Source organism: Labeo rohita, chromosome 14, assembly GCF_022985175.1.
Source record: "Labeo rohita strain BAU-BD-2019 chromosome 14, IGBB_LRoh.1.0, whole genome shotgun sequence".
Taxonomy (NCBI): domain Eukaryota; kingdom Metazoa; phylum Chordata; class Actinopteri; order Cypriniformes; family Cyprinidae; genus Labeo; species Labeo rohita.
The window spans coordinates 4,514,153-4,586,241 of NC_066882.1; the positions used below are offsets into that span (position 1 = coordinate 4,514,153).

The 72,089-nt window shown below is 34.0% G+C and overlaps 4 protein-coding genes across 4 annotated transcripts; all 4 read left to right on the top strand.

The window, feature by feature from the left end:
- The first annotated feature begins 2,309 nt into the window (after nt 1-2,309).
- LOC127176679 (uncharacterized) lies at nt 2,310-9,028 on the top strand. The gene is made up of 3 exons (XM_051128467.1): nt 2,310-3,673; nt 7,278-7,405; nt 8,964-9,028. Exons 1-3 carry the CDS (start codon nt 2,484-2,486, stop codon nt 9,026-9,028), a joined length of 1,383 nt encoding a protein of 460 aa, XP_050984424.1. The 5' UTR covers nt 2,310-2,483.
- Nucleotides 9,029-22,249: 13,221 nt separating this feature from the next.
- gm2a (ganglioside GM2 activator) lies at nt 22,250-26,828 on the top strand. The gene is made up of 4 exons (XM_051127007.1): nt 22,250-22,633; nt 22,717-22,869; nt 26,012-26,194; nt 26,275-26,828. Exons 1-4 carry the CDS (start codon nt 22,529-22,531, stop codon nt 26,434-26,436), a joined length of 603 nt encoding a protein of 200 aa, XP_050982964.1. The 5' UTR covers nt 22,250-22,528; the 3' UTR covers nt 26,437-26,828.
- A 4,583-nt stretch (nt 26,829-31,411) lies between these two features.
- LOC127176433 (ganglioside GM2 activator) lies at nt 31,412-33,521 on the top strand. The gene is made up of 4 exons (XM_051128107.1): nt 31,412-31,647; nt 31,730-31,882; nt 32,806-32,991; nt 33,063-33,521. The coding sequence occupies exons 1-4, from the start codon at nt 31,546-31,548 to the stop codon at nt 33,234-33,236; spliced, it is 615 nt and encodes a 204-aa protein (XP_050984064.1). The 5' UTR covers nt 31,412-31,545; the 3' UTR covers nt 33,237-33,521.
- Nucleotides 33,522-40,863: 7,342 nt separating this feature from the next.
- ccdc69 (coiled-coil domain containing 69) lies at nt 40,864-55,397 on the top strand. Its single transcript, XM_051128369.1, has 9 exons — nt 40,864-41,057; nt 45,714-45,777; nt 46,163-46,320; nt 50,008-50,095; nt 50,225-50,298; nt 50,443-50,544; nt 50,630-50,749; nt 51,044-51,141; nt 53,794-55,397. The coding sequence occupies exons 1-9, from the start codon at nt 41,010-41,012 to the stop codon at nt 53,966-53,968; spliced, it is 927 nt and encodes a 308-aa protein (XP_050984326.1). The 5' UTR covers nt 40,864-41,009; the 3' UTR covers nt 53,969-55,397.
- Nucleotides 55,398-72,089: the final 16,692 nt, after the last annotated feature.

A 72,089-nucleotide genomic window follows, 5' to 3' on the forward strand; every position in this document is an offset into this window, starting at 1 on the left:
AAGTATGGAGTGCCACAAGGATCTGTTCTAGGTCCTCTACTATTTTCAATATACATGCTGCCCCTTGGTAATATTATTAGAAAACACGGGATTAGTTTCCATTGTTATGCTGATGATACTCAACTATATATCTCAACAAGACCAGATGAAACTTCTGAATTATCAAAGTTAACAGAGTGTGTTAAAAATGTAAAAGATTGGATGACCAACAATTTTCTGCTATTAAATTCAGATAAGACAGAGATATTACTTATTGGACCTAAAAACAATACACAGAATCTTTTGACTTACAATTTACAACTAGACGGATGTACTGTTACTTCCACTACAGTCAAAAGTCTGGGTGTTATATTAGACAGCAACTTGTCTTTTGAAAATCATATTTCTCATGTTACAAAAACAGCATTCTTTCATCTTAGAAACATTGCCAAGCTGCGAAACATGTTACCTGTTTCTGATGCAGAAAAGCTAGTTCACACATTCATGACCTCTAGACTGGACTATTGTAATGCACTACTAGGTGGTTGTCCTGCATCTTCAATAAACAAGCTACAGATAGTCCAAAATGCAGCTGCTAGAGTCCTTACCAGGTCAAGAAAATATGATCATATTACCCCAATTTTAAAGTCTCTGCACTGGCTGCCTATTAGGTTCCGCATCAGCTACAAAATAGCACTTCTTACCTATAAGGCACTTAACGGTTTAGCTCCTGCGTACCTAACTAGTCTTCTACCACGCTACAATCCATCACGCTCCCTAAGGTCACAAAACTCTGGACTGTTGGTAGTACCTAGGATAGCAAAGTCCACTAAAGGAGGTAGAGCTTTTTCACATTTGGCACCCAAACTCTGGAACAGCCTTCCTGATAACGTTCGGGGTTCAGACACACTCTCTCTGTTTAAATCTAGATTAAAGACACATCTTTTTAGCCAAGCATTCAAATAATGCATCTCATAAACTTTTCCTGCAGCTATATCTGATCAAATGTTCATTATTAATCTTTTAGCTCTGGTTTAACAAACCTTCCTTTTCTTAGTTTGAACAGCAGCTACGCTAATTATGTTCCTATTTGTTCTCTGTTTTTGCCATGGGATTGACATCCCATGGTAACTAGGAATTCACAAGCTCCAGTGTGGATCCAGAACACTTAAGAAGAGATGATGCCAACCCCACAGAGGACTTCAGATGATGCCAACCCTGAAAACATACAGCACTACTGAATTCTGCTACTAATTTATGGTGTTCTTTGTCTGTTTGATTACATCGTTAATTGATCTTTACCACACATCTCTGCCAACATATTCATTTCTTGAAAGTTTATGTTGCCTGAAGCATTGAGTTTTATTATTAAAGTTTGAATGTTTTGTGCTATAGTTGTTTCAGGCAAAATAAATTTCAATTGGCAATGACAAAAAGAGAACATTTTTTGGCTTTGAATTTGATGCAGGTAAGGTGCTGTGAAAATGTAATTGCCCCCATCCGGACTTCTTCCGATTTTATGTATATTTCATACTAAATAGCTTTAGATATTTAAACTAAACACAAAATAAAACAAAGGCAACTTGAGTAACACCAAATAGTTTTAAACTTCAATTTTCTGACTTTTTTCTTGCAATTGATTTGATATCTCAAATTGAATGAGAACACAACTATTTATTTATTTTTATTTATTTATTTATTCATTTTAATTCTGTGTGCAGAAACATACGGCAGCCTGTTTCTGCCAGTGAATAATTGTAAACTACAACTTTTTAATTTCACAATTCTGACTTTTTTTCTTACTATTATGTGAGTTTACATCATCTCACAATCCAGCCTTTTGTTCTCAGATTTGATATAAGCCTAAAATCACAATTGCAAATTGCGGAATATAAACTCAGAATTCTGCAGAGAAATATAATATAGTCATCATTTTTAATCAAAAATATAGTCATCATAGTTGGATGAGCTTTTAGAGCAGTAAACCTGAGACTACATGAAATATACTTTTTTTGCATTGCCATTTGCTCTAACAGCAAAAGAAAAAGTCCACAATAGTGTTTTAAAGACTTTAAAAAAGAGAGAAAAGTAGGCTCAGATTGATTCTCAGCAGTCAGAAGACAGAACATGTCAAATTTACTGAATGTAATTTCAACAGCCCTCTTAGAAACACCCATATAAAACGTTAATCAGGCTTTTCTTTTTGGTAAATGGATGTAAAAGGTAATATAATACAAGGTATAGTGTTAAGGTGTACATTTTTAATGAAAACATAAAAGCAGAATTTATGATGTTTGAAGTGTGTCATCAATTTCTCTGATCTATAAAGACTGTGTCTGTTCCTCGAATAGTGAGGTCAAAACATAAATTTAATGCAGGATCTAGAAAAAATCTGATCGTAATTAAACCAGAAAAAAATCAAAATACACGAACAGAAACCATTTTTAAAGCTTGGGCTCCTAAACATTAGATCACTTGCACCCAAAGCAGTTATTGTGAATGAAATGATCACAGATAATAGTTTTGATGTACTCTGCTTAACTGAAACCTGGCTAAAACCTAATGATTATATTGGTCTAAATGGGTCTACTCCACCAAACTACTATTATAAGCATGAGCCCCGTCAGAGTGGTCGTGGTGGTGGTGTTGCAACAATATATAGTGATATTCTCAATGTTACTCAGAAAACAGGATACAGGTTTAATTCATTTGAAATACTTTTGCTTAATGTTACTCTGCCAGATATGCAAAAGAAATCTCTCCTATCTCTTGTTTTAGCTACTGTGTATAGACCGCCAGGGCCATATACAGATTTCCTAAAAGAATTTGCAGAATTCCTTTCAGAACTATTGGTTAATTTTGATAAAGTGCTAATTGTCGGAGATTTTAACATTCACGTTGATAATACAAATGATGCATTAGGACTTGCGTTTACTGACCTAATAAACTCTTTTGGAGTCAAGCAAAATGTCACCGGGCCCACTCATCGTTTTAATCATACGCTAGATTTAATTATATCGCATGGAATTGATCTTACTGATATAGATATCGTACCTCAAAGTGATGATGTTTCTGACCATTTCCTTGTATCGTGCATGCTGCGTATCACTGATATTAACTATATGGCTCCGCGTTATCGTCTTGGCAGAACTATTGTTCCAGCCACCAAAGATAGATTTACAAATAACCTGCCTGATTTATCTCAACTGCTCTGTGTACCCCTTAATACACAGGATCTAGACAAAATGACTAGCAATATGGGCACCATCTTCTCCGATACGTTAGAAGCTGTTGCCCCCATCAAATTGAAAAAAGTTAGAGAAAAACGTATTGCGCCATGGTACAACAGTAATACCCATTCCCTCAAGAAAGAAACTCGCAATCTTGAGCGCAAATGGAGAAAAACTAACTTGGAAGTTTTTAGAATTGCATGGAAAAACTGTATGTCCAGATACAGACAGGCTTTAAAAGCTGCTAGGGCTGAGCATTTCCGCAAACTCATAGAAAATAACCAAAACAATCCAAGGTTTTTATTTAGCACAGTGGCTAGATTAACAAATAACCAGACACCACCTGATCTAAATATTCCTTTACAGTTTAATAGCAATGACTTTATGAATTTCTTCACTGATAAAATAGATAACATCAGAAATGCAATAACCAATGTAGATTATACTGCATCTAATATGTCAACTTCTTTTCGTCGCACCCAAAGAAAAACTGCAGTACTTTACCGCTATAGGACAGGAAGAGTTAAATAAACTCATCACTGTGTCTAAACCAACAACATGCCTATTAGATCCTGTACCCACTAAATTACTAAAAGAATTGTTACCTGTGGCAGAAGAACCGCTTCTCAATATTATCAACTCATCGTTATCTTTAGGTCACGTCCCTAAACCATTCAAGCTGGCGGTTATTAAGCCTCTTATTAAGAAACCACAACTAGACCCTAGTGAACTGGCAAATTATAGACCCATTTCTAATCTTCCATTTATGTCTAAAATTTTAGAGAAAGTTATATCTGCTCAACTGTGCTCATTCTTGCAAAAAAATGATATCTATGAAGAATTTCAGTCAGGCTTCAGGCCCCATCACAGCACAGAAACTGCACTTGTTAAAATCACTAATGACTTGCTTCTTGCGTCAGACCAAGGCTGCATCTCACTGCTAGTTTTACTTGATCTTAGTGCTGCGTTCGACACTATAGATCATGACATACTAATAGATCGACTACAAAATTATGCAGGTATCCAAGGGCAGGCTTTAAAATGGTTTAGATCCTACCTGTCTGATCGCTACCACTTTGTTTATTTAAATGGGGAGTCATCTCAGTTATCACCAGTAAAGTATGGAGTGCCACAAGGATCTGTTCTAGGTCCTCTACTATTTTCAATATACATGCTGCCCCTTGGTAATATTATTAGAAAACACGGGATTAGTTTCCATTGTTATGCTGATGATACTCAACTATATATCTCAACAAGACCAGATGAAACTTCTGAATTATCAAAGTTAACAGAGTGTGTTAAAAATGTAAAAGATTGGATGACCAACAATTTTCTGCTATTAAATTCAGATAAGACAGAGATATTACTTATTGGACCTAAAAACAATACACAGAATCTTTTGACTTACAATTTACAACTAGACGGATGTACTGTTACTTCCACTACAGTCAAAAGTCTGGGTGTTATATTAGACAGCAACTTGTCTTTTGAAAATCATATTTCTCATGTTACAAAAACAGCATTCTTTCATCTTAGAAACATTGCCAAGCTGCGAAACATGTTACCGGTTTCTGATGCAGAAAAGCTAGTTCACACATTCATGAGCTCTAGACTGGACTATTGTAATGCACTACTAGGTGGTTGTCCTGCATCTTCAATAAACAAGCTACAGATAGTCCAAAATGCAGCTGCTAGAGTCCTTACCAGGTCAAGAAAATATGATCATATTACCCCAATTTTAAAGTCTCTGCACTGGCTGCCTATTAGGTTCCGCATCAGCTACAAAATAGCACTTCTTACCTATAAGGCACTTAACGGTTTAGCTCCTGCGTACCTAACTAGTCTTCTACCACGCTACAATCCATCACGCTCCCTAAGGTCACAAAACTCTGGACTGTTGGTAGTACCTAGGATAGCAAAGTCCACTAAAGGAGGTAGAGCTTTTTCACATTTGGCACCCAAACTCTGGAACAGCCTTCCTGATAACGTTCGGGGTTCAGACGCACTCTCTCTGTTTAAATCTAGATTAAAGACACATCTTTTTAGCCAAGCATTCAAATAATGCATATCATAAACTTTTCCTGCAGCTATATCTGATCAAATGTTCATTATTAATCTTTTAGCTCTGGTTTAACAAACCTTCCTTTTCTTAGTTTGAACAGCAGCTACGCTAATTATGTTCCTATTTGTTCTCTGTTTTTGCCATGGGATTGGCATCCCATGGTAACGAGGAATTCACAAGCTCCAGTGTGGATCCAGAACACTTAAGAAGAGATGATGCCAACCCCACAGAGGACTTCAGATGATGCCAACCCTGAAAACATACAGCACTACCGAATTCTGCTACTAATTTATGGTGTTCTTTGTCTGTTTGATTACATCGTTAATTGATCTTTACCACACATCTCTGCCATATGTACATCAAGCTACTACTACATATATTGTAAAAATGTCAAATTTTAAAGCTGCTTTGCAACGATATGTATCGTGAAAAGCGCTATACAAATAAATTTGAATTGAATTGAATTGAACTAGTTAATAATGCAAATTGGTCTCTAAACTAAAGTGTTACCAATATTGTAATACTTCTAAAACTAATTAAGGTAATTTTTAAGAATGAGATTAAATAGCATCCTAAAATTGCACATATTCATTTCTTGAAAGTTTATGTTGCCTGAAGCATTGAGTTTTATTATTAAAGTTTGAATGTTTTGTGCTATAGTTGTTTCAGGCAAAATAAATTTCAATTGGCAATGACAAAAAGAGAACATTTTTTGGCTTTGAATTTGATGCAGGTAAGGTGCTGTGAAAATGTAATTGCCCCCATCCGGACTTCTTCCGATTTTATGTATATTTCATACTAAATAGCTTTAGATATTTAAACTAAACACAAAATAAAACAAAGGCAACTTGAGTAACACCAAATAGTTTTAAACTTCAATTTTCTGACTTTTTTCTTGCAATTGATTTGATATCTCAAATTGAATGAGAACACAACTATTTATTTATTTTTATTTATTTATTTATTCATTTTAATTCTGTGTGCAGAAACATACGGCAGCCTGTTTCTGCCAGTGAATAAAGGTAAACTACAACTTTTTAATTTCACAATTCTGACTTTTTTTCTTACTATTGCGAGTTTACATCTCACAATCCAGCCTTTTGTTCTCAGATTTGATATAAGCCTAAAATCACAATTGCAAATTGCGGAATATAAACTCAGAATTGCGAGAAATATAATATAGTCATCATTTTTAATCAAAAATATAGTCATCATAGTTGGATGAGCTTTTAGAGCAGTAAACGGGAGACTACATGAAATATACTTTTTTTGCATTGCCATTTGCTCTAACAGCAAAAGAAAAAGTCCACAATAGTGTTTTAAAGACTTTAAAAAAGAGAGAAAAGTAGAGAGAGATTGATAACAGCAGTCAGAAGACAGAACATGTCAAATTTACTGTAATTTCAACAGCCTCTGTATTAGAAACACCCATATAAAACGTTAACCAGGGTTTTCTTTTGGTAATAAGATGTAAAAGGTAATATAATACAAGGTATAGTGTTATAGGTGTACATTTTTAATGAAAACATAAAAGCAGAATTTATGATGTTTGAAGTGTGTCATCACAGTCTGTGAAAAGGGTCCATTCAAGCTGTACTTGTGTGAACATTTATTAGCTTCTATAGTTACTAATTCTATGAAGCTGCATTCACAATGGGGCCTGATTAATGCCAGTTCTGTTCAATTCAACACTAAAATAAAACTTTCAACAGCTTTTTCAATAGTGAAAGAAATTCCAGAAATGATGAGAAAGCAGGTGATGAAATACATCAGCCTTAGAAGGGTTTCAAAGCTATCAGAGGCTCTCAGACTCCAAAGAGCCACAGTGAGAGCCAATATCGCCAAGTGGAAGAAAAAACATTGTGTCCGGCCTTGCAGAATTCTTCCAAGAGTACATCGGCGACTCATCAGGGAAGTCACAAAAGACCCAAGGACCAAATTGGATTACATTTTCAGAGTGGCCTAGTCTAAATCGTGACTTGAACCCAATTGAGATGTTGTGACAGGAAATGGCAGTTTATGCTCAAACCCTCCAATGTGGCTGAACTGAAGCAGTTCTGCAAAGACGAGTGGGTTATCGGAAGCCTTTGGCTGCAGTTTTTGCTGCTCAAGGTGGCACAAGCAGACAAGTTTGGTGATTGTTTACTCAGATTGCCTTTGTTTTACATTTTGTTGGAAGGTGTAGAACTATCTAGCATAAAATAAGAACAGAAGAAATCAAAGTGGGTGCAGATACATTTTCATTTTCAAATACATACAGTAGGCTATATAAAATGTACACTACCAGTCAGTTTTTTTTTATGTTTTTTAAAAATCATTAGTCTCTTCTGCTCACCAAGCCTGCATTTAGTTGATCCAAATTACAGCAAAAACAGTATTCTGAAATATTTTTACTAATTTTCAGCATCATTCCTCCAGTCACATGATCCTTCAGAAATCATTCTAATATACTGATTTGCTGTTTAAGAAACTTTTTTTTTAATTAGAATGATTATTGTCAATATTTAAAACAGCTGAGTGGTAAATAGTAAATAGTAAAAATATTTCAAAATGTTACTTTTTTTGCTGAGATTTGTTTTTTTATTTAGCAAGGACGCTTTAAAATGATCATGTTACAAAAGATTTCAGATAAATGCTGTTCTTCTGAACTTTCTATTGATCAAAAAAAAAACTGAAAAAAATCTACTCAGCTGTTTTCAAAATAATAATAACAATAAATGATTTTTGAGCAGCACATCAGAATATTAGAATGATTTCAGAAGGATCATGTGACTGGAGTAATGATGCTAAAAAATCAGCTTTGAAATCACAGGAATAAATTACATTTTAAAATATATTCAAATAAAAAGCAGTTATTTTAAATAGTAAAAATATTTCAAAATTTTAAAAGTTTTTGCCGTACTTTGGATCAAATAAATGCAGGCCTGGTGAGCAGAAGAGATTTCTTAAAAAAAATAAATAAATAAAACGTGAAGATGTGAGGCAAATGGGACTTTTATCATCCTTAAAGAATTTATTTTACAATAATGACTACTTAATGAGTCTACTTTATCATGCGTATTGGATGGCTCAAATATTTTGTTGAAGTTATTTTAATACTAAGACTGATATAAGAAACACAAAACTAGCACATCCATGTAGGAAACTAGTTGCGAACAAAATGCTGCAAATGACCAATCACAATTAAGCATTTAAAAAATCTGTCTATTAAATGATAGTAAAAACTAATATGTACAAGATAATATATACAATTAAGCATAAAACGCAATTGGATTTGTTGACGAAGTTGAAAACCAGTTTAACCAGCAGACGGATTTGCTTGATTTCACAAATTTGCATTGTAAATCTATGATGACATCCTGTTGTGGAGGTTTATGTGTGTTTTATAATTTATTAGGTCACTTATCTCCTCATAAGCCCCTATATCTCTGACCACTGATTACTGAATGACTAATGATCTCCAAAACTTAATTTTATGACACTTAAAATCCACTCTCACGAATCCTCAATGCATAAAAGCGCTCCTGCTCCTTTTAAGCCTGATGAAAGTGCTGTATTTCCCAGCTAAAGGAATAAATGCAAAGACAAAGGCTTTGCCAAGGTTTTGAGCTCGGCTTGTTGTGACAACACAGTTCAGATAGTTCAGTGTGCAGATAAGATTAAATGCTTGTGTTGTGCTCATTGGAACAAAGATCTTTCTGAAGAAGAAGTTGGTGTTCACACCAACAGAAGCAAAAAGAAAGACTACTTTGTGTAACACGAACAGATAAGGGAGCATGCAGATGTCTTTGGAGGAAAGCCTTGGCCATGAGCTACACTCCTACACACACAACACATACACGCAAGTCAAAGGTCAGCTGGTAAATATTCAGCATTATCTAGGGAGAAACCTGGACCCCGAGCAAGATGCTCATGAAGGTTTGATGGAATTACATTGCTTTTATTAAAGGAGAAGTTCACTTCCAGAACAAAAATGTACAGATAATTTACTCACCCCCATGTCTTTCTTACTTGAGTCGATAAGAAATTGTTTCTTGAGGAAAACATTTCAGGAATGTTCTCCATATAGTGGATTTCAGTGGTGCCCCTAAGTTTAAACTTTCAAGATGCAGTTTAAATGCAGCTTCAAATGGCTCTAAACGATCGCAAGCGGAGGAAGAAGGGTCTTATCTAGCAAAACAACTGGTCATTTTCGAAACAAAGTGACAATTTATATACTTTTTAATCTAAAATGTTCATCTTGTCTAATCTCTACAATGCGCATCAGGGTTGCCAGGTTTTCACAACAAAATCCACCCTGGCAAAAATCATGTTTTGGGGGGTAAAATACATGTTTTTAGCATGGTAAAATTAGCATTGCAGCTGCAAAATATTACGTTATTGGGGTCGTTTCAGCCCGCGGACATTAAAAACAACCCGCGGCAACAGTGTTTACTTCAATCGCGTAAAAACCGTGGACTTGGCAACACTGATGCGCATGCCTAGTCTGTGTAATCTGGGTCAATACAGTTAGGGTATGTCGTAAAACCCCTGTCTTGTTTTCCTCTTGAACGTCAAAATCTCAGTTTTTTACCTTTTTTGTAAAGAGCGTTTGATCTTCTTTGCATGTTCACTTTGTAAACACTGAGTCGGTACTTCTGCAGCGACGTAGGACGATTTTGAAGTTGGGGAAGAAAACGAGATGGGAGTTTTTTGACATACCCTAACTGTATTGACTGTATTAAACTGGAAAAAAAACAGTTCACACAGACTTAGACAAGACGAGCGTTAGAGGTTAAAAAGTATATAAACTGCTAATGTGTTTAGAAAATGACCGATCGTTTTGCTAGATGAGACACTTCTTCCTCGGCTGGGATCGTTTAGAGCCATTTGAAGCTGTATTTAAAGGAGTCCTATTATGCTCTTTTACAAAGTCTTGATTTTGTTTTGGGTGTACTAGAACATGCTTTCATGCTTGGTGGTTCGAAAAATGCATTATTTTTGACATAATTTACACTATTACAATACATTTTTTCCAGCCTGGCCAAATGACTCGATTAGTTCCGGGTTTAACGAAGGCCCGCCTTTTGAAAAACTAAATGTGTTGTGATTGGTTAGCTGTCCCACTGCGTTGCGATTGGCGAACAGCTTAGACGGTGTTTCAGCACTGCCACACCCCTTGTCAAAGAAGCAAGTTTCGTGTACAACTGTTAGCGCAAGCTAGATTAAAGTGATTCTTACGTTTTAAATATGGATATTTTTCTTACAAAAATGCATCGATTCGCTACATGAGTCCTTTATTAACCCACTGGAGCTGTGTGATGCACTTTTTATTATGAATGGATGCACATTATTGGACTTGTTTTGGACTGATGAAGAGAAACACCCATCTATGCCATACTAAAGCTTGGGAGTGCCAGGATAAATTTTAATATACCTCCAATTGCATTCGTCTGAAAGAAGGAAGTCATATACACCTAGGATGCATGGAGGGTGAGTAAATAATACACTACAGTAGTGTTGGGTCCTATCATCAGCCTGCGAGATCGCCAATACATGATATTATCCTGCTAATGTATTTAATTATTTACATACTTAGTTTCATTGCCCGAAACCAGCTCCAGCATAAGGCTAAAAGCAGCCTAACATTATCAAAGAACATCATCATGGATTAGCCTATTCTATTCTAGTGCAAGTTTATGCATTTTAAAAAACACTCGCGTTATAAGTGAAGCTATCTACACTGTATGATGAATAAATCTCTTACCACACACTGCACACGTCTGCGGTGCGTTGCGGCTCCGACGCAGCAACCGGAGTAGATCGTGGCTTCGGCATGTGTACCCCCTGTACTGCACACGTCTGCGGCACGTTACTGCTCTGAAGCGCCCACTCTAGTCAATGCTTGTGTTTATACCCGCCGCACTGCGGCTTGTTGAAGCAGTTCTCCACACTGCAACGCTAAAGTTAGGCTAATCCCCCACCTTGTCCCTATATACCCTCCAACAATTCGAATTTCCGTGGGCGAGATTTAATTTAATGATATTCTAATGGACCGCGTTGTGACATCATTGCAGCCGCCTTGTCACAATTCAGCCGCCTTGTTACAATTCTGTATTGTTAAAGGCGGTATATAAATAAAGGTGACTTGACTTGACTTGACATGCGGAAAACAAATGCTGTAGTCCATTCGTTCATTGTAGTACTTGAAAAAACTAAATATCTACTTTTGGAGTGGACCTTGAGATTTGTAACTTTGTAGATCTTTTTTTATGCCCAAAGATACACACCACTGACTAAAGTTGAAAAGTGAAAAACCATAATAGCACCCCTTTAAACTGATTTTGGAAGATCAAACTATAGGGCACCACTGAAGTCTGGAGATAGTATGGAGATAATTCCGGATTTTTTTCCCTTAAGAAACACATCTTGACATCTTGGATGACAAGGGGTGAATAAATTATCTGTAAATCTGTTTTCTGGAAGTGAACTTCTCCGTTAAAGTCTTGCAATTCTGGAAATTACGTACTGTACTGTGTATTTCTAAAGAGGAGCAAATGAAGGACGAGATAACCAGGCTTTACTATCCCATTGAGTTTCCATACTGAAGAACAGCTGGCATGGATATGCACTGTTAAGCAGCAAGCTGCATTATAAGAACTGACGAATGAGCACCTGTACAAATGTAGCCGAACAGGTTACGTGATAAAACAGACTACTGTGAAGATTTCCTCTTTTTGGACAGACTGTATTTGTACGCAACCTTTCACCCAGTCTATTATTCAACTACATGCGTGTTCCTCTATCACAGTATCAGTTTCTCTCTCAGGCTTTGCCTCAGCTTGTGCAGGCAAATGCATTCAGCGCAGTTGCTCAACAATGCTTCAGGCACGGCTTAGAACTGGCAACGTCTGAGCTTTCACAGGGTTCGGTGTTGTGTCGATCGTGCCACCCTTGGAGCGTTTGAATCGAACCCAAAACATCAACAGAAATAACTGACTCAAATCAACTGCGCCTCTGCAGACAAGGATATGGTTCAACTAAAATAGTAGATTTAATGTAAAGTAAAAACAACTTTTAGAAAGCATGAGGTATGTGTGGCCTGCCTGCAGACATGTTTCTACTACTACTGCTACTGCTACTTAATGTTAATACCATGAATTTAGACATATTTCTGCTGTAGCATTCTAGACAAACACTTTTTTGACACTATAGGGCAGGATATATATATATATATATATATATATATATATATATATATAAAGAAGTTTCTCATGCTCATCAAGGCTGCATTTATTTGATCAAAAATACAGAAAAAAACAGTAACAGTTATAAAAATTTTTACAATTTAAAATAATTGTTTTCCATTTTAATAGATTTTAAAATATAATTTATTCCTGTGATCAAAGGTTTTTTAAGCATCGTTACTCCAGTCTTAAATGATGCTAAATCATTCTAATATGCTGATTATTATTAGAATTATCAATGTTGGAAATAGTTGTGCTGCCAAATATTTTTTTGGAACATGTAATACTTTTTTCAAGATTCTACGACAAAAAGTTTAAAAGAACAGCATTTATTCAAAATAAAAATATTTTCTAACACTATACGTCTTTGCTATCACGTTCTATCAGTTTAATACATCCTTGCTGAATAAAAGTTTTAATTTATATATATATACATATATATATATATTATAAAAAAATGTTACAATATATATATATATATATATATTTAAACTTCACAACTGTTTATAGCATTGATAATAAATCTGAAATATTAGAATGAAGCATCATGTGACACTGAATACTGGAGAAATGTTGCAGATTTTTTTTTGTAATTTTTATTGTCTTTTTTTTGGAATATTTCACAATACAACATTTTTATTCTGTATTTTTGATCAAATAAATGCAGCTTTGTTGAGCATAAGAAACTTTTAAAAAAAGCATTAAAATTTTTTGAACGGCAGTGTAAACATGAAAAGTTTTTTTTTTAATTAATACTTTTATTCATCAAGGATCCATTCACCTGATAAAAAGTGACAGTAAAAATATTTAGAATGTTACAAAATATTTATATTTCAAATAAATTCGGTTCTTTTGAACCTTTCTATTCAAAGAATCCTGAAAAAATGTTTCATGGTTTAAAAATAAGCAGCAACTGTAAAAGTCTATTTTTTTATTTTTTTTTTTTTACATTTTCTTATTATGTTATTTCACTTAAGTTTTGTAATGGTTTTTCTGTAATTCTGTGGTGCTATTTATTATTGTACTATTTTGGTCAATATTTAGGTCAGGTAAATTTTAGAGCTTCTACCATTACTTATGAAACATTGGTTTGGTGCAGATAAGTCTATGTACTAATTTTGCATTTTTTAGGATATTTTGTTTTTGCAAGGATGGGTTTTTATAAGTTTTTATAAGCACTGTATTCAGCATGTAAAACCTCAAAGAAACATTAAAAATAAAAGTGAAACAAGACTTTTGTTTCATGGTGTTATTTGTAACATAATATGATAGAATGACTTCTGAAGGATTGTGTGACACTGAAGACTGCAATATTGATGCTAAAAATTCAGCTTTACAAGAATAAAGTATATATCCATTTAACTATATTACAAAGTTTAAATTATATTTCACAATATAACTGTTTTAATGTATTTTGAATCAAATAAATGCTTTGTTGGTGAGAAAAAGAGAAAGGCTTTTTTCAAAAACATTGACTAAACTTTTGAACAATAGTAGTATATTGTTCATAAATTGTTTAATAATGCAATCTCAAATAATTGCTGGCCAACATATGTGGATATTCAGACAAATAGCTGTTAAACAAAAATCATGTTTTGTGTGTAGTGCCTATAGCAAATCTCCAGATAGTCATAGTGATGTTTGTGTAGTCGACAGGTTTAGCATTCAGGGTCATTTATCTAGTTTGTGCAACAAAATTGAGTTGTCAAAAAGTAATCCAAGACTAGATCAGGCAGACAGGAAAAACACAGGAGAAAATCCTTGAAAATCTAGTGCAGAAATGTAAATCACATGGCCTTTCTTTTACGAGTATGTTGTATTTATGTATGATGATACTGACTATTGGCATTTAGAAATGTCAGCTACATTTCACAAGCCTCCAAAAAGCTGCATCGCAGGATTGTCAACACAGATTTTACTCCTGGAGAGATTCTCGGATTGTGATTTATTGTCATCTGTGGAAATCAGTTCTCAGCTGAAATGGCAAAACCCTTGGTGTATTATTTAAGCAAGTGTCCTTGATGTCCCGTAACACTGAAGGCGTCTACACATCCCTGCAGCCATGATATTTTAAAGAAGCGCTGGCGAGTGAACTTGTCAGGGAACCTGGCGTATTATGTTATTAAAGTATTGTCATGCATGAGTTCACCTGCAGAACGCAAGGCCCGAGTGAAACCTTCATTCATCCCTGTACCTACAGGGTGCATCTGTGCGAGTTACAGGGTAACATTATCACCCTGGGAGACGTGCGAATTGTTTGTCTGACACAGAGAGAGATGCTGGATATTCGTTTCACTCTGTGTTTGAGCGTATTAGACCATCTACAATGAAGGATGGGCTGTGGTTCAAGAGACCTCAGTAAATATATAACAGATTTAATGGAGTATATCTTCAGCTTTACTTGTTTCAAACATATTGAAATAAGTGTGCATACAGTATATAGTGTACAAAAATGTGTTGTTGAGTTCCTGCATGGTCATATTTAATAGCACAGACACAATATATTACGTCTGGTAATATATACAATAGCAGAAAATCGTAAGAAAAAAAAGTATTTCATGCTCATGCAAAATTCATTAAAATAGATAAAATGATGAAATATTATTACAATTCAAAATAAGGGTTTTCTAATGTAAAATAGTTTAAACTGTTATTTATTTCTGTGATGTAAAACTGAATTTTCAGCATCATTACTCTAATCATTAGTGTCACATGATGAGTATTATCATCAATAATATTGGCACTCGATTATTAATAATGGTTCTTATTATTATCAATGGTGAAAACAGATTTGGCAGCTTAATATTTTTGTAGAAACCATTATACGTTTCTACAAAATAAATGTCTTTACTGTCACTTTTGATTGATTTAATGCATGCTTGCTGAATAAAAGTATAATTTTCTTAAAATAATAATAATAATAATAATAATAAAAAATACCCCAAACATTTGAATGGTAGTGTATCATAGTTTCCAAAAAATGGTTTCTGAAGGATCATGTGACACTGAAGATGGGAGTAATGATGCTGAAAAATCAGCTTTGCATCACAGGAATAAATTACATTTCAATATGCACTACTCAAACTTTTTGAACAGTAAGATTTTTAATGTTTTTCGCTCACCGAGCCTACATGTATTTGATCTAAAGTACAGGAAAAACTATAAAAAAAATTGCAAATATTTTTACTATTTAAAATATCTGTTTTCTATTTTAATATATTTTAAAATACAATTTATTCCTGTGATTTCGAAGCTGAATTTTAGCATCATTACTCCAGTCACATGATCCTTCAGAAATCATTCTATGCTGATTTGCTGCTCAAAAAACATTTATTATTATTATTATTATTATTATTATGTTGAAAACAGCTGAGTAGAATTTGTTAGGTTTAGAAGAACAGCATTTATCTGAAATAGAAGTCTTTTGTAACATATAAATGTTTTTATCATCAAGTTAAGTAAATAATAAAAGTATTCATTTCTATAATTTCTCTATAATTTCTATATACAGACTCCACACTTTTGAATGGTATACACTATACCATTATAATATATAATATATAATATCACAAAGCTTTTTATTTCAGCTAAATGCTGATCTTTTGGATCTTTCTACAGTACTCAACTGTTTTAAATATTGCTGATGATAATAATAATAATAATAATAATAATTATAATTCTTGAACAGCAAATTAGCATATTAGAATGATTTTTTATGTGAAGACTGAAGTAATGGTGTGAAAAATTTAATCACAGGAATAAATTACATTTCAATATGCACTACTCAAACGTTTTTGAACAGTAAGATTTTTAATGTTTTAATGTTTTTCGATCAACGAAGTCTGCATTTATTTGATCCAAACTACAGGAAAAACTTTTATATTTTTACTATTTAAAATATTTGTTTTCTATTTTAATATATTTAAAAAATTTAATTTCTTACTGTTATTTCAAAGCTGAATTTTTAGTATCATTACTCCAGTCACATGATCCTTCAGATATCATTCTATGCTGATTTGCTGCTAAAAAAAAAGTTATTATATTATAATTTGTTAATATAATTATAATTCTTGAACAGCAAATCAGCATATTAATGATTTCTGAAGGATCGTGTGACACTGAAGACTGGAGTAATGATGCTGAAAATGTAGCTTTGAAATCACAGGAATAAATTACATTTTACAATATATTAAAACGGAAAACAGTTATTTAAAAAGTAAAAATATTTCAAAATTGTACTATTTTTGCTGTACTATCAAATAAAGGCAGGCTGGTGCCTTTTTTAACAAAAAAAAACAAAACAAAAAAACATTACAAATCTTACTGTTCAAACAGTAAAAAAATCTTACTGTTGACTAGTGTATTATGATAGAAAACAGTTCTTTTAAATTGTAATAATATTTTACAGTATTACTGTTTTACTGTGTTTTTGATCAAATATATGCAGCCTTGGTGAGCATAAGAGTCTTCTTTCAAAAACATTAAAACTCTTTATTATTTACAACTTTTGGCTGGCAGTGTTTGGGGACAAAAACTGTTTTTTTTTTAAAAAAAAACAAAAATTTTAAAATTTAAAAATCTCAGTTCCTCTCTTGATTTTCAGTAAGCTACTGTACATAACGTTTAATCATATGAAAGGCTAATTTATACACATTTACAGACAAATTACAAATTCTCCACAAAGGATAATCATCAGCATACAGCACAACACTACAGAGAGCCAAAGTAATGCTTTCCAAACGGCTAAGCTGATGCACATAAGTCTCTCGATATGAGATGAGAAAAATCAATACAGGAAAAAGAATGTGCGTGCTTCCTCACAATACAGCATGTACTTATATGCCAGTCATTCAGCTTGTTTGTAAAAGACATTCAGATCTATATTACCACATCCCATGCATCCTCATCTCAAAATCTAAAAGCAGCAATCTCCGGCAAAATATTTTAACAACCAACAAAACTTTCAATCATTATAGCGACAGAGGCTTATCTCTTGTTAGATATACACACCATATCTCACAGCTTTCATCTCTATATCTACATATGAAAATCAAAGAGCGTTTGTTTGGTTAAGTGCTCCACTTGTACGTGTTTAAGTGAACCTGTTTGCTTTGGAGTAACTTTTAGAGAATCTGTTTAAAAAAGGGAACGTTGTTGAAAGAACAAGGCGTGTTGGTAATTATGAGAATAAAGATATATAAAATATACGAATAGTCACAATACTGACGGTTTCCACAAAAATATAAACAGCTGTTTTCAACATTGTTATTAATAAGAAATGTCTTTTGAGCAGTAAATCAGCATATTAAAATGATTTCTGAAGGATCATGTGACACTGAAGACAAATTATGATGCTGAAAATTCAGCTTTGCATTACATAAATAAACATCATTTTACAATATATTCAAACAGAGAACGGTTATTTAAAATTATAGCAATATTCCACAATATAACTGTTTAATCAAATGAGCAGCCTTTGTAGCACAACATTAAAAAATACTCATTATTCCAAACTTTTGACAGCCAAAGTATAATTATTTTGCTGCTTATCAAACACTCATCCAAGATCACTGTGTTCTGCAATAACATGCTTGAACGTGTTTATTTAAACTCACACCTTAAGTTAATTGACATATTTTGTTATATACAATGCATATAGTTTAAGTACAGTACATGACCTCTACACAAACTAACAAATCCCTGGGCAAGTATGTACAGTAATTTGATAAGCGGTGATTTTCTTTAGCACTCTTTAGAAGCTCAACTTAATGGACAAAGCTGTGTTTGAATAGCGCACCGTACCTTTAGATCAAAACATTAGGTGATTTTTTTGGCGCATATGGGCTGGCATTTACCTGCAGGCACATGCAGGGAGATTAAAGGTGACTCATGCACACTTACAGTATCATCATATGGCCTGTGAATACAAGCGCTCTATCAAATAAAACCTGAAACCCTGATTGATGCAAGCTTTTGTGATTCAGAAGTAAACAGGGAAACTGACATAGAAAATTGCACGGCTTCGTATTTCTCACGAAATTACTGTAGGATGCAACTCTGAGCATGAATTTCTAACATAAAACTATTCAGCTTTAAAATGTGTTGCATCACTAGCTTTATATCAGATTGAATTTATGTGCATTGAATTTATGTCCCTATGTATTTTATACTTTATACTATGTTTCTGACACACCAAGAGCAAATCTGCATAGAGCACAGCATGACTCTAAACACAAATACAAGATCTCCATCTTGTGGCCACAGGGATGACAACAACAATAGAATGCAACTAGTCAACTTGATTTCATTTATTACTTCAAAAAGAAACAATTGTTATTTAAATGGAAATCAATATACAAGACAAAGGACAATCAGGTAATGTGTGACAAAGGAGAAAGACAACAGATAAAATCAATCACTGTCAAAATCAATCACCAAACTCTTTGAACATGTGTACTTTTTAAATTAAATTAAATTAAATTAAATTAAACTAAATTTATAAAAAGGCTTTTGCTGTTTCCTGTCAATTTTTTGACAACAAAGTCATTGGTTTGCACTTCCACTCTAAGAAAAGTCTGTAAAAATAGATCAATGTAACATGAGGAAATTTTACGTATTTATTTATTTTTTTCATAAGGTTTCTTTTTTGTAATTTGAATTACACATTGTTGTGTTGCAGTTTTAACGGAAATGTCTACAAACATATAAAATCCTGGCTGAAAATTACCAGTACCTTTATTTTGTTGTTGTTTTTTTAAGGATTCTACAGTGTCTGTGTTTTTTTTGTTTGTTTGCTTGTTTAATCTTAAAATTCAGAGTAAAAATACACTACCAGTCAAAAGTTTTTGAAGAGTAAGATTTTTAATGTTTTTAAAGAAGTCTGTTCTGCTCACCAAGCCTGCATTTATTTGATCCAACATACAGCAAAACAGTAATATTGTGAAACATTTTTACTATTTAAAATAACTGTTTTCTATTTGAATATATTTTAAAACGTAATTTATTCCTGTGATTTCAAAGCTGTATTTTCAGAATCATTACTCCAATCTTCAGTTCAAGAAACATTTATTATAATTATTATTATTATTATTATTATTATTATCAATATTTAAAACAGTTGACTACATTTTTCAGGATTCCCTGATGAATAGAAAGATCCAAAGATCAGCATTTATCTGAAATAAAAAGCTTTTGTATACCAATCAAAAGCCTGGGGCCAGGTTTTTTTTTTCTGAACTTTCTATTCATCAAAGAAACCTGAAAAAAATTCTATTCAGCTGTTTTCAACAATGTTTTTGAGCAGCAAATCAGAATGTTAGAATGATTTACGAAGGATCATGTGACTGGAGTAATGATGCTAAAAATTCAGCTTTGAAATCACAGGAATAAATTATATTTTAAAATATATTCAAATAGAAAACACTTCATTTAAATAGTAAAAATATTTCAAAATATTACTGCTACTGCTGTACTTTGGATCAAATAAATGCAGGCTTGATGAGCAGAACAGACTCAGTTAAAAAACATTAAAAATCTTACTGTTCAAAAACTTTTGACTGGTAGTGTGTATTTCAGTAGTCAATGCATTCATAAGATAAAAGCTAAACACATGGGTAGAGACTAACACTTCAACAAGAAGCAAAGAGTGTGTGGTAGACCATATTTAGAACAAGACCATCTACAAAGGCCGTCTGAGCTGATGGTAACTTTGACACTATAACCACAACCACATGAGATCATGTTGTTTCCACTAACACTTTTAAAGCTCTGTGCAAAGAGATCTGTACAAAGAAGCAGATACAGAGAGAGAGAAAAGTTTTTCAGTTTGTCTATAAAGATCTTTTTATCTATTCAAAGAACACCATTCCATGCCAACCATACGATGCATGTTTTTGTGTGATAAGATGGTAGGGAAATATCTCATTCAAAACTGCAACTCAAGGATACGTCACATGCAGTAAGCAAATAAAACTTATATAAAACCTCCCAAACAGTACTGGGTAGATTACTTACAAATTTTAGTTCGTTACTGATTACAGATTACATGGTGAAAACTACAGCCTAGTTAGTAATGTAATCTAGGTTATGTATTCTGACTACTTTTTTGATTATTTTATTTGTGACCCTGGAACACAAAACCAGTCATAAAGGTCTATTTTTTGAAACTGAGACGTATACATACTCTGAGAGCTAAATGAATACATTTTTCATTGATGTATATATGTTAGGATAGGACAGTATTTGGCCGAGATACAACTATGTAAAAAGGCAAAAAAATATATATATATTTTGTCTAAATAAAGTTCTTGGCAATGCATATTACTAATAAAAATTAGGTTGTATTTTGGCAAAATTAAGTTGTATATTAATTAAGTTAATATATTTACATTAGGAAATTTACAAAATATCTTCAAGGAACATGAATTTTACTTAACAACCTAATGATTTTTGGCATAAAAGAAAAATCGATAATTTTGACCCATGCAATGTATTTTTGACTTTTGCTACAAATATACCCGTGCTACTTACGACTGGTTTTGTGGTCCATGGTCACATTTGTTTTAAACTATCCATTAAAAGTACCATACTGATATTAAAACGCAAAGAAAAAGAAAAAAATATTTAATTTTATATAGTGCCATGAAGCGATTAATCGCAATTAATCGCATCCCAAACAAAAGTTTTTATTTACATAATATATGTGTGTGTATTGCGTATATTTATTATGTATATATAAATACACACACATACAGTATATATTTTGAAAATATTTACATAGACATATTTATATATAATATATATTTTATATTATATATAAATATATTTATTATATAAACAAAACATTTTTTTTTAATATATATATGCATGTGTGTGTATTTATATATACATAATAAATATACACAGCACACACATATATGTAAATCTTTTATTTTGAATGCGATTAATCGTTTGACAGCACTTTTTTATATAAAAAGCTAATAATTAAATCTTAAAACTGTCAAATAAAAATAATTCAAACATGTAATTTATGTAATCCATAAAAAAGTAACTGTAATCTGATTATGAGCATTTTAAAATGTAATATACTTTAATTACGAGGTGATTTTCGTAATCTGAGTATGTAATCCAGATTACATATAATCGATTACTACCCAGCATTACTTCTAAATTCAATATGGGTCAATGCCATCAGACACGCACACATATATTTAACTTAAAAGACATTTTGCTTTTCTAATGCTGCGATACATAGAGGAAAAGTGAGGAAAACTATCAATTTCTTTACGATTAATATTAAGGAGCTGACATATGTGACAGAAAATATAAAAACTACTTGTGATGTGTATAACAACATCAAATAAAACTCACCAGATCCAGTCTTGTTGAACTCATTGCAGGTGGAAGAAGTCTTTCAGCAAGAAGATTTGCTTTTAAGTTAGCATACCTGATTTAATAACCTACTTCTTAATGTCTAACAGTGTTTACAAACCTTTTTCCGCATGGCAATTTTTAGAGTTAAATATTAAATGCTGTAAAGATCTCAGGAAGATGGTATGCTTTGATGTTACCTGATTTAATAAATGATTTCTTAAATATCTGACAGTGTTCACAAACAAATTATGCATGCACTTGTGTAAAAATCTCCTTTTCTTCAAAAGTTACAATATAGATGTTATCATTTTGTTTGAACAACATCTTTGCTAACCATGGGCTTGATGTTATTCCTCCTGGCTTTAGAGGTCGCTGTAAAACTGTATATCGCAGAAATGGCTAAGTAACATGCGGAAAGATTCTGGCAAAGTATTTGAATACCATAACACACTCACATGACGAGCGCTAATAGTTCTTGTTGGGAAGCAGTTAACAGTCAACGCCCTTTATTGTCCTGTTGGTTTGTCAGGTGCTGTTGAGACGCATCGTGTTGAGCAGGGCTTGTGTTTGGATATGTTCGCTTGCGCTTTTGTAAAGCTGTCTACTTAAAATCCAAAGTTAACACTGCACGTCGTGTTTTTAAATATACATCGTGCAAAATGAAAAGCTGCGTTTCCGTGTTTATTGCTCTTTTCGCTGCGAGCTGTGTTTGGCTGGAAGGCTCGAGTCTGTTGCACGGCAGGAGAACCTCTAAATTCACTATGGTGAGGGTGTGAAATTTTATGCTTGGACTGTTTATGCATGTCATTTGTTTAAACTGTCATTTGTGCATTATTATATCGAACAGGTGTGGGGGTTTTCTTGGAAAAACTGCGGTAAACAAGATGATCCTGCACAGTTGAAGTCTCTTAGTATATCTCCAGATCCCATTGCCATCCCTGGACAGCTGACAGCAGCTGCATCAGGATCCACATCAGTAGAGCTGGCATCTCCTCTCTCTGTAAGTTAAAGAAATATATCATCATTCTAGAAAGCCTGAACTCAATTTGATTTTTCTTTGAGAGACAACTTTGAGTTTTGTAGATGACTATCTGTGAAATGTTTGACCATAACAACTTCCTCTTCTTGCTTTTTAAATAATCTCAATTCTGTATTTTTGTGGAAAGAGGAACTTTATGTGAAGAGACTTCCCGATGAAGTTTTTACACTGCCAATTATTACATTGTTTCTATAACAAGTTGAACCAAATATGTGCTTAAATAAAATGTGACCCTGGACCACAAAACAAGGCATGAGGTTAGAATTTTGTGAAATTGAAATTAAATATGCTTTCCATTGATGTATGGTTTGTTGACACTATTTAGCCGAGTGTGCAAAAAGAAAACCGCCTTTAAAGTTGTCCAAATGAAGTTCTTAGCAATGCATATTACTAATCAAAAATTAAGTTTTGATATATTTACCGTGGAAAATATACAAAATAACTTAATGGAACATGATCTTTAGTTAATATCCTAATGATTTTTGGCATAAAAGAAAAATTGATCATTTTGACCCATGCAATGGCTGCGTCCGAAAGCCTAGTCAGCTGACTTGCTGCCTCGCTGCCTTGTCAGGCAGTGACTTCGAAGGCTGCGAAGGCAACTCTAGAAACAGTTTCGGACAGACTTCAGAGGCAGCAGAACGTGACACCATTGCTAGGTTACCTAACGGTTAAGTTGTAGATTTTGTAGAAAAACAATCTTATACAGCTATATATAAATGCTTTAATAATACATGAAGACCTCAATGTCATTACCAACCGAAGGTCTGTGCGTCGGAGAAGACGACTGAGAATGGCAGCTACTTTTTGCTTAAATAAATAAAAGCACTGATGCAAGTAATATTGCAGAACAGGTCATTGTTATTAGTGGCTGTTTTGTTATTATTGGTAGTATATTGTAAATATTATTCTTATTCACTACTCATTTGAACCCTTTTAACATTTTATTAAATACTGTTATTACAAACAATATTATTTATTATGCTTTTTACACTATTACGATTCATAAAGTATATCATGGTCAAGATCTATTATATAAAGTAACAAGTCTAATTTCACCAGAATATCTTTATTTATATAGCCTATATGACGCACACGCACAGGATTGTGGGAAATTGAAGGCAGCAAAGGATACATCTATGCTGCCTTCAAAATTCCATCATAAGAAGGTACCTCCGGAGACAGAAAGTGAAGCAGAATTAGAATTCGGACGTGCCTTGTTGCCTTCCTACCTTGGAATGCTGCCTCCGAAGGCAGCATTTTAGAGCTTTCGGACGCAGCCAATGTATTGTTGGATTTTGCTACAAATATACCCATCCTACTTATGACTGGTTTTGTGGTCCAGGGTCACAAATTAGGCTCTGTTTAAGCTTTTATGCAAATATGGCAACAAAAAAAGGAAGTAAATTAATCTATTTTTAAAACATAATTTGTAATATTATCCATAATGGAGTGTTTTCACATGTCGACGATCTGCCATATTGGTGGCACTGAATGTAAACAACGCCACTGAACTGAACAAAACTCACATATTTTGCTGATTATTGCTGCTGAAAATGTTTTGGCCTGTACTAATTGGTCGGACCAGGAAGAACATTTGGAGTACTATAGGCTGCCGAAAGTAATAACAAACCAGGAAGAAGAATGCAAAAAACTGTTGGAGGAACAAAAGGCGTGTGTGGTTGGCCAAACTGAGCCATTCGAGTATTACCAATATGACTATGTATCCGAGTAACTGACCAAATCATGATGTAAGTGCAAACCCTCTATATAGTCAAAAGGCAATGAGACACTTGGCTATTAAAAGCAAGCACTTCAAAGTCACATGTGTGCTGGTATGCTTAGGAAATCTATTCAGCATCTATTTATAATTTTCATTTTTATAATAACAGGTTAAAAGTTAAAGGAGAACTTCCAGAACAACAATTTACAAATAATTTACTTACCACCTTGTCATTGAAGATGTTCATGTGTTTATTTCTTCAGTCGTAAATTATGTTTTTTGAGGAAGACATTTCAGGATTTTTCTCCATATAATGGACTGATATGGTGCCCCGATTTTGAACTTCCAAAATGCAGCTTAAATGCGGCTTTAAATGATCCCAGCCGAGGAAGAAGGGTCTTATCTAGTGGAACGATTGTCTATTTTCATTTTTAAAAAATTATTTTTAATGCTAAACTCCCATCTCATGTTCTCCCTCAACTTCAAAATCGTCTTATATCACTGTTTTACCTTTGTTAAGGGTGTTTGATCTTCTTTGCATGTTCACTTTGCAAAGACTGAGTCAGTACTTCTGCAGTGATGTAGGATGATTTTGAAATGATTTTTGAAGTTGAGGGAGAAAATACGATTGGAGTTTTTCGACATACCCTAACTGTCTTGAGTCAGAATACAGAGTTCATGGAGAGAAAGGCAAGACGAGCGTTTGAGATTAAAAAGTATTTAGATTGTATATTTTTAATGAAAATAACCGATCGTTTCGCTAAATAAGACCCTTCTTCCTCAGCTGGGATCGTTTACAACCACGTTTGGGATCGTTTGAAGCTGCATTTAAACTGCATTTTGGAAGTACAAAATCGGGGCACCATATCAGTCCATTATATGGACAATAATGCTGAAATGTTTTCCTCAAAAAACATAATTTCTTTATGACTAAAGAAAGAAAGAAAGACATGAACATCTTGGATGACAAGGGGGTGAGTACATTATATGTGAATCTTTGTTTTAAAAGTGGACTTGTCCTTTTATTATTATTATTTTAATTAAAAAATAAATGATAATAGCATCTTGGCTTCATTTTCATTATAATTTCTGATTTCCTGAAAGTTGTTTTCGAAATTGTCATGTTGTAATGCTGCAAATATTACAATGGCATTTTAAAAATACAAAACTGAGGCTTAGGAATTGAGTTCAAAGGTTCCCGGCCGTTCTTGTGACCTAGTTTCACTGTGTTAGTGAAATGTTTTTTTTATGCCTGAATCTTGTCTTGTGACTGTCATAAGAGACTGTAAACCTCCATGATTGTCACTTTTTATCATTTGTGCCTTCATAAGACATTGTTTTAAAAATGTAACTATGTTTGCACCGTGTTATTGGTTTCAGGTGAACGTGACATTAGAAAGAGAAGTAGTTGGTGTGTGGGTGAAAATACCATGTTTGGATGAAATAGGAAGTTGTCATTATCCTAATGTCTGTGACCTGCTCGATCAACTCATTCCGCCAGGACAGGACTGTCCTGAGCCTCTGCATACATACGGCCTACCCTGCCACTGCCCGTTCAAAGCTGTGAGTGTGTCCCGATTTTACTCAACATGCAAGTGTTTATGGCACAGGGTTAATAATGTCTAATCATATCATTTTTCCAGGGTGATTATGCTTTGCCATCATCAGACATCGTCATACCAGATGTTGAACTGCCTGGCTGGCTGACCAATGGCAACTACAGAGTACAGGGCATTTTAGGAAACTCTGGTAAAGAACTGGGATGCCTCAAAATCAGCTTCTCATTGCATTCCTCCAAGAAGTAAACGAAAGGTAGCATTTGATTCATCTACAGGACTTTTACTTAAGGTTGTCTAACTTTTTTAAATGATTAAATTTTAGTCATAATGAGCACATTTCTTTTTAACTAACAAGGAATCTCATTGAATTGTTTTTAAATGATTGGTGGAAGTTGTAAATATTGTTTACATCAGTTTACTTCATAAAGTTTGACTGCACAGTTTGGTTTTCCTTTTCATTTTATTTCTTAATTTAATTAACATGTTAACAATGCTTTGTCTAGTTTTAACTGCTGGTTTTGTGATTTGATTTCTGGCATTAATAAAGTTCAGTGTCTAGGTGAAACTAAATCAGTTCTCTTTAAAAGAAACAATTCTGTTTTTTTGTTTTTAATAAACATTCAAGTGTTTAGTAGTTATGTTTTTTGTCTTTCTTTGTCTTTATTTGTGTGTATATGTGTGTGTGTGTGTGTGTGTGTGTGTGTGTGTGTATATATATATATGTATATGTGTGTGTGTGTGTATGTATGTGTATATGTGTGTGTATATATATACAGGTCCTTTTCAAAAAATTAGCATATTGTGATAAAGTTCATTATTTTCTGTAATGTACTGATAAACATTAGACTTTCATATATTTTAGATTCATTACACACAACTGAAGTAGTTTCAAGCCTTTTATTGTTTTAATATTGATGATTTTGGCATACAGCTCATGAAAACCCAAAATTCCTATCTCAAAAAATTAGCATATTTCATCCGACCAATAAAAGAAAAGTGTTTTTAATACAAAAAAAGTCAACCTTCAAATAATTATGTTCAGTTATGCACTCAATACTCGGTCGGGAATCCTTTTGCAGAAATGACTGCTTCAGTGCGGCGTGGCATGGAGGCAATCAGCCTGTGGCACTGCTGAGGTGTTATGGAGGCCCAGGATGCTTCGATAGCGGCCTTATGCTCATCCAGAGTGTTGGGTCTTGCGTCTCTCAACTTTCTCTTCACAATATCCCACAGATTCTCTATGGGGTTCAGGTCAGGAGAGTTGGCAGGCCAATTGAGCACAGTAATACCATGGTCAGTAAACCATTTACCAGTGGTTTTGGCACTGTGAGCAGGTGCCAGGTCGTGCTGAAAAATGAAATCTTCATCTCCATAAAGCTTTTCAGCAGATGGAAGCATGAAGTGCTCCAAAATCTCCTGATAGCTAGCTGCATTGACCGCAGCTGACATGGCACCCCAGACCATCACTGACTGTGGGTACTTGACACTGGACTTCAGGCATTTTGGCATTTCCCTCTCCCCAGTCTTCCTCCAGACTCTGGCACCTTGATTTCCGAATGACATGCAAAATTTGCTTTCATCCGAAAAAAAGTACTTTGGACCACTGAGCAACAGTCCAGTGCTGCTTCTCTGTAGCCCAGGTCAGGCGCTTCTGCCGCTGTTTCTGGTTCAAAAGTGGCTTGACCTGGGGAATGCGGCACCTGTAGCCCATTTCCTGCACACGCCTGTACACGGTGGCTCTGGATGTTTCTACTCCAGACTCAGTCCACTGCTTCCGCAGGTCCCCCAAGGTCTGGAATCGGTCCTTCTCACAATCTTCCTCAGGGTCCGGTCACCTCTTCTCGTTGTGCAGCGTTTTCTGCCACACTTTTTCCTTCCCACAGACTTCCCACTGAGGTGCCTTGATACAGCACTCTGGGAACAGCCTATTCGTTCAGAAATTTCTTTCTGTGTCTTACCCTCTTGCTTGAGGGTGTCAATGATGGCCTTCTGGACAGCAGTCAGGTCGGCAGTCTTACCCATGATTGCGGTTTTGAGTAATGAACCAGGCTGGGAGTTTTTAAAAGCCTCAGGAATCTTTTGCAGGTGTTTAGAGTTAATTAGTTGATTCAGATGATTAGGTTAATAGCTCGTTTAGAGAACCTTGTCATGATATGCTAATTTTTTGAGATAGGAATTTTGGGTTTTCATGAGCTGTATGCCAAAATCATCAATATTAAAACAATAAAAGGCTTGAAACTACTTCAGTTGTGTGTAATGAATCTAAAATATATGAAAGTCTAATGTTTATCAGTACATTACAGAAAATAATGAACTTTATCACAATATGCTAATTTTTTGAAAAGGACCTGTGTATATATATATATATACCAAATATTACCGCTGAATCATTGATTCACCTGAGTCGTTCAGAACACAGATTCATTCAGAAACAAATCACCCATGAATGTTGCTTGGAGATGCATAACAGTTTTGTTGTAATAATTTCTTAATCAAACTTGACAAACAGACAATATGTCTCTGAAATATAACAATATTAACATTTATTTAACTGTTGTCTAAAATATCACATTTGCATTTGTGCTATTTAGGTCTAAAACAGCACAGTCTAAAATATTGATCTTGGGATTTAGGAATCAATATCGATTTAGTAAAATAATGAAACTAGAAGTTTCAAATAATGTTCTGCACATGCAGTGTTTAAAACATTTGTTCAGTACCAAACCAAAAGACCTGTACTGAAAATTTTTGGCATGCATGTACCCTTCTAGAAACATATCAGGGGAAAAAAATATAGAAAAAAAAAAATAATAAAATGCTAAAACAGCACTTACCTCTAGTTAAGTGTGTCTGTTGTTGTAAAAAAAGAGAGCAGTGCGGGGAAAAAACAGACATAACCTGTATTTAAATAGCTGCCACTCACATTTTCACCAATAGGAATTCAAGGGAAGATGGAAAGCAATCAGTGACATTGTGGACAGTCGTTAACCTGCAGGTTGTATGCGTTTTTTCCAAGTAAAAAACAAATGTTAACATATTCCACTGTGTGCATAGCAAAGCCATATATGGTTCTCAGTTGTGTGCTCTCACCTGGGCAATATGCATACCTCAATACAAATAGTCATCCAAAAGAAAATTCTCACCAATTTTAAATGCACCACAAAACACCAGTGGTGAAAGTTTGGCCCCTATGTGTTTAGCCATGCCCTATCTAGGCCAGTGTGACAGCTGTATTTGCCACACTTGGCCCAAAACTCATTGCTTTCTGGCAACTGATGTAATATTGTTTAACTATATCAAATGATACATGGGACGAAAAACGAGAGGGGGTTCAATCTTCAACTGGCTGGCGGGTCACGTGACCTGCCAGTGGCTGGTGACAGCTGCCAGTCTGATTTTGGGCGGGCTGACTGGCAGCTGCCAGCTGGCAGTATGCCTCAACAAGTTTCAGCGACAACAGATTTTCGGCAGATTTTGTGTTTTGTGCTTAATTTCTTTTTGTGAACCTGTTCAGTTCTTTATTTTTAGCGCGATTAAAGTGTTTAAATGGCGGTGATTCCGACTGGTAGGTTAATGCCGCTTCCACTGGCAGTTCAGTCAGTCAGCCGCGAGAGCGCTCCGAGGTTAACGCGTTCTCTGCCACTCTTGCTACAAGGAAGTATATTATTTTATGATCGTTAATATATTCTTATAGGTCTAGTCTTTTAATTTATCCACGTTTTATGGAGTTTTATTACGAATAAAGTGTTTAAATGGCCGTGATTTCAACTGGCAGCTTATTGTCGCTTCCATTGGCAGCTCAGTCAGACAGCCGCGAGAGCGCTCCGATGTAACGCGTTTTCTACCACTCTTGCTACAAGGAAGTATATTATTTTATGATCATTAATATATTCTTATGGGTCTAGTCTTTTAATTTGTCGACCTTTTATGGAGTTTTATTATGAATAAAGTGTTTAAATGGCCGTGATGTCAACTGGCAGCTTATTGTCGCTTCCAATGGCAGTTCAGTCATTCAGCCGCGAGAGCGCTCCGCGGTTAACGCGTTTTCTACCACTTGTGCTACAAGGAAATATATTATTTCATGATCATAAATATTTTCTTATGGGTCTAGTCTTTTAATTTTAATCAGTCTTTTAATCAGGTCACATGACCTGTCAGTGGCGGCTCCTGCCAGCCAGTTGAAGATCGAACCCCTACTGCGAAAAACTCATACAGAGGCATTTTTGCCCCAATATTTTGAATTTTAGGGGCATACGACTGCATTCTATATGTTCATCTGCTTCTCCCAATTTCTCTTTTTACAATGATCACTCTAGACTAATATTCAGATAATTTCTCAAATATTTATTACAGTACAAAACATCAAACCAGTAAGGCAGTTAAAAAAAGAAAGAAAAAAAGAGTAAGTATATATACACAGATTAAATTAACCATGGTGTTTATTATAGTAAAAGTGTACAGCTAATCATGCTTTTTATTATTTTGGCACATTTGTATAACCACAGTTTTACTACATATACCATGGTTGAACTATGGTTAGTGTAGCCAAACCATGGTTAATTTGTGATTGCCTTTATATTTATTTATTAATTTATTTATTAGTAAGATCATGATTAATTTTCGTAAGGGATGTGTAGCCAAATTAATAGAAAAATACCATATACCTGAGTAGATCCTCTTTGAATAGCGAAAAAAAAAAAAGATTCAGAGCCAGATTTTTGAGTAGCCCAAACAATTAAAAGAAAAGATTTTTAAAAATGCAGCAGCAATGTTTTACATAATTAAAATTTTGTAATTATTATCTGATGAATATGCTAACATAAAAAAAGCTCTCTTTATGAATTATGAGTATGTTAGCTACCATAGCTATTAATAAAGATTTAAGATGACATGACACATGGTCAAAATACGCCCAAGCTGCATCATATTCACCACCAATAAAGTGTATGAAATTAAAGATGACCTATGTAGGTCAGGTGCGTGACGGGCCGTTCAATGTGTTAATGATTTTAATACATTACATATTTTTTCCATAACTATTTTTTATTATTATTGTTTAAGTTATCGTTACCATCATACTTTATTGCTTTCTCATGGTGCCGCGTGAATCATCCTGTAGAGGTCGCTGTATAACACTGTATAGCTAATTGTTTTCATAAATAGCAAAAAGAATCAAGGGTAAGAAAAATTTCATTACAATAAGGAACTCACAGGACAAACAGTTCCTGAAGTGTCTTTGATATGGAATAGATCACACTGGTGTTTCAGAGTATTCATATGTTTAACTTTAAGCAAGTACATATTAGATAATTAACCAAAAAGTAAAAGTGACACTAGGTAAATCAACCTTGCGAAATGAAAAGCTGCATTTCCGTGTTTATCGTGTTGGCTGCCAACAGTTTTTTAGTGGAAGTCTCGAGCAAATGGCATAGCAGGAGAAGCCTTGCATTTACAAAGGTAAGAACGTGAGATACTGAAATGAGATTGTTTTAATACAGCATTGCCACATGTTACAGTATTTTCTAATACTGTTGATTAGTTCAGGGGCTTTTCCTGGGAAAACTGTGGAAAGCCAGATGACCCTACATACGTGAAGAATCTACACGTGTATCCCAACCCAGTTCCTTCACCTGGATATGTAATGGCAGCTGCATCTGCCAACACATCAGTGGATCTACGCTCTCCTTTCCCTGTAAGTACAACTGATGACATCTGATCTACTCACATGTGATCTTGTACCCTCCAGTGTTATAGGAAATGTATTTATTTTACTGGCAAAATATTATATTCATAAATGTAAATTTTCTTCAAATTACATAATTTTCTTTTTGACCTCAACTACCTAATTTTAACACTTAAAAACACTAACAACAAAAAAAGTGTCAAATTTGTGAAAATGTGTACTGATCTGATGATTATGTAATCTGAGCTGCTACCTCTGTTACTCTTTTTTTTCTGTTGTTGTTTTTTTTTCCTTTATTCTCTTCCTGTTTTATTTTATTATATTGTCATCCATTATTGTGTTGATCTGTATCTGGTTTATGCATGCAAGGATAAATAAATAATATCCTGTGAATATAAAAATAAATAAATAAATAAAAAATACCCTTCAGTGTTGTTGTAGTATAATTGAGATGCTATTATAGTGTTTAATAATATATATTTATATATATGTATTTTATTAGCGATTTTTTTTAGTTTTTAGCGTTTTAATATATCTATATTGTTTTTATAATTTTTTGTTTCAGTGTTAATTTTAGTCAAGTAAAACTACATTAAAATGAAAAATGTAGTTCTGAATTTAAAAAAAAAATGCTAATATTTATTTACCTTTTATATTAGGTAAGTAAAAGTAAAAAACTTGTTTATAGGTCTAGTATTAGTTAACTATAATAACTCTGGTACACCGAACTTGAATTGAGTTGTACCTCATCCTGTTACCTGGCTTTAACAAACTGCCGGACTCATAAAGTGTAAAATGTACAGTGTTTATGCCTGAGACTTGCTGTCAATGTGTAGACGGTAAACCTGTATGACCACATTTCAACAGCTCAACACTGTGCTCTGTACTTTCATAAGATTTTAAGGAAGTTATGTTCATTTTATTGGTTTCAGGTGAACGTGACACTGGAAAAAGACGTTGCTGGTGTGTGGGTGAAAGTACCTTGTGTTGATGACGTAGGAAGTTGCTATTATCCTGATGCCTGTGAGCGGCTGGCCCAGCTCTTTATGACATTCCCAGAACTCTGTCCTCAACCTAAACGTTCATCTAGCGTCCCCTGTGGCTGCCCGTTCAGAGCTGTGAGTGTGTCCTGATTTTATGTACTTTTATATCAGTGTTTTTAAGGTTAACATTTATCTGTTTTTTACAGGGTGACTACGATTGGCCATCATCTGGTATTTACATACCAAATTTTTCACTGCCTACCAAGCTGACCAATTTTAAATTACAGATCATTTTAGGAAACTCTGAAAGAGAGCTGGGATGCCTTAAAGTCAACTTCTCTATAGCATCAGTACTGCGCAACCAACACAATGAAATGTAGTTGTTGCTGTCGTATAGCAGTCTGGTCTTTTCTTGGCTTTTGGGAAAGTGTCAAAAAAAGCCAAATGTGCAGAACTAATCTTTTTACAGTCAATTAAAATGAACACTTCAACAAGCAATTTACATCACATGACCCCATTTTCAATTAATTAAAGGAGAAGTCCACTTCCAAAACAAAGATTCACATGTAATGTACTCACCCCCTTGTCATCCAAGATGTTCATGTCTTTCTTTCTTCAGTTGTAAAGAAATTATGTTTATTGAGGGAAACATTTCAGGATTTTTCTCTCCGATTTTCAAACGATCCCAAATGCAGTTGTAAATGATCCCAGCCGAGGAAGAAGGGTCTTATCTAGCGAAACGATCGGTTATTTTAATTGTAAAAAAATACAATTTAAATACTTTTTAATCTCAAACGCTCATCTTGTCTTGCTCTCCCTGAACTGTGTATTCTGACTCAAGACAGTTAGGGTATGGCGAAAAACTCTGATCGTATTTTCTCCCTCAACTTCAAAAATAATTTCAAAATCATCCTACATTGCTGCAGAAGTACCGACCCAGTCTTTGCAAAGTGAACATGCAAAGAAGATCAAACACCCTTAACAAAAAAGGTAAAACAGCGATATAGGGTGATTTTGAAGTTGAGGGAGAACATGAGTTTTTCGACATACCCTAACTGTCATGAACCGGAACAAAAACAGTCCAGGCAGAGTAAGACAAGATGAGCGTTTGGCATTAAAAAGTATATAAATTGTATTATGTTTATGAAAATAAACAATCGTTACGCTAGATAAGACCCTTCCTCCTCGGCTGGGATTGTTTACAACCACATTTGGGATTGTTTTAAGCCGCATTTAAACTGCATTTTGGAAGTTCAAAATCTGGGCACCATATATCAGTCCATTATATGAAGAAAAATCCTAAAATGTTTCCCACAAAAAACATAATTTCTTTACGACTGGCCACCTGTAACCACTACCGTTTCCATCATGATTTATGCACTAATGTGATTAATGATGAGTGACACTAATGTGATGCAGCAGCTAAATGAAACTGATTTAGTTACTGTTAAAAAGAAAAGTTTTTATAATTGTTGATCTTCATAAGCATTCAAATCAACGACAGTATTCATTAGTCATGTATTACATTTTTCCTTTAATGCTAGTTGTCTTTAATGCTACTCTATTATTTTTTGAACATTATTTTATTTCATGCCATAGCTCTTAAATCTCATTCTCAGAGTTGCGTCAGTGATGGCAGCGATGCAAAATGCCCAAATAACCAGAAGTTTAAAAATAAGCAAATACTAATGAGATCTGAGAGTAGCTCTGACTGGTTTTATGGTACTTTTTTATCCTTTTTTGGCTTGATTTTCGCAGCTCCCTGTATTTTTTTTAAATGCACACAATGTTTTGCTTTCTACAGAACAAAGTCAGTAAAGGCTGGAACACTCTACATAACTTTTAAAATCTGGACAGGTGTTAAAACCTATAGGCAAAATCGAGCTCTGACTTGGCTCTGAAAATAAGTGCACGATTTATCAAATTAATTTGAAATTATTTCACAACAGTGTCTTGAACATTTTAAGATTTTGAAATGAAGATGTTTTTGCATTGTTAGGCTGATGTACACTACCAGTCAAAAGGTTTTTAATGTTTTTATAGTAAAATTTGTAAATATTTTTACTATTTAAAATAACAGTTTTCGATTTGAATATATTTAAAAATGTAATTAATTCCTGTAATTTTAAAGCTGCATTTTTAGCATCATTACTACAGTCACATGATCCTTCAGAAATCATTCTAATATTCTGATTTGATTTAGGATTCTGAAAGAATTCTAAAAAAAACTCAAATGTTTTAAATATTGATAATAATAATAAAAACATTTCTTTAACAGCAAATCAGCATATTAGAAGTTTTCTGAAGGATCATGTGACACTGAAGACTGGAGGAATGATGCTGAAAATTTTGCTTTGATCACAGGAATAAATTACATTTTAAAATATATTCAAATAGAAAGAAGTTATTTTAAATAGTAAAAATATTTCACAATATTACTGCTTTTGCTGTATTTTGCTGTATCAAATAAATGCGGGCTTGGTGAGCAAAAGAGACTTCTTTAAAAAAAATCTTACTGTTCAAAAACTTTTGACTGGTAGTGTATTATCAAATTAATTTGAAATTATTTTGCAACAGTTTCTTAAACATTTTAAAATTTTAAAATGAAGATGTGCATTGATTAATATACATTATTTCTAGAATATGTTCATATGGTCAACTGTAAAACATCAACCAGGTTTGTTCTCCTGTACACATTGTTTGCATTCCTGATTTATCAGGCTGTCTTTCAACAGTTGTACAGCCCTCAATCCAGATGTCCAGGTGAAATACCAACCAGAGCCACCGAGAGCAAGACTAGCCATGTTCTTCATTTTTAATGATCGCTGAACCCAGATGTACCATCACTTGTAAAACTTTCCTGACACATGAAATGTGCTGTTTACCAACATGCACATATACACACTTAGCTATGAAGTTTAGAACACTCAGCAGTATGGTATATAATTATGCATAACAATTTTATTTTTACAGTTTTAATTAAATCTCAGATGCTTAACTCTCAGTAGGACTTCTATGCTTTATTTTGCCCTTTGAAAACACTGAGGTTTTGTGAGGCCTTGAGGCTTACACCATGCCTGGGGTCGGAGGGGGAGCAATGGAAAGAATGTTATCTCCTGGCTGACTGAGAGCTTGCGTCTGGTTTTTTTAAGAGCTTTGTGGCACAAAGCACATTCGTAAAGCTTTGTGGCACATGCTGCTCCTGGCTGGCACACTACACGCATTTACCATGCTAAAAACATACACCCAACAACATTAGAAATATACTATATGAACTCAAACAATGAACCTAAAAAGCAACTACATGTATGTTTTGCAATTTTAAAAATGAATTTAAAATGATACAAAATAACTTCTAATGAGGTGAAAGGCCACGTTTCTCCAAGTGTCTGTGCAAGTTTGATGATCACATATACAGGTAGGCCTATGTTATTCCTCCCATCAGCGTTGCCAGGTTTTCACAACAAAATCTGCCCAATTATTACTACCCAATGGCGTTTTGAGGAGGACCACCGTTAAAAATCGCGTTCCACAGGGTAAAATACATGCTTTTTGCCTTGGTTCCCCACGATAAAATTTGCATTCCAGGGGATAAATATCACATTATTGGGGGTAAAACAACTAGTAAATTCGCATTTCAGGGTCTAAATATGACATTACTGGAGTCGCTTCAGCCCGTGGACATCAAAAACAACTCGCTAACTTGCTCGAGTGCCAGTCACAACAGACTCGGCCAGCTGACCAATCAGAGCAGAGTAGGCTTACGGAAGGGAGGGGTTTGCAGACCTTACGCTCAGAACTGATCGAACAAATAGTTTTGAAATCATTGAGAAATGACTCTATGTATAAATGTATATTCTGAGAAAATTACAATGTTTTCTGACCTTAATTGCATCTAAACCAGTTGTAGGGGACTCCAACACAATATTAGGACACTTTAAAACCATATGACCTGCTCTTTAAAGTAGCCCAATTCTGTGGGAAAACCACGAACTTGGCAACACTGCCTCCCATAGACACTACAATAGAAGCACCCTCGCATTAGTTTAATTTTCTTTATTATTTTTTTAAATTCGTGTTTATTTTTTGTAATTTGTTCTATAAACTATGAGATAAAAACTTGTGAGAAATAAACTATGAGAGATAAACTGTGAGATAAGCAAATTCAGATTGTGAGATAGAAAAGTTGCAATGGCCTTTTTTATTCTGTAAATTCCAGTCACTTAAATATACAGGGCTCCAAAGTCACAAAAATACGTAGAAACTACATACACTTGCTTTAAAGGGATAGTTCACCTAACACTACAGTCCTGTCATCATTTACTCACCCTCGTGTGTTTCCAAACCTGCATGAGTATCCTTCTTCTGTTGAATACAATAAAAATATATTTTGAAGAATGTTGGTAACCCAAATAGTTAATGGCCAAGTCATCAGGGTGAGTAAATTATGATATTTTTTTAATCCCCTTAGTCACAGAACACAAACCACAAATCATTATTTTCCTAAGAACAGTTTCAAAACTATTCAGAATTCACACAGGGAAATCTGTCCTGACAAGTGTTAAGGAAAACAGGTTCGATTTATTGTTCTCCCATCAATCCCTGACCTCACATGTGGGATAAGCCTGTTAACTTTGGCAAATCCTATGTTAAATCCAAACATACTGTTTTATGCGATTGCTGTGTTTTTGTTCCTGTGGATAACCGGAGACCTGATCTAGCAGACGTCTCACTTTATTATTGTCACCACTAAGCTTCCGAGACCCTGCAGCTGCCTGTCAATGGAAAGTTTGTCATGACGCACACTTCTCAGCAACAACTGCTCTATCGTTTTTTATGACAGATTAGAGACCCTACTATAAATAGACAGAGTTTCGTCAAAAAGGAGAGTCTCAAATTACGAAGTCGATGTATCATATTAACGCTTAATATACACCAAACAAGAGAGCCAAGAAGCCAAAGATAGATGTATCTCTGACACACTACTGTATGCACCATATAGAGCAGCGAATGTGATGAGCTCAAATGTGCCCGTTTATATTTTGTTCACTGAACCTTTGACAGTATTTTATGTTACAATAGACAGTGACAGAATGCTAGAAAGGTTTAAACATCAATGACTCTCGCTTTCTAAATTTACACTTAGTGTTTATCTCATTTGTCTTTAAAATGACATCAGTGATGAAATCATAACTGGCAGCCAGTATAAACCTTGTTATGTTTACATTTAGCATGTGCATCCACATACCTCACCACCGACTATAGATCACTGCTGTTTTGACAGATTTTCTAAACAGAATTCCTCAACAGCAGCGGGATGACAATATGGTCGCTTAAAAAACACAGTACAACGTACACTTCACTCTGTGAGCCTCACATTTGTACTCCTCTTTTAGTCATGCCGGATAATATGGAGATTTTACTCCCAGAGTTCATTTTAATTTTAAAAAAGAGATTGCTGATATTGTGCTTATGGAAAGAAATGCCTGATAAATTTGCTCATTGAAATATTTTCCTAGCTGACCAGACAGTCTGTATATCTGTCTGTAAGGCCTACAGTCTATAATTAACCCATAAATATCAAAGTTTTTAAAACTTTCCTTCTGAACTTTTATACAAGGTTAAAATGAGACCAGATTGCAATATGAACTTTATAATACACGTTGTCCATTACTACAATGTGTTTGAATTACCATAATGGCCTCCTTATGGCATAAACTTAAACATTGTCCATAAAAGTAAAAATACCCAGAAGATCCAGCCTCATAATAAAATAAAATAAAATATGTAAATAAAATATTAAAAAGTATTTAAAAATTTTGAAGCACTTCAATTAACATTTTTTAATTCACATATTTATATATTTATACTTTTCATAACTGTACATAATGTAACTATTTATGTCTTTTTAAAATAGGATGCATTTTGATTAACCATATTTAATATTACTGTTCAATAAAACAATGTTTTTGCTAACATTTATTTAATAAACAATATTAAATTAATTTACATTTAGCAAATGCTGTTATCCAAAGCGACTTACAAATAAGGGAAATAGACGCAATCAAAACAACATCAACAAAAAAACAATATTGTGCCAAGTCCCAGTTAGTACACATAACAAGTTTTTTTTAAATAATAATAAATAAAAAAATAAAAAGAAGATGGAAAAGAGATAGAACAGAAAGAGCTAGTGTTAGAGAGTCAAATTGTTATTATTTTTCATATTAATTAAAACAAGTATATAGAGTATAAAAAGAACAGAGAACGCTATTAGTTTTTTCATGAATAAAAAGAAAACAAGTAGACAGAAATAGGATACTATAGTATAGTATAGTAAAGTATAGTATAGTATAGTAATAAAATACAAGTATATAAATCAAATTTAAAAAGTTTTTAAAAAAATTTAAACACTTTAATCAATGTTATTTAATTCACATATTTATATATTTATACTTTCCATAACTGTAAATAATGTAACTATTTATATGTCTATTTTTAAAAACATAAGATGCATTTTGATTAATCATATTTAATATTACTGTTCAATAAAACAATATTTTTGTTCAAATTTATTTAATAAACAATATTTAATGAATTTACATTTATTCATTTAGCAAATGCTTTTATCCAAATCAACTTACAAATAAAGGAAATAAAAGCAATCAAAACAACAACAAAAACAATATTGTGCCAAGTCCCAGTTAGTACACATAAGTTTTTTTTTTTAATAATAATGAAAAAGAATAAAAAGAAGATGTAAAAGAGATATTATTTTTCATAATAATTAAAACAAGCATATAGAATAAAAAAGAACAGAGGATTAGAGGATCAAGTTTTTTATTGAATAAAAAGAAAACAAGTAGATAGAAATAGGACAGTATGGCATAGCACATATAAAGTATATAAATAAAATTTTAAAAAGTTTAAAATGTTATTGTAACACTTCAATCAACGTTATTTAATTCACATATTTCTATATTTATAATTTCCATAACTGAAAATAATGTAACTATATATTTAAAATAAATATAGGATGATTAACAATATTTAATATTCATATTAAACTAACTATTTTTGTTAACATTTATTTAATAAACAATAATAAATTAATTTACACTTACATTTAATCATTTAGCAGATGTTTTTATCAAAAACGACTTAAAAATGAGGGAAATAGAAGCAATCAAAACAACAAAAGAGCAACACTATATAAGTATTGTGACAAGTCCTGGTTAGTCTAACCCAGTACACATAGGTTTTTTATTATTATTAATAAATAAAAAGAATAAGAAGTAGATAGAATATAAAGAGCTGGTGTTATAGGGTTATTATTTTTTATAATAATTAAAACAAGTAGATAGAATAGGGAAAAGAACAGAGTTCTAGTGTTAGAGGGTCAAGTGTAGATGGAAAAAATGTCTTTAGCCGTTTCTTTAAGATGGCTAAAGACTCACCTGCTGGGATGAACTTATTGGCAACGATTAATCATGATTAATTGCGTCCAAAATAAAAGCTGTGTGTTCGTAATGTATGTGTGTGCTGTGCATATTTGTAATGTATAAATACACACATGAATGTATATATAAGAAAATATGTTATATGCATATATTAAATATATTTATATATAATATAAATTATACGAATAGAAATATATACATGTAAATATTTTCAAAATATAAACTGTATGTGTGTGTCTTTACAGTGTATATACATAATAAATATACACAGTACAAACACACACATATATAAGCAAAAACTTTTATTTTGGATGCTATTAATCGCTACCCAGCACTATTTAATATACAATAAATTTAATTATTTGTTACAGACTTAATTGACCTTTGCAATATTTAGGGACATACTATTGTCCAGAACAAAAACAAACCATTTTGCATTCGAGGAAGCTGCGGTGTGCATCATTTTACGCAGCTGTGCACAGATTCACCAATTTCCCGCTTGTCTCAGCTTAAATTGTTGATGTAAATGTAGCCTGCGTTTTTGGAACGCCGCCCTGACTCTGTAGTTCCCGCCCCTCTGCCCCGGTCTCAGCCTATTCGAGCGGATCAATGAGAGCTCATATTTGAACTGCTGCAGACACACGAAAACTTACTATCGAGGACGGGTAGACTATAGAGGCAGCGCAGAGGAGCATGGGTTGTCACAACAGCAAAGTTTGTGGCCAGGTCTCCCGGAAAAAGGTAGGTCGCTCGCTTTAAAAAGCTCCTCAGGATGTTCACAAATAATACAAAGTTGCAGTGAGACCCGCAGCGGCAACGTCAGATGCGAGAAATGTTGCAAATACAGCACGTGCAAATGCATCTGTATTATGGGAACCACTCTTGTTTTGCTCTCAAATCACTTGTTACTTCCTCCTTAATGCGTTAGTCGATGCGAGAGCTCTTCTGTTAGTTTGTCGACTTGTGAAAGTTTTAATTAGAAACAGATGCCGGGTTCAGCAGATGAGATCTACTGTTGTTTAAAATGTGCTGCTGACATCCGTTATGACAAATTAAAGGCGTGTTATCCTGCATTCAAGTGTGAGCACTTTTGTGCTCGCTTTTAAATTGTTCCGCATTTCGGGCAATGACAAATCAGGATGTACGAGGTGATAAAAAGGTGAAATGTAGTTTAAATGTAGTTTTTGTTCATTTTTAGACACGAACCCTGTGTTTTCCGGTTGGATTTCTACATTTTTGGAAAACATTTGTAGCGTTATCCAGTAGAACTGCTGGTTACTGAAATACTTTAATTTTTTTTTGTAGAATTTTTTTTTTCCAAATATACTTAAAACTAATATAATTAACTTATTTCAGGTAATAAATAAGATGTTTTCCATAGGGTTGCTCCATTTGACATGAATATAATTCATATTTTAATAAATGACGTGATATTTTAAAAATAAATAATGAAAATGAAAAATTAATGACCTGGTCATGTTTGTTTTGTTGATTGCCAAACTATTAATGAAAACATTTTTCAAGAATTTTTGCATTTTAATTTGACCTTTTTTTTTCCTGAGCAAAAACTTTTTCATAATCTGTTTATATACAAGATATTTTTAACCGAATTTTACAAACATGCATGAGTGTCTAGTGGTCTTGTCTGTTGTTTTATGCATGCATTAAAAGAAAAAAGTTTAATGCATAATGGAAAAGCACTAGAATTTCACTGCCTTTTTTTTTTTTTATGTAAATGCATGCAAAATATCAATGCATTCTTGGGGCCTTTACACATGCAGGGAAATCTGGCTTTGATAGCAACAGGGTCAAGCTTTCATTAGCCCAGATTGCTGAAGGATTTAGATTCACTGGGCTTGGATGTGACAGACACGGGGTCCCAAGTTTCTCACTGCAAGTTTTAATGTGACCTATAAACAGCCAGAGTTCATTTGGTCCTGTTAATCACATAGCCATGTGTCAGTATACTTGACGTGGACAACTGGAGAAGTGTGAAAAGTCTCTGAAGACCAAACAGAGAAAGCCTTACACTCACTATTACAGCCTCTATTGGAGTTGCATCAAAAGCACACAACCACATGACGGCAAAGTGCAATAAAGCCAAGGGTTCATTAAAGTTCCAGAACATTTGGTTCCCTGCCACAGAGAGCCGGCAAATGCGTAATAGCGTTGTTGTGGATTAAACCGAATTAGGAGATAGACACAGTTCCTGTTCTGGCATTTTATTGCTGATTAATTTTTTTTAAATTAGGCTTAGCTTACTGAATTATTTCAGTATTAGAAAGTTGTAGACCTTTAAAATGCTGTTCATAGTTTTTAGTCACATGACTGGCATGGAGACCTGGAGGGCAAAACATCCATCGAACTGCAGCACAACCCTGTCAATTTTCCATCTGTTTCAAGCCACAAACATTTAGATCACCTCTCAAAAGAAGAAAAACAAACATGTGAACAAACTGTACGTTTTGGGAACTTGCGATCCATATAAAAGCACATGCCACAGCATTTTAATGACTAAAAATAGTGGATCATTTTGCTAAGTGATATTGAAAATGTTAAATTCAACATATGCCTCACTGATGATGCAAACTATATATAGGCAAGCGGCTGAGCCCAGAATATTAATGCATTAAGCCATATCAAGCATAATGGTTTTCAATGGAAAAATGCTTTATGTGCAAATTCAGCAAGCTGAATTCACATTCTGGCCACATCTGTTTGTCTATACATAGTTTTCATGATTCATTTGGTGTACAGTGAGTTTGCTCTTAATATTGCTGTCTTAGGACATTAGTTCCTAATAAAAACCTAAGTGGCGTTCAGCAGAGAAAAGCCTTGTTTTGTCCTCCAGGTGGGCGTTTCTATAGAAATGTCACATGAAAACTATGAATACATGGGCAGGATGACATCATTTGCTTTTGGTTCCTTTCAAACTGTAGATTGCAAGAAGCATAAGTCTTTTGTTTTGGTTGGCTTGTGTCCCACGCTGACATTTAACCGCATGTGTCTTATCATTTCTCATTTAAACAGCCTCAAGTGACAGTGAGAATCTCGGTAGTTTTTAACCAGGATGATTTAATGTAGTTTGACTCTTTTTGTTTGTGAATTTGGGTGTTGGCTTCAACGAACAGTTGACGCAAAAGGAGACCAAGAGCTGTCAAGACCCCAAAATCCTGATAAATTTTGGCCAGTTCAAAATCATACTAAAGTGTTAAAAAGGTGAAATTTAACTCTCTGTTAGTCTTCGTGCAGCTCTCAAATCTTAATTGTGAGGCGTGAAAATGTTTTGTTGAGAAACGCTTCTCTAATCTGAAGTAAACGAGATTTTGCTCTCAAAGGAGAGACATTTTGCACTTGTGAGTGTTTTAAGGCTGTGTGCAGGCTATATCTCATAGATGTTTGGCACGTAAGCTTTAAAATGTTAAATCACTTGTGAACGTTGCCGGCCTTGAGCGCTATCTTCAAACGTTCACACTTGAATGGCACATTCTTTATCTCCCTATGGATGTAGGAAAGCATTCTTTCTGAATTTCAGGGCTTGTTAAAAGTGTGGAGAGCATGCTAATAAACTGAACAGTAAATGTATTAACGTTTTAAAAAGGAAGAAAGCCATACGTTGGAAAAGTTAGAATGTTTGTCTTCCACTGTGTGTTTATATAATAAGAAATGTTTCTTCATATTAGAATGATTTCTGAAGGATCGTGTGAGATTGAAGATACATTGCCGTTCAAAAGTTTGGGATCAGTATGATTTTTAATGTTTTTATTAATGGAGTCTCTTAAATACAAGGCTGTATTTATTTACAGTAATATTGTTTTGTATAAGTATTATTGCAATTTCTAATACTGGTTTTTAGTATTTTAATATACTTTAAAATACAATTTATTTATGTGACACAGCGTTGAATTTTCAGCATCATTACTCGAGTCTTCAGTGTCACAGGATCCTTCAGAAATCATTTGAATATGCTGATTTATTATCAATTTTGAAAACAGTGGGGACCTGTGAATTTTTTTTTTTTTTAAAGAAATTGTTAGTTTTTTTCAGCAAGCATGTGTTAAATGGATAAATAGTGATAGTAAAGATATACATTGTTTGAAAAGATTTCTATTTTGAATAAATGCTATTCTTTTTAATTTTATATTCGTCAAAGGATTGAAGAAAAAAACTATCACAGGTTCCAAAAAAAAAATATTAAGCAGCACAACAGTTTTAACACTGACAATAAATCAGAATATTAGAAATGACACTGGAGACAGGAGTAATGGCTGATGATAATTCAGCACTTCTTCACAGAAATAAATTATATTTTAAAGTATATTAAAATAGGAAACCAATAATAGAAATTGCGATTATATTTTAGAATGTTACTGTTTTTTTCTGTACTTTTGATTAAATAAATACAGCCTTGATAAGCATAAGAGACTCCATTTAAAAACAAAAAACATTAAAACTCTTACTGATCCCAAACTTTTAAAAGGCAGTGTGTATATTAAAATAATTCAAAACCGTTATTTAAAATTGTAATAATACTTCACAATGTTAGTTTTATTGTAATTTTTGATCGAATAGCTGTCTTGGCCAGATTTGTACTACTTTATTTATTTATATGTCTCTCTGTCTTAGTTTTTATTTATATGATCAGTGTATAATAGGCAGTGATTGTTTGCAACGAAAAAAACGTCATAGTTTAGCAATTAAAGGTTTTGACTGTACTAAAGCATAAAGATACTTTAATAAAATTCATGGATAGGAAATATATTAAGTTCACATAAGAAAAGCAACGTTACAATCAGCTATTCTACTTTGAAATGTGTGTTCCATAGCAGAATGTCTGTTTTTGTTTTGGTCTGTGTGACTCCGCCCACTGCCAGTTTTACCCAATAGTATTTCAACACCCCAGGTTGCCAGTTGGTGGAAAACACCGCATATTGCAGCCATTGAAGCCAGCAACCGAACCGGGTCAGAGATCACAGATTCTAATTCATCTAAATCATCCGTCTGAAAAGCTCAATGACCAAAGGAACATTAAAATGCATACAAATCAACTCAGCGTACAGTGTGCCCATTTCAGCTGCTGGCAGTCAATATCACAGACTGCACCTTTAAAGTACATCTTATCAAGTACATCTTTTCTATTGAGAAATACAAGTCAAGTTTTTAAAATGTGCTGCACTACTGCAAGTGGTTTGTCAATGATGTAATGCTTGTGCAATCCTAAAGGCATATCTCACCAGTACTGTCAGACTGCTGTGGAATGCAACAAATGTCAATTTATATGACACTTCTGTGAAATGTTAAAGTTGCACATGTAGATTGAGTCTGTCAGCTAGTTTTTGAATGATTAATTCTGTATCTGCAATGCAACAAATAAAGCATTAATTTCTTTTCTTTCAGAAAAAAAATAAAGCACAAGAATCTGAGAAGCACACAAAGGACATCAAACTTCAAGATGGAAGTGGTAAGTGGTTTCTCTCGATCCTGTCATGTGAACGTCTGCAGATGTTCTTTAGATAAACGAAAACAGAAAATGCATTGTGGCACAGATATTCTGGGTCATGGACTATTTTAGAATGTCCCAAAAGCTTGTTTTGCACTTCTAGATCCTGATGCATGTGCTACGGTTATTATTTATTAATGTTTGCTTTGCATGCATGTCTTTTCAGTGTTCATTGTAGTGTTGTTGTTGGCAGAGCGCAGGGTTTGGTAGCACTGATGTTGGGTTGCAGGGACCTGTTTATTCTCTTGTGTTGCTGGCCGTGGGCGATCCTGGCTGATGCTCATGGAGATACTGTTGCAGATGTACCACAGAGCAAACAATGTCATGTTCAACCGCTCTCCCGCAGGTACGTGCTCATCTGAAGAGAATCAGTTGGAGACCTACGAGTGTCAGCTAAAGATACTACATGCAGTTTTGACGGCTTCAGGAGACCAGGAGAGAGACCAGCTCCTCAAGGACCATCCTGGAGACATCTGCACTTTAGTTCACAGCATTATAGAGAAGGTTTGAAAGCATTTCATATTCAAAGCCCTTGTGAATAGAAGACATAGTAAGTACATGTAGCTTCATGTAGGGATTCAATAACGACTAAGATTCTGATCCCAGATTATGTCAGCGGGTTGCACGTTATGAAGCCGTCAGCGGCAGTAAACAAGACGTGCTTTTCCATTACAGCATAATTGGGAACGAGGCCGGTTCAGTGCGCTGTTGTTCTGCTGTCTGTATAGGTTTTGGAACATCTGTCCTTGTGCTAACATCTGACCAACAAAGCCAAACCTGTTTGCAGGGAAAGATGTTATTCATTGCCCTGTAAAGAGGGCTGGTTTGTGTGTTTAAACACGGGAGAGCACTGCTTGTTTTAACAAGAGAGAACAAAGATGGCTTTTTTTTTTTTTAACCTGTCACCAAGTGTTTTTGTAGACTAATTTATTATGTAAAATGATTAAAAGTTAAACGCATTTATTTAGCAATATAAGTGGGAACATTGCATAGAGAATTCTATTGTTCTCATACATATATATATATATATATATATATATATATATATATATATATATATATATATATATATATATATATATATATATATATATATAGTGGGTACGGAAAGTATTCAGACCCCCTTAAATGTTTCACTCTTTGTTATATTGCAGCCATTTGCTAAACTCATTTAAGTTCATTTTTTTTTTTCCTCATTAATGTACACACAGCACCCCATATTGACAGAAAAACACAGAATTGTTGACATTTTTGCAGATTTATTAAAAAGAAAAACTGAAATATCACATGGTCCTAAGTATTCAGACCCTTTGCTCAATATTTAGTAGAGGCACCCTTTTGATCTAATACAGCCATGAGTCTTTTTGGGAAAGATGCAACAAGTTTTTCACACCTATTTGGGGATCCTCTGCCATTCCTCCTTGCAGATCCTCTCCAGTTCTGTCAGGTTGGATGGTAAACGTTGGTGGACAGCCATTTTTAGGTCTCTCCAGAGATGCTTTGGGTTTAAGTCAGGGCTCTGGCTGGGCCATTCAAGAACAGTCACAGAGTTGTTGTGAAGCCACTCCTTCGTTATTTTAGCTGTGTGCTTAGGTTCATTGTCTTGTTGGAAGGTAAACCGTCGGCCCAGTCTGAGGTCCTGAGCACTCTGGAGAAGGTTTTAGTCCAGGATATCCCTGTACTTGGCCGCATTCATCTTTGCCTCGATTGCAACCAGTTGTTCTGTCCCTGCAGCTGAAAAACACCCCCACAGCATGATGCTGCCACCACCATGCTTCACTGTTGGGACTGTATTGGACAGGTGATGAGCAGTGCCTGGTTTTCTCCACACATACTGCTTAGAATTAAGGCCAAAAAGCTCTATCTTGGTCTCATCAAACCAGAGAATCTTATTTCTCACCATCTTGGAGTCCTTCGGGTGCTTTTTAGCAAACTCCAGGCTTCCGTCGGGCCACTCTGCCATAAAGCCCCGACTGATGGAGGGCTGCAGTGATGGTTGACTTTCTACAACTTTCTCCCATCTCCCGACTGCATCTCTGGAGCTCAGCCACAGTGATCTTTGGGTTCTTCTTTACCTCTCTCACCAAGGCTCTTCTCCCCGATAGCTCAGTTTGGCCGGATGGCCAGCTCTAGGAAGGGTTCTGGTCGTCCCGAACGTCTTCCATTTAAGGATTTTGGAGGCCACTGTGCTCTTAGGAACCTTAAGTGCAGCAGAAATTTTTTGTAACCTTGGCCAGATCTGTGCCTTGCCACAATTCTGTCTCTGAGCTCTTCAGGCAGTTCCTTTGACCTCATGATTCTCATTTGCTCTGACATGCACTGTGAGCTGTAAGGTCTTATATAGACAGGTGTGTGGCTTTCCTAATCAAGTCCAGTCAGTATAATCAAACACAGTTGGACTCAAATGAAGGTGTAGAACCATCTCAAGAATGATCAGAAGAAATGGACAGCACCTGAGTTAAATATATGAGTGTCACAGCAAAGGGTCTGAATACTTAGGACCATGCGATGTTTCAGTTTTTCTTTTTTAATAAATCTGCAAAAATGTCAACAATTCTGTGTTTTTCTGTCAATATGGGGTGCTGTGTGTACATTCATGAGGAAAAAAAATGAACTTAAATGATTTTAGCAAATGGCTGCAATATAACAAAGAGTGAAAAATTTAAGGGGGTCTGAATACTTTCCGTACCCACTGTATATATATATATATATATATATATAAGCTTTTTTGTAAATAACATCACTTATACCTAAAAGGAAAATATTTTTTCAATTAAATATGAAAAAAATCGTATTTATTTTTATAATTACTATTTACTTTTATAGCATTTTTATAAATGAAGACATCCCCAAAACATGGTCAGTTTCTTTTTTTTCTTCTTTTTTTTTCACAATATGTGAAATAATTATAAAAATGTAAGATCCAGCTTTATCATTTATTTATTTGACAATTTGTTCATAGGTTTCATTGGTAGTTTGACTGGTATTCAGATTTATTTTCAATTTTAGAATTTACACTACAGTCAAAAGTTTTTGAACAGTAAGATTTTTAATGTTTTTATTTATTTATTTATTTATTATTATTTTTATTTTTTTTAAAGAAGTCTCTTCTGCTTACCAAGCCTGTATTTGTTTGATCCAAAGTACAGCAAAAACAGTACAATTTCTAAATATTTTTACTATTTAAAATAACTCTGTTCTATTTAAATATATATTAAAATGTAATTTTTATGGGATTTCAAAGCTGAATATTTAGCATCATTACTCCACTCACAGCATCCTTCAGAAATCATTTTAATATTCTTATTTGATCAATTTAAAGCATCCTTGCTAAATAAAAGTATTAACTTCTATAACTACTTTCCAAAAGAGAAGAAAAAAATGGTATAGTGTATAATGTTACAAAAGCTTTATATTTCAGATAAATGCTGATCTTTGGATCTTTTTATTCATCAAAGAATCCTGAAAAAAATGTTCTCAACTGTTTAAATATTGATAATAATAACAATAATAATAATAATGTTTCTAGAGCAGCAAATCAGTATATTAGCGTGATTTCTGAAGGATCATGTGACACTGAAGACTGGAGTAATGATGCTGAAAATTCATCTTTGAAATCACAGTAATAAATTGCATTTTATGCAAATGTATTCAAATAGAAAACTTATTTCAATTTAGTTATTTCAAATAGTAAGAATTTCAAAATGTTACTGTTTTTGCTTTACTGTGGATCAAACAAATGCAGGATTGGTGCGCAGAAGAGACGACTTTAAAAAAACATTAAAAATCCTTTTTTTTTTTTTCTTTTTTAACTTTGACCAGGAGTGTATTTTTATTATTAATTATACTTTGTAATTGTAATTTTATTTTATATATTTTTATTTATTATATAATTATAAAATAATTAATGTTGACTTTAATTAATATTCATTTATTGCTTATTTGTTTATTTATTTATCTATCATGTCTTGAATGGATTTAATCAGAAATTTCATTAATGGACACTTTTAAAAAGACTTGTCCTTAGAAGATCTTATGTAAACTTTTTTTTTTTTATGTTGTAAGTATTGTATATCATTCTTGATTTATTGAAGTTTCTTATGATTATTTTTATTTTCACTATTTTGCCATGGAAATAGCTTTCACTGCTGATATGATAATAAATAAATGCATCATGTCTTGTGTTTACAGGTAAAGACTGAAATAAGCGCCGATTTAAATGATCTTCATGAAAAACAGATGAGGAGCACTTTAGAGCGGCATCAGAGCGCAACAGAAGGTCAGAGTTCATCTTTTAATTTATAATCTAAATATAACATATATACATTTGAGATGAACATTTAATATAATCAACTTATACATAATCTTTTAATAAATGGCAATATTCAATAAATTGTTTACTTTACAGAGCTACAGCGATTACACAATGAAGAGAAGAACGTTTTAAACGAGTCTCATGCAGAAGCTGAGAATGCTTTGAAGGTAAAGCACGTCTATTCGTAACATCACTTCTCTGATTTGCCTTAATACATTTGATTGGGAGCTGATCTAATATACTTCCCACATCAAGCTAGACATACCAGACTTGACTTTGAAGTGATTGGTTTGAACTTTCCATGAACTCAGGAGCAGATCGAAGGGCTGACGTCAGAGCTGAAACTGTTCAACGAGTTAAAGCGCAGAGTGGAGGAGTCCACGCTCAAGAGGGACCTTCAGAGAAATATTGAGGTTTGTTATGAGAGTGGAGATCTGTTGGCAAAGCGTGCTTGAGATAACTGGGGTATTCAGCTGTGTATTTGTCTTTTCGTCCCAGACGCATGGCAGCCCGGGTGCATTCTGGGAGCAGGAGCAGGAGAGTCTGTTATTTGTCATCGAAATGAAGCGTGAGCGTTTACAGGACCAGGGGAACAAGCTGCTGCAGATGGAAACACTGGTATAAACTTGGGCCAGTGACTCACAATGTTCAGATTAGCAGTCAATCAATATGTTCTCTTCAGTAGCAGATTGTTAAATTTGTTAACCATGTCGTTTGCTTTGCACTCTGTCACTCAGAAATGAGAAATGAGAGCAGGTGCATTATTTGTGTATTCATGTTGTTTATTTGAATGTGGCAAATTGACCTATTAGTTTGCATAAGAAAAGTCACCAACTCAGCCCAAAACCATTTTAGCCCAATTTGTCAGCTATTTTAATAACTTCCTGTTTCTTGTTCTGTTGTGATTGTCAGGTTGAGAGGAATCTGTCACTGGAGGATCAGCTCCTGCAGGCTCTCCAGCAAAGCGAGGACTACAGGGTACGGATAGACAACTACCAAAGCCTCATACAGTAAGTGTTTACTTCAATCTGCACACTATTTTAAAATACTGAGATGAATTGTGAACTTCTTTGTGCAGAGTTTTACAGGAAAAAACGAAAGATCTAGATTTACTGTAAACATGTCATCTTCCTGCTCTCTTGGATTAATATGCATTTTTAGGCGATCCTTTCCAAAAGTGTAAACACTGTGACTAGTGACACTGTATTGCTATCAAAACATTACTCTGGTTGTTTGTGCAGCCCAGTAATTTATTTGTTTACAAATACAAAAGTTAACAAGGATTTAAAGGCTCCATATAACAATGTAATATTTATTTTACTTTTATAACCTTAGTTTAACCCTACAAACCTTATTTCTCATTTTTTTTAAGTCTTTTCTGCTCACCAAAATTGCACTTATTTGATCCAAAGTACAATGAAAACAGTAACATTTATAAATATTTTTTTATTTAAATTTACTGTTTTCTAATTGAATATATTTTAAAATGCAATTTACTTCTGTGAAAGCTAAGATTTTAACATCATTACTCATTATTATTATTATTATTATTATTATTATTATTATTATCAATATTTAAAACAGTTGAGTATCTTTTTTCAGGATTCTTTGAATAGAAAGATCCAAAGATCAGCATTTATCTGAAATAAAAAGCTTTTTTTAATATTATACACTATACCATTCAAAAGCTTGTAGTCAGTATAATTTATTTATTTATTTATTTTTTTAATTATAGAAATGAATACTTTTATTTAGCAAGGATGCTTTAAATTGATCAATATATTGATGTTACAAAATATATCAAAAATAAAATATATTATAAATTAGAATGTTACAAAAGATTTCTATTTCAGATAAATTCTTCCGAAGTTTCTATTCATCAAAGAAACCTGAAAAAATTATACTCTGCTGTTTTCAACAACAACAATAATAATAATAAATGTTTTTTGAGCGGAAAATGAGAATATTAGGATGATTTCTGAAGGATCATGTGACTGGAGTAATGATGCTAAAAATTCAGCTTTGAAATCACAGGAATAAATTACATTTTAAAATATATTCAAATAGAAAACAGTTATTAAATTATTAAATAGTAAAAATATTTAAACATTGTACTGTTTTTGCTGTACTTCGGATCAAATAAATGCAGGCTTAACACTTTTTGTTATATTTATTTATTTTTAATGGAACAGTTCATTAACCCTTTAGACAAAATATTTGTATTTTTTTTTTTTTTTTTTTTTTTTTTTTTTTCCCATGGAGGTCATACTCAGAGGAAAAACACCCTAATTTTAACACCTCAAAATGTCTGCAACTGCACAAAAAAAATATGTCATTTGGTGCAGGTGTTATTATATTGCCAAAAAAGCTAGATAAAATTGTAATTGCTTATAATGTAAATCCCTCAGATGTTTATAAAAGTATAGCAGACTACTTGCATGAAATGCACATGCAGATTTACAAAACCTACAATGATTGAGAGATAAACAAACAGACATTCTTTAAAAGCCTGATTGCATCATACTTGATTCATATTTTTTTTTTTAAAAATGTTTTGATGATCAATGATACGTTGCTACAGTAAGTATTCGTCTTGAAAAGTTATATAATAATATTTACATTATATTATAATATATATATATATATATATTTATATTTATATTTATATATTTATATTTATAATATAATAATTTTTAAATTATACTAAAAGGGCTTCTACCTGCTAAAAAAGTTTAAATGATCAATCATTAGGCAGAAAGCATGTACTAGATTGTGTAAAACAGTTGTTTTTTTGTTTGTTTTAAGTTTTGATTATGTTGATAATTTAAAGACATTTGAAATTTCTCAAATACGATACAGTAAGCTTTTTAAATGTAATTTTAAAAACAGGCTTTCCTGGTGTAGTTTTATACTTGCACTAATAGTGTCAGACTGAACGTTTTCTAGCTCTAATGTTTGTATGTGGCGCCACCTGGTGTTATAGATGTCATTATGAACACTTTTTTTTTTTTTCCTTGCTGTTTACAGGATTTACCAGTTATGAGTTTCAAATTTAATTTAATTTGTGATTTCTTTTTTTCAGGATTCTTTGGTTTTAAAAAAAGAACAGCATTTATGAATCTTTTCTAACAATGTAAATCTATGTTATCACTTTTTATTAATTAGTAATAATTAACTAATAATTTCCTTCAAAAAAAGAAAGAATAAAAATGTACTGACCCCAAACTTTTGAACAATAGTGTATATTGTTAGAAAAAAAAATCTATTTTAAATAAATGCTGTTTATTTTAACTTTTTATTCAAAGAATCTTGAAAAAAGTTCACAGGTTGCAAAAAAATATTAAGCAACACAACTGTTTCCAGCACTGATCATAAAACAGTATATTAGAATGATTTCTGAAGGATCATGTGACACTGAATACTAGGATAATGATGATGAAAATTTCAGCTTTGATCACAGAAATAAATTCGATTTTAATGTATATTAAAATAGAACACTGTTGTACATCGTTATTATATTTAACAATATAATTTTTTTTTTCTGTATTTTTGATCAAATAAATGCAGCCTTACTGATCCCAAACTTTTGAGCAGTAGTGTATGTGTGTACATAAAATATAGTATTTTCAGCTTGTCCATAAACTCTTATCGTCCTCTTTCAGACAACTGTCCAAGGAGCAGAACGAGCTGCAGGAGGCGCTAGAGAAGCAGACTCTACAGAACCAGAAGCTCAGTCAGGAGAAAGAAGAGCTGCTTTTTAAACTGATACACCGCAGAGACTCATGTTCCTCCTTCCACCTCCCTTCCGTCATACCCACACAAGTGTCTCCCAGCTGACTGCAACATTCACCCTCATCACTGTATCCTCACCCCGCCTGGCCTCGGTGCCTCGTTGCCTCTTTTTTTTTTTAAATGCCAGTTTATTATGGAGTGCTGTGAACATGCAGTGCCGATATGGACTATTCACTGCATTTGTCATTTTAAATGGCCAAAAAAAAAAATTTTTTTTGTACATTTTATTTGATATCAGGAATTTTTGGTTGCATTTTTTTAAATAGCCGTGGATCTATGCAGTCTTTTTGTTGTTGTACATGGTGTAGTAGCAGTTTCTGCCAATTTTTTTTATAGCAGTTTTATTATTTTTATATCTTTCCAGGAAACTAAGCAGGTATTGTTGGCAAAAAATGGTTATATTTTTGCCTTAAGACATTAATGGAGCCGGAGCACTTGTAGCATTAATATTTGGGATCTTTTCAGATGCACTTGCACTTTTAACAGTGTTTTAATTTTTGGAGAGATAATGGGCTGATTGCCAATATGCTTTCTTCCTACACTTTGCACATAGTATTTCTGTTTTTAATTCTGCTTTTCAGTGGTAGGTAAAATACTGGGGTCCTATTGGATAAAATGGAGTCATTTTAGCATGCATTTCAAGAAGAGACTTCAAAGCCGCCTTCTGCTTTGTTAGTCTGGCAAACCCAACTTTAAAAAAAAGTCTGAAAGTTCTAAACAATTACACTGAGCTTCTAAAAGTTATTGAATTCTTTAAAGGAACGGTTCATTCTAAAATTAAAGTTGCTGAAATGTACTCGCCCTCAGGCCATCCAAGGTGTAGCTGAGTTTATTTCTTTATCAGAACAGATTTGGAGGAATTTCACTTGCTCACCAACGGATCCTCAGCAGTGAATGGGTGCCGTCAGAATGAGTCCAAACAGCTGATAAAAACATCACAATAATCCACATGTAATCCACACCACTCCAGTCCACCAGTTAACATCTTGTGAAACAAAAAACTGCATGTTTGTAAGAAACAAATCCATCATTTAGACATTTTTAACTTCAAACCGCAGCTGAATGTCTTGTCTGAATCAGGAGAAAAATATGCACCATTTACAAGTCCAAAACAGTTCTAAACAAATACATCAGTTATGTTTTTATCAGCTGTTTGGACTCTCATTCTGACGGCACCCATTCACTGCGGATGGTCCAATTTGTTGTGATGAAGAAACTAACTCTTGGATGACCTGGTTTCATTTTTTTTAAATATTCTTTCCTCAGTATTTCAGATGGTCTTCTAGATGCAGATTGATTTGCCATTTTTAAAACGTTAGTGGTAAAGTTGACTTTGTGCATATATCTTTTTTTTTCCTTTGTGAATTATTGTATAAATGTTCTGCCTTATGTATGTTCACTTCTGAATCAGTGCCTTTGGTTTAAGATGTTTCCTGGATAAATCAAGCAATAAACCTGCATCAGAAGGACTGTATATGAAGTTCTGTACAGTTATTCCAGAACAGAATATTTAAACCAAAGAGCTGCTTTGGGACACACAGAAACGACTATAAAAATGACTATATAATTATTCAGGAGGATGATTGGTAAGAGTGATGCTCATGGGAGATGATCTTGTTTTTCCTGAGTGAATATGAGGTTTGGTCAAATTAGGCCCTCAAGACTAATGAAATGAATGGAATTCAAACATCCTAATGCTTGTCAATGCTTAGATGTTAATACACAGATTTTGTCCATAGGGGGCGCAAGAAATCAAGATTAAAACAGGAGCTGTTGCACAGACAAGTTTTAAAGTTGTCTGGGTGTTTCATCTTGGCCTGTCAATGTGTTTTGAATTACAGCTACATGCAAGTCATTCTTCAGTCAGCAATTTGAAAATATTAGTTTACTGTTATGTCAGTGTGGTCAGTGTTTACAACAGTCTGGTCCAAAATAAAGCCTTTTAATCTTGGCAGCTAAATTGTGACCCTAGACCACAAAACCAGTCATAAGTTGTTCTATGAAAATATTTTGTAAATTTCCTACCATAAATATACAAAAGCTTAATTTTTGATTAGTAATATGCATTGCTAAGAACTTTGTATGGACAACTTTAAAGGCAATTTTCTCAATTTTTTTTTTTTTTTTTTTTTTTTTGCACGCTTAGTTTCCAGATTTTTAAATAATTGTTACTCGGCCAAACATTGTCCTGTCCTAACAAACCACACATCGATGGAAAGCTTATTTACTCATCTTCAGATGTATAAATCTCAATTTCACAAAACCAACCCTTTTGGCTGGTTTTGTGGTCCAAGGTCATAATTAATATTAAAGTATTGTTTATTAATCTTGCCCTTTGCTGTTTGGCCCACAATTGACTTTGCCCCTCGGGTATAAGGTCACTCACCCCACAACTTTCACTGTTGCGTGTAATGAGACACTGATTGGTGGGTGTTGCTGGTGACAAATACGAGCATGAATCCCGGCTGATTGACAGATTGAGACGTTTGCCCCGTGGTGTCCCCCATTAGACTACACCAGCACTTAACGTGAAGAGCAGCCCGGCTCTTTTTGCTGGTTGAGCGGATGTGAGGTTCACCGGTTCCCTGACTGTTTGACATGCTCGGACAATACCTGCCTAGCCCCTGAGATAAGCACAGGTCAGCCCCCTGTAGTGATGTCAGGAGGTTCCCAGAGCATTTAACAGCCACCTGGGACAATCTCAAGTGTTTTCATTCCAGCCCAAGTGAACACTAGCAGATCTCAAATCAACATGGTCTCAATAAAACAACTTTTTCATTTAATCATTGTAAAGCAACACCAGCATGTATTTGCAGCGAAATTACTTGTGTGTTTATTTTAATAAAGCTAAATTGGTTAATGTGCGATTGCTCTTCAGAACATAAAGGTAAGCTATAGAGACTATAAATAGCCTGCAAAACAAATATTTGCATATTTATCACCAATAACGCATGTTTTAATGCAAACGAGGTTGCGAGGAATTAATGTATGGTCGACTGACGTCTTTTTGTTTTTGTTTTTTTCAGCGGAAGTGTGCGCCTGTATGTTTCTGCGCGAAAAATCAAACATGGCGTCCTGACGCTGACGAAAAGAAAAACGCTTTTATTAAATTTATTACTCATGCTAAGTCAGTTTGTTATTGTACAAGGTGTAGTAGCAGTTTGCCCATTTTTGATATTGGTTTTATTATTATGATTATGCCTAGTGTTTACTTATTTTAAGAAAACAGCAAGTTTAGCAGGTTTGTTAGCAAAGAAAAACGATTATATTTTTGCCAACCGACATTAATGGAGTTGGAGCACTTGTACGGGTATCATGCATATTTTGCCATTTTTTCAGAAGCACATGCACTTTTGTCAGCGTTTTTAATGAACTTTTGGTCATTATATTACATATTGTAATATTACCATATTATAAATACGCGGCATAATGACCTATGTTGTCTAATTTTATCAGCTGTTTGTCTAATAATAACAGTAATAATAATCCGAAACTCGGTGCTCGGTACACTTTGTATTTTAGAAAGAAATGCTTACCTACTTCAACAAATCAAGGTTACCTGTGTGTTTGTTATCCTGGACCACAAAACCAGTTGTATGTAGCACGGGTATATTTGTAGTAATAGCCAAACATGCATTATATAAGTCAAAAATATCGATTTTTTTCTTTTATACCAAAAATCATATCAAATCAAGATATTACGTAAAGATATTTTGTAAAATTTCTAACATAAATATATCAAATTTCATTTTTGATTAGTAATATGCTTGGCTAAGGACGTAATTTGGACAACTTTACAGGCGATTTTCTCAATATTTATTTTTTTGCACCCTCAGATTCCAGATTTTCAATTAGTTGTATCTCGGACAAATATTGTCCTATCCTAACAAACCATACAGCAATGGAAACCTTATTTATTCTCAACCTCACCTTTACGACTGGTTTTGTTGTCCAGGGTCACATAACACTTCTATATATATTCTATATTTGTACCCATTTTATAAATCTATTAATAATTACAAATATATTTTAGGATTAAAAAATATATATAAATAAATGTTTAAATAATATAGATTATTTTTATAATAACCTATTTTAAAAATCTGGTCCGCTTAATACACAACTGAAACCTGTATAGGAGAGCCGTTGTTTTTTTGAAAGAGAAAACATTTAAATATGAGTTGGCGGGAAGGCGCGCGAGTTTTGCCCTGTAGCCGTTCACCTGAGTTCCCGCGCTGTCCCTCGATGACATCATCACCAGCCACATGAATGTAATACAATACCTGTCTTTCATTCCATTATCTGTTAATTGCCCAGCAGAAGCGTCCCCATATGCATTAACAGTCCTGAAAATTATGTGTTGCTATTACCTTACATCTGCTCCCGTGCCCCCGCGAAATGCGCGCACATTCGAACGGTTTATTTATTACAATTTCAGTTTATTACAGCAAAGATAACCTCTAAATTGTCAGGGGTTGGAGGCAGACACGAATCTTCTCAAATAAGATGATTGCTATTTGGGGCTGCTGAGTTGTTCCTTATCACTTTGACTTAGAACAAAAAAGGTGAAAATTGCACCCCGGGGAAAACAGCTTTGATTAAAAGGTGTGGGGCTGGTTATCACCCCACTTTTTTACACACCATAATCAGCTTTATTTCCTAAACTCCCGTTTTAGTGCAGGAGTATAATATTTTAAACATTACGTGAGTAGAAAGAGTGGATTTTACAAACACTATTTAACGCTATTTGAAGCATCCAATTATTAGCCAAGGCTTCATCCACCAGTGCATAGATTCGCTTTTATGTTTAGCTAAAATGTGACCCCCGACCACAAAACCGGTCTGTAAGTAGCACGGGTATGTTTGCAGCAATAGCTAAAAATACACGGTATGGGTCAAAATGATCGACTTTTCTTTTATGCCAAAAATAATTAGGATATTAAGTACACATCATGTTCAATGAAGATATTATTTCCTACCGTGAATATATCAAAACTTAATTTTTGTAATATGCATTGCTTATTAGTCATATGCATTGCTAAGAACTTCATTTGGACAACTTTAAAGGCGATTTTCTCAGAATTTTTCTTTTTTTTATTTATTTATTTTTTGCACCCTCAGATTCCAGATTTTCAAATTGTATCTCGGCCAAATAGTGTCCAATCGTAACAAACCATACATCAATGGAAAGCCTGTTAATTCATCTTATGACTGGTTTTGTGGTCCAGGGTCACAAATGTGTTTTGACCAATGTCAAACCACTTTACACGACTCTTTCTTGTATTTTACGGTGATTACGTGATTATCATTTATGTTTGTTAACAAATGCACAATTCATACAAAATACCTTTTCTATGATTAACATGCTTTAGGTTTTGAATTAAAATTCACTTTGATATTTTGTAAATACCGAAGTCAAAATATTCGTGGTTTAACTGTCTAGAAGTAAAACAAAAACAAATCTGATTAAAAGTCAAACTGCTGAGGGGAAACAGAAATGTTTATATAATTAGTTATCATTCTTTCAAAAACTTTTTTTTAATTTTCTACTTGAGACATCGTATTTAACAAAAGAAAAAAAACTCTTTCACTATATGGTTACACCACTTGCTATATTTCGAGTAATTTAATGATGGTTACATTTTGTATGGAACCCAAACATGAATCCAAAGATTGTATTTCCATAGTACGTGGAAAAAAGAAGATGATTAGAATATTAGTTATAGAATATATCGTTTATCCATGTTTCAAAGGACATAAAATAATAATCTTACTTCACGTTTCTGAAGGACTTAAAAGTCGCACATAGCCTCCCCGAAAATATCGACAAAATAAGATTTGTTCTCATACATAACAACCGGAATACTGGTATACATGATACTGCTTACCCTCACAGATTTGTGAAGAGTTGAGCGTCTCTTTCTCAGGTAATTTATAGGCTAATGTTGGAGTGTAATGCCATTACTCACCACTAGAGAGCTGCAGTCATGCGCGTTATTGCCAACGTTGGCTCAGTTCCTATAATTCAAATCAGATAAGATACAACATGTTTGCAGTGACTACTCGTCGTAATTTGTCGGGATGATAGCGCCATGTGTCTGGTTGGTTAATAAATCAAGAGATTTGATGGGTAGAGCTGATTATTGAAAAGATACCACCTTTTATTGTCAGGTAAAAAACGGTAAATTAATCCCCAGAGACTTTAGCTTATCATCTTTAAATTTTTATTCAAATGCGAATTAGTTAAATGTGGAGGATTCATTATGAGGTAATGGAGTCGTTAAATTTGTGTGTGGTAGAAAATTTGGTTTTTATTTGTACCCTGTACTTCATACAAATTCATTATGGTTACCACTGTTTAGATTTCCAAATGTCCTGCATTTAGACACAGATAGTCTGACAGCTTAGATGAGGTAGTGAATGAGTTGTTTCTGTCTCTTTGAAATATGTGCTCAAGGTCTTCAGAAACTCCTTCATATGTCTTCAGTTGCCCAGAGATATGGTGAGTTATGGCATTTTTTGCATAGCTCTCATACAGGTGAAAACATGCAGAAGAGATTCAGTTTAGTTAATGGTACACCACCCCGAAGCAAAGTGTCCCCAGGAACAAAACATAAATTATGGTCTAAAAGCTGACTATTACTACTAGACAACGTTGGACATGAAAATGACACCAAATTGCTTAGATTAAACAGTTTGCTTTTGCACACTATTGCATAATTGTGGTAAATGTTCACAGTAGACTATAGTATTTCCCTTATGGGTTCAAGAACACTGGTGTGCACTTAAAAGGTGACTCCCTTATTTTATTTTATATTTTTTTTATTTTATTGACAAAAGAAGATTTTTTGAAAAATGTTAGTTCCCAAATCCTATTTTTTTTTTTTTTTTTTTTTTTTTTTTTTTTTTTTATGGATGAGAAAAGAAGATATTTTGAAAAATGTTAATTCCCCATTTCCTATTTTATTTTATTTTATGGATGACAAAGATATTTTGAAAAATGTTAATTCCCAAATCCCCATTTTTTTATTTTATTTTATTTTATTTTATTTTATTTTATGGATGAGAAAAAAAGATATTTTGAAAAATGTTAATTTCCAAATCCCCATTTCCTATTTTATTTTATTTTATTTTGTTTTACTTTATGGATGACAAAAGAAGATATTTTGAAAAATGTTAATTCCCAAATCCCCATTTTTAATTTAATTTTATTTTATTTTACGTATGACAAAAGAAGATATTTTGAAAAATGTTAATTCCACATTTCCTATTTTATTTTATTTTATGGATGACAAAGATATTTTGAAAAATGTTAATTCCCAAATCCCCATTTTTTATTTATTTTATTTTATTTTATGGATGAGAAAAAGAGATATTTTGAAAAATGTTAATTTCTAAATCCCCATTTCTTATTTAATTTAATTTAATTTTGTTTTATTTTACGCATGAGAAAAGAAAATATTTTGAAAAATATTAATTCCCCATTTCCTATTTTATTTTATTTTATTTTATGGATGACAAACAAAGATATTTTGAAAAATGTTAATTCTCAAATCCCCATTTTTATTTTATTTTATTTTATGACAAAAGAACATATTTTGAAAGATGTTATTCCCAAATCCCCATTTCCTATTTTATTTTATTTTATTTCATTTATTTATTTATTTTATTTATGACAAAGGAAGATGTTTTGAAAAATGTTAGTTCCCAAATACTCATTTCTTATTTTATTTTATTTTTTTATTTTATGGATGATAAAATGAGATATTTCGAAAAATGTTAGTTCTATGCAAATTGCATGGACTAAACAGCTTGCTTTTGCACACTATCGCATAATTGTGCTAAATGCTCACAGTATAGACTGTAGTATTTCCCTTATGGGCTCAAGGACACTGGTGTGCACTTAAAAGGTGACTCCCTAATGAGTCTGTATAGGTGCTTTTGGCTGATACAGGTAGACTAATTACTGTACTTAGACCGGGAAGTCTGTTCCTGAGCATCATGAAACTGCCACCAGGGATCTTCCTCATGAGGTTTGTTTTTTTGGACGACACAATAGACCAGTGTGTTTGAAGTTGCGATGTAGCGACCGCTGAACGTTCGCAAATTGGACTCTTGTTTAACGACACACATGGATCCTCACCTGCCCAAATCGTCAACTTATTTATATTAACAATATTTTTCAGGATTAATGGCTTGTTGTCATCTCAATCCTTCATCTGTGGGCTTCATCAGGCAGCTCTGAACTTGTCAGATGTGGTATTGGTGCCGGGATTGGATGAAGATCGCCCCGCGGCGCGGCTGAGAGCGGGAAGGAGCGTGACTGACATGTGCCTTACATCAGTGGTGGATGATGGACAAGAGATGCAGCTTAGCCACATTCCTCCCATACACGAATGCACACTTTCTCTGTCTCTCTCTCTCTCTCTGTCTCGGTGGTATGTGCCATGTCAATTTATATCATATTTGCAGGAAGAAACAAATTTGAGTCAATCATCAGCGGGGATGCGTTTCAAAGTCAGTCCTTTGAGCAAACGTTTCCTGCCATAATCCATCAACCTATTAGCACTTTAGCTGAGTCATTCAGAGTCATTTAGTTGGAAATAAGGCTTGTAGAATTATATTTGTGCTTAACTTCTGCAATAGCTAGGTCACCAAATGCCCAAAAAATGAAACCCCTGACATAATTTACTCGCTCTATAGTATATATAATCATAATCATGTATAGTTTATATAAGTATAATATAATCATATAATATAAAGAAATATTAGTTCCCAATCCCCCCAAATCCCCATTTTATTTTATTTTATTTTAATTTGTGACAAATAAAGATATTCTGAATAATGTTAATTCCCAAATCCCCATTTCCTATTTTATTTTTTTATTTTATTTTATTTTATTTATTTTTTATTTATTGATGACAAAGATATTTTGAATAATGTTAATTCCCAAATCCCAATTTCTATTTTATTTTATTTTATTTGTGACAAATAAAGATATTTTGAATAATGTTAATTCCCAAATCCCAATTTCTATTTTATTTTATTTGTGACAAATAAAGATATTTTGAATAATGTTAATTCCCAAATCCCAATTTCCTATTTTATTTTATTTTTTTTTTTTTTTTATTTTATTTGTGTCAAATAAAGATATTTTGAGTAATGTTAATTCCCAAATCCCAATTTCTTATTTTATTTTATTTTATTTTATTTGATCACAAAAGAAGATATTTTGAAGAACCCGTTGCTTTTCTTGGGCATGGCTTGGTGTGTGCCGACAGAGAAATTGACTTTTAAAAATATTTTATAAAATAAATATATATAAATAAATTTGGAACTCAATAGAAGATATTTTGAAGAATGTTTCAGTGCAATTTTTCTGATAAAAGTCCAGTGGGGGTCCAGTGGGTTCCAGTGGGTTCCAGTGTTGTTTTGACCCCCACTGAAAGTATTTTATATTAGAAATCAATGCTGAGCTCAAAGATTACACCTTTCAGACATCAGAACGAAAGCTCTGAATGAAGTCAACGTCGTAAGAACACAACATACCACCAAAACAAACAATGAATCAACATGAAAACAGGAAAACAAACAACGATGTACAAAGGCCTAATTGTGCACACCAGGGAGCCGTTTGGGCTGGTTAAAGCCTCTATTTAAAGCCCCATCACCTTTAGGGATTTCACTGGAAACATACGCCACCACAGGAAGACCCCAGGGGCAACGGAGACACCCGGCCCTCCTCCCCTCAGCCCATCTCCCCTTTACAAAGCAGAGGCACCCTACCTTGACACCTGTCAACACATTAGGTGTCAAATAAACTAGCTTTCAACCTGGGCCAGCAGGTAGGCAACTGAAAGACCTCACTTGACAGCATGGATCAGTGTTCTTAAGTCCTTGGGCACAATACTAATGGGGCCCGTGTGATCCGTTGCCTCAAAGTCCAACTTAAGACAGTCTGCGTGTAATTTGTGACCATTTTGCATTTAATTGATGTTTTATTTAACGGCACAAATAATGCAGTATGTAACTTTCTCAGTATTTTTATTTTAGCCAAGGTGCAGTGAAGCTTCCAGCAGTCAGGAACACAGCAGTTTGACAATAAATCTTTTTTATGGCTACTTAGGTGGTAATTTATCTTTGAAAATTCTACAGGTGTCGTCTCGAAGTGGTCTGGATCAGATAAGGCCATTCTAACGTCCCTCCACCCCTCCTTTAGGGCTAGTGTGCCTGAGATTCACTACAGGCATTAAATGAGAAAGTACATTTAGCACACTCTGCTGCAGCAGACACTGGGGCTAGCTGTCACATTGAGATAAGTTATACAAATGCATGTTTTCACTAGCAGTGGTTTGTAGATTGGTTTCAAACAGGTAGTTTAAAACACCTTGTTTTTGTGAATAGTAAATTTAAATTAGGTGAAAATTCACTATAGCATGAAGGTGGATTTTAGCTGATTTTAAACAAGTCAAGGGTAGTTTTCATAAATATCAGGCCAGGGCAAGTAGTCGTATGTTTTAACTGTTATAATACAAACTGACTTTATACAGTTTTTTGTTTTAGAATTATTTCAACGGTTTAAATTTGCTGAAAAAAAAAAAAAAAAAAAAAAAAAAAACTGTTTAATTGCTTTTCTTTAAATTGTTTAAACTTATTCCACTATTGGATCAAATAACAACATAAATGATCTTTTTTTTTTTTTTTTAAGAAGTCAAAATGTGGCGTGTGCCTGTAGAGAAACTGATCTTCAAAAATTTGCCAAATCAATTTTCATATTATTTTTATTATTTATGATGTTATTATTTTTTCATTATTTATATATATATATATATATATATATATATAAATTAAATATATAAATATATAAATTAAATAAAATAGAACTTGCTACTATTAAACAGACTATTATATATATTATATATATATATATATATATATATAATAAATTGCTATTTATATATATATTTATAATAATAATTTGCTGGGAAAAAAGCCTAAAATTGAATGGCAAGTTCCAATGTGACAACTTACCCCAGTATTGGATCAAATAACATTATGAATGATCTTGTGGTGTGTGCCTATAGAGAAATTGATCTTCAAAAATTTGCCAAACCATATTTTACTCTTTGTTTTGTTTTATTTTTCTATATTTTTAATGTATTTTATTTTTTATTATTGTTTTATATTATTTATATTTATATATTAATGATTTAATTAAAAAATATATATATTTTATTTGTGTGTGTGTGTGTGTGTGTGTGTGTGTATAAAAGACTAACACCCAGTAGTGGAAAGACAAAGAAAGAAAGAAAGACAGAAAGAAAGGGCAGACACATTGTCACTGCTCCACAGTGTTAGTAATTTGTATTTTGTTATTTGTATTTTCTTTTCACTTAAAAAAAAATAGACTGACACCTAGCAACAAGTTCCTGTCTCTCCTGAATATAATAACAACTTACTATGTGAACATACAATGAAAAGTGTTTGCTGGGAGGTGGTTTGACATTAAAGTAAGTCTGGCTCCAGCATGGTCTGCAATCATTGTATTAGTCACAGAGTGCATTACTGAAATTTGCAGTGAAAAAAATATTTCTTTGAAAGTTCAGTTGAAAGTCGTGATCGTTAACCACCCAAGTAAAGCGCTGAAACGTGACACTTCAGAAAGCAAAAACTCCTTTAGCGAGAGTTTGAACCACTAATATTTAGATGTACTATCTGCACCACTGTTACTGACATCTAAAAGTCTGACAAAGTTGTTATGCCAGTTGATTTGACTGCAGCAGGATGCCTTTTGCGTCACTGGCGTGTTTTTAGAAACACGCAATGCAGATGGTAACATGCTAGTTGTCAGTCACCTATCAGCAGGAAACGAAAACATACCGTGTCATAAACACTGACAAAGAGCATTTGTTTGATGTTGGACGCATCCCAAAGCAAATAAAAAAACACGGATGAATCAAAGATATTGACATGCAGAATGTCATGTAACTGCTAATGGATACAGCGAGTTTCATAAACCCACGATTCATCTCTTACGCAGCATGAGGAATGATTTTTATTTTTTTTTTTACATTTTTTTCTGTAGGATGATTTGGCAGTCAAAGCATACAGAAGGTACAACAGGTTTATGACGTGTTGGAAATCTGGAACAACATCCTCGAGATATCAGAGCTCAGCAGACCTATGTGGTGTCTGTCTTTTTTTTTAATATTGACATGTTCAGTCAAGCAATTTGTATGCCATCATCTCTGAATGAATGGGAAAATTCTCCAACTTTGCTTCCTCTCTAATGACCTGTAAGCATGTCAGGACTTCAGACGTTTGAGAGACGGCGCTCTGTACAGGCTGACGAGATCAAATGTCTCTTAATGCTTGTAATTCACTGTAAATCAAGGTGACAAATGACTATTATCGAAATCCTCCGGTGAATTTTGGGAAACGTGAAAACTCACCGTGCCAGAGGGAGCTGAGTCACTTAACGCGAACGCAAATAAATGTACAGTTTATAGTGAGGGTGTTTCAAGTCCAAACTTGAATTACGTAGTCCTTCATCAGCAAAGAATAGACTGTTTACCCAGTAATGTTTAAATTAAAAACTCCTCAATGTCAGGTGTTTCACTACCTGTCAGAGTTTTGTCACCTGAAACACTGCAGTCTGTCTCGTCTTGCTCGAGGCCTAATCGTTTCGCTCTAGACTGCTCATTTGTCGGATTAGTTGAAATAAAATGCTGTGTGCTTAAGTGATTTTCATGTCACATTCACATACATATTCCAGAAATGTCTTCTTGGTTGTCATAACTCATTTTGGAATTGCAGCTGTTTATCATAATAGTGATGTTACTACTGCTATATACAATCGGTAGCAATTATAAATCATTTGTAATAAGGGTTGGGAACTGACAATTGGGTCTGAATGACTTTTGCTTGGGCTGGTAATTCATGCAAATGCATTTTACTGTTAAGGTGAAAAAAACCTATAAAACCATTCAAAACAGTTCTAAACAAATATATTGGTGGATTTTGATGTGAGAGACCAATGTAGATTGAATTTTTCACTGGAGAAAGCGATATTATGGATTATAGGCTCGTATTTTGGCACGGTTTAATGTTAAAACACCTTAATGCTGGATTTGTTTCTTATAAACATGCAGCTTTTTGCTTCATGAGATGTTAATTGATGGACTGAAGTGGTGTGGATTACTTGCAAATTATTTTGATGTTTTTATCAGCTGTTTGTACTTTCATTCTGGTGGCACCCATTCACTACAGAGGATCCATGGTGAGCAAGTGATGTAATGCTACATTTCTCCAAATCTGAGGAAGACACAAACTCATCTACATCTTGGATGGCCTGAGTGCATTTTAAGCACAAGTAGCAGATCTATACAGGTGGAGATGGGGAGGTGGAGGGTTTCAGAAACAATTGGTCATTTTCTTAAAGGGGTCATCGGATGCCCATTTTCCACAAGTTGATATGGTTCTTTAGGGACTTAATGAAAAGACCATAATATTCTTTGGTTAAAAATTCTCAATGGTAGTGTAAAACAACACCCTTTTTTCCTCTGCCAAAATTATCCCATTCTGATGGATTGCTCCTTTTATTGCAAATGAGCTCTGCTCGCCCCGCCCCTTTCTTCTCTCTGTGGAGTGACGAGCTGTGCTCTGAGAGTTGTTTACTTTAGCCACATTTAGCGCGTTTAGCCGTGAAACTTACTAACTAGCACGTTATTAGGAAAGGTGATTGGAGAGATTCATAAAAAAACCCTTATACTCACTTCTGCTGTAAGTGAAGCTGGATCACAAATGATTCGCGCGAACATAGACGGATATATGTGGATCAGGAGGCGCATTCCCTTCACAAACAAATGTAATCCACTGCATCTTCACCGCTCAGATGTCGGGAGTAAATGACGACCACTATGTTCATTATTACATCCAGCAACACAACACCTCAATCGCTCAATCTGAGATATTCTTGTCTAACTTACATCACTGCTCTGGCATCGAAACAATGGAGGTCGGACTGTTACAGCTGATTTAGGGCAGGTCTGAGGTAAGACGCTCATGTCAATCAACTATCATGGGAGTGGCCTCTGTGGGTGTGATGCCACACCGACAGGCATCTGAGAATGGCTCGATCTGAAAAAGGGGATATTATTTTTACAGATTAATTAAAAAACACTGCATGGATTTTTATCATTATATGGTAGATGTGTACATACACTGCCAACACAGATTAATGTTCAAACAAACAAAAGTGAACTTTGCATCCGATGACTCCATTTAAGCACAAGTAGCAGATCTATAAAGGTGGAGCTAGGAAGGTGAAGGGTTTCAGAGGAACTCTGAAAGCATGCCACAGAAAGCTCATTGGCTGCGTATGTAACGTGAACCAGCTTTTTCCAAGTAGTTTAACGCTGTGAATATCATCAGTTTGAGTTAAAGGAGAAGTTCACTTCCAGAATAAAAATTTCCTGATAATTTACTCACCCGCATGTCGTCCAAGATTTTGATGTCTTTCTTTCTTCAGTCGAAAAGAAATTGGGTTTTTGAGGAAAACATATTCTCCATATAGTGGACTTCTATGGTGGCCAACAGGCTGAAGGTCTAAGTTGCAGTTTCAATGCAGCTTTAAAGGGCTCTACACAATCCCAGCTGAGGAATAAGGGTTTTATCTAGTGAAATGATTGAAATGAAGTCATTTTCTTAAAAAAACACAAATGCTCATCTTGCACTAGCTCTGTGATGCACATGTGCAACTTCACGCATTACACAATCATGTTGAAAACGTTATGCACTGTTAGTTCTTTGTCTGTGTTTACAGTTCAAAAAGGTAGGGTAGGGCGAAAAACTCCATCTCATTTTCTCCTCCAAATTTAAAATCATCCGTCATCATTGTTTTATCTTTTTTTGTAAAGCGTGTTTGGCTTTCTTTGCATGTTTGCTTTGTAAACACTGGGTCGGTACTTTTAACTATGTCAAGTGTGACCTTTCCAATGTGATTAGATAATTCACAAGGTCGGGCTGGTGCAAGATGAGCATTTGTGGTTAAAAAGTATGGATGCACCATATTATCAGAACGATATTGGAATCGGCCAATAATGGCTTTAAATGTAAATATTGTATGCCGATACATCTTGCTGATAAGAGGAATAACTCACACGTGCTCAGGGTGTGCTGGCAATTAGATCATGTCAGCAGTGTGGCTCATTCTTGAAGCAAAGTTTTGCTTGAATGATGATTAAATTCACTGTTTTGGATCGTTGCATTTAATCTGAGAATGCACGTGCAGAATGACGCGTTCGGTCTGTGATAGAGTAACAAGTAATAGCACATGTAGCAGCTGCAGCAGCCTCCCCTGGGTCCTAAACTGCTTTTTCTGAATAAAAAGGGGAAAAAATGCAGCGATTGATATATAGGTTATTTATAGTTATTTTCAAAGCTTCAACTCTACTGTCATATAAAAGAACTTTATGACTGTTTATTTAATTTGAACAAATAAGTTACTCAAAAACTAACCAAAATGAAAAATAATTTGCTTATAATTTTCGCACAGGAAAGACCGATATTTTTTTCCAAACAAAAGGAAATATATCGGTATCAGCATCAGCTACTGGCCAAAATGAGCTGAAAAATATCTGCAAAAATCTAATATAGTGCATCCCTATTAAACAGTATAGAAATTTTTATTGTTTTAAGAAAATGACCAATCATTTCACTAGATAAGACCCTTATTCCTTGGCTGGGATCATGCAGAGCCCTTTGAAGCTGCACTGAAACTGCAATTTGGACCTTCAACCTGTTGGCCACCGTTGAAGTCCACTATATAGAGAAAAATCCTGGAATGTTTTCCTCAAAAAAACATAATTTCTTTGCGACTGAAAAAAGAAAGACATGATGTCATCTTGGATGACATGGGGGTGAGTACATTATCAGGAAATTTTTATTTTGGAAGTGAACTTTTAAAGGAAAATCAGCGTGCGCCATCTAGAGTTTAATGACAGAACTTGACATTTGTCAAACTGCATTTATGCCGCCACTAAAAAGACTGAAAAGTCATTAAAAGATTGTTTTATGTGTTATTATTGAAATTAAATGATCTAATTGGCAGTGGAATCACACTGTAAAAAAATCTGATAATAAAAAAAAATTACGATAATAAACCGGCAGCTGTGGTTGCTGGAATTTTACCATTAAAAATACGGTAGCAACATTTTACGGTTTTCGCTTAAATTTACAGGTAATTACAGCAATTTCATTAACTGATATAATGTTAACGTTGATGTTGAACATTTGTAATACACCGATAACCACCAAAAGCAGGTGGTGATGAGAAAGTCACATGATGAACCAAATCTCATCACAAACAGCTTTTAAATATTAACATGTATAGAAGGTGCACAGTGTCATTCACACAAACACTAAACACCATCATGGTAACACACATGAAACTGAAATAATGCAATAAACATTCATTTAACAACATTAGATGCAACATACAACACTAATGTACAAAACTGGTAAGAAAAAACTAAGAAGAAAGAGTTATTTCAACAACAACAAAAAAAAATGTAACACAGGGAATTCTGGGAATGTCAGAATTGGTCTTTTACCATTAACCATTTAACAGGTTTTTACTGTAGCATTTTTACAGTTTTTTACTGTCAAATTCACTGTCATTTTTTACAGTGCACATTTCTTTTTTTTAATTATTTTATTTATATTAGTTTGTTAATGTAGAATAGGGTTTTATTGGTTCAAGCCATCGGTTGTTGATTGGATGGAGGCAGATCTGAATGCAAGCTTGCAGTTGATTATAAAAAAGGAGCATGGTTTAATCAGACTAAATGACTGGAGAAGTCCAGTATACATCACATTTTTATTCTTTTTTGAATGCAAGGATGAATCATTCACAATAAGACCAATCAGATACATGTAGAACATATATAGAGTGAATTATTTCATGCTGAATTTTAAAATCAACAAAACAGTGCAATTTGGGTTTTAGACCTATTTTTATATTGCTGAATCTGAACTTGTCTATTATTTTCAGACAGGTGATGGGCAGAGCCCAGACATACGGGTTTACAGATTATAATTGTTAACTGTATAATTAGACTTGAAAGAATCATTCAGTATGTGCCTAAAGGGGAACTGATGAGAAATTAATGGAATGCCACGTCGCTCACTCAAAGAACCAAGCTGATGCCGTGCAATTTAAATAAAACTGGTATATGTCACAACAGATAGACACTGCAAATTATCAAGAGACAAAAAGCCTTGGCCACAAACCAAAATTTTTTTATAAAAAGCTTAAGCCACGCCTGTCAGCAACACAGAAACAGACAGAAAGACAGGAAGTAGAAACGACATGAAACACTTCCAGAACTCACAATGAATTGTTCTGATTCAACATGCAGAGGATCTGTAAAAAAGCTGGCATGCTGCTAAAACGTCATTTAGTGTCAGAGCAGTTTTCAGTGTTGTTCGGCTCTGGTAACAAACCACAACGCCAGTGAGTTACAGAGACTAATGACGCTTCAATTTGTGGTTGCATCTCTGGCTTCATTGGAAACAGTGGCTGCGAGCGAAAACTCACCCCAAACAGCCACACGGGAAAACGGTTGAAGGATTAAGGCATCAAGCATGTGAAAACTGATGCTGCCTTAAATGAAAGCGGTTCTGTCATCTCCCTTTCCAAGAGCGCACGTCAAATCCTCCGCTCGCAGAATGCAAGGAACAACAAACTCACTGTCCTTTTATGAGCACCACATAAGTTCATGCACACTAAACAGTAAGAGATCTAGTGTGAAAATGAAAGTATGAATTTTGTTAAATTCCCAATGGGTGGGGAGGGAGGTGAGGGGCTGAGTCAAAGTAAAGCCTTTGGCCGTTGGAGGTAAAGAAATGTTAATCCTGAATTAAACGATTTGGCACTTTACAAAATACGAGACAATTACACGGATAATTATACCAAGCCTTCACACAGTGCCCGTGGGTCACAATTAGCATAATGCAGGCTTCACACAAGGAGCACTCGAGCGTCTCCAGGTGTGCCTGTTACAGTGCACAGACCTACTGGGGAGGTGAGGAGTGTGTGTGTGTGTGAGTGAGTACAGGTGTGTGTGTGTGTGTGTATGTGTTTGTAAAGGGGGTGGGTTAACAT

What these genes read in the sequence shown, in the direction of transcription:
- ccdc69 (XM_051128369.1), top strand. Translation starts at nt 41,010, where the DNA reads ATGGGTTGTCACAACAGCAAAGTTTGTGGCCAGGTCTCCCGGAAAAAG. An exon ending in CAAACTTCAAGATGGAAGTG is followed by an intron (nt 45,778 to 46,162) that starts GTAAGTGGTTTC and finishes GCTCTCCCGCAG; the next exon opens with GTACGTGCTCATCTGAAGAG. An exon ending in ACCTTCAGAGAAATATTGAG is followed by an intron (nt 50,545 to 50,629) that starts GTTTGTTATGAG and finishes TTTTCGTCCCAG; the next exon opens with ACGCATGGCAGCCCGGGTGC.
- LOC127176433 (XM_051128107.1), top strand. Translation starts at nt 31,546, where the DNA reads ATGAAAAGCTGCATTTCCGTGTTTATCGTGTTGGCTGCCAACAGTTTT. An exon ending in GAAGCCTTGCATTTACAAAG is followed by an intron (nt 31,648 to 31,729) that starts GTAAGAACGTGA and finishes ACTGTTGATTAG; the next exon opens with TTCAGGGGCTTTTCCTGGGA. An exon ending in ATCTACGCTCTCCTTTCCCT is followed by an intron (nt 31,883 to 32,805) that starts GTAAGTACAACT and finishes TATTGGTTTCAG; the next exon opens with GTGAACGTGACACTGGAAAA.
- LOC127176679 (XM_051128467.1), top strand. Translation starts at nt 2,484, where the DNA reads ATGATCACAGATAATAGTTTTGATGTACTCTGCTTAACTGAAACCTGG. An exon ending in ACTGCATCTAATATGTCAAC is followed by an intron (nt 3,674 to 7,277) that starts TTCTTTTCGTCG and finishes ATGTTGTGACAG; the next exon opens with GAAATGGCAGTTTATGCTCA. An exon ending in GGCACAAGCAGACAAGTTTG is followed by an intron (nt 7,406 to 8,963) that starts GTGATTGTTTAC and finishes ATTGGAACAAAG; the next exon opens with ATCTTTCTGAAGAAGAAGTT.
- gm2a (XM_051127007.1), top strand. Translation starts at nt 22,529, where the DNA reads ATGAAAAGCTGCGTTTCCGTGTTTATTGCTCTTTTCGCTGCGAGCTGT. An exon ending in GAACCTCTAAATTCACTATG is followed by an intron (nt 22,634 to 22,716) that starts GTGAGGGTGTGA and finishes TATATCGAACAG; the next exon opens with GTGTGGGGGTTTTCTTGGAA. An exon ending in AGCTGGCATCTCCTCTCTCT is followed by an intron (nt 22,870 to 26,011) that starts GTAAGTTAAAGA and finishes TATTGGTTTCAG; the next exon opens with GTGAACGTGACATTAGAAAG.